The 72,089-nt window shown below is 37.3% G+C and overlaps 3 protein-coding genes across 4 annotated transcripts in view; 1 reads left to right on the plus strand and 2 right to left on the minus strand.

Moving 5' to 3' along the window:
• The first annotated feature begins 3,931 nt into the window (after window positions 1-3,931).
• On the plus strand, window positions 3,932-36,205 carry pax3a (paired box 3a). Of its 2 annotated transcripts, none has more exons than XM_084411770.1 (9): window positions 3,932-4,262; window positions 5,247-5,482; window positions 6,110-6,239; window positions 6,503-6,646; window positions 21,575-21,774; window positions 22,458-22,623; window positions 23,699-23,910; window positions 30,084-30,347; window positions 33,589-36,205. In XM_084411770.1, the coding sequence occupies exons 1-9, from the start codon at window positions 4,178-4,180 to the stop codon at window positions 33,604-33,606; spliced, it is 1,455 nt and encodes a 484-aa protein (XP_084267896.1). In that variant the 5' UTR covers window positions 3,932-4,177; the 3' UTR covers window positions 33,607-36,205. The 2 variants fall into 2 exon arrangements, with proteins under 2 accessions (XP_084267896.1, XP_084267897.1); XM_084411771.1 differs by having other exon boundaries at window positions 6,113-6,239.
• Window positions 36,206-58,355: 22,150 nt separating this feature from the next.
• On the minus strand, window positions 58,356-61,818 carry LOC311291261 (MAM domain-containing protein 2-like). The gene is made up of 9 exons (XM_084410183.1): window positions 61,700-61,818; window positions 61,306-61,565; window positions 61,104-61,188; window positions 60,866-60,970; window positions 60,575-60,712; window positions 60,206-60,465; window positions 60,041-60,125; window positions 59,786-59,930; window positions 58,356-58,810 (listed from the first exon to the last, which is right to left on the minus strand). Exons 1-9 carry the CDS (start codon window positions 61,731-61,733, stop codon window positions 58,774-58,776), a joined length of 1,149 nt encoding a protein of 382 aa, XP_084266309.1. The 5' UTR covers window positions 61,734-61,818; the 3' UTR covers window positions 58,356-58,773.
• A 122-nt stretch (window positions 61,819-61,940) lies between these two features.
• The window catches only part of LOC311291461 (zonadhesin-like), a gene marked incomplete at both ends in the record, with an annotated part of 16,386 nt that continues 6,237 nt past the window's right edge, over window positions 61,941-72,089 (minus strand). The window contains 15 exons of the mRNA XM_084410496.1: window positions 61,941-62,077; window positions 62,220-62,304; window positions 62,412-62,671; window positions 62,781-62,918; window positions 63,072-63,176; window positions 63,316-63,400; window positions 63,491-63,747; window positions 63,835-63,972; window positions 64,469-64,546; window positions 64,779-64,863; window positions 64,996-65,252; window positions 65,428-65,565; window positions 66,258-66,314; window positions 67,297-67,562; window positions 69,011-69,294. Coding sequence (XP_084266622.1) covers window positions 61,941-62,077; window positions 62,220-62,304; window positions 62,412-62,671; window positions 62,781-62,918; window positions 63,072-63,176; window positions 63,316-63,400; window positions 63,491-63,747; window positions 63,835-63,972; window positions 64,469-64,546; window positions 64,779-64,863; window positions 64,996-65,252; window positions 65,428-65,565; window positions 66,258-66,314; window positions 67,297-67,562; window positions 69,011-69,294 — 2,370 coding nt within the window. The remainder of the gene's footprint in view (window positions 62,078-62,219; window positions 62,305-62,411; window positions 62,672-62,780; window positions 62,919-63,071; window positions 63,177-63,315; window positions 63,401-63,490; window positions 63,748-63,834; window positions 63,973-64,468; window positions 64,547-64,778; window positions 64,864-64,995; window positions 65,253-65,427; window positions 65,566-66,257; window positions 66,315-67,296; window positions 67,563-69,010; window positions 69,295-72,089) is intronic.

Consider the following 72,089-nt stretch of genomic DNA (forward strand, 5'->3'; position numbering starts at 1 on the left):
AAACTGCACGTATAAACATTATGGTTACACTTTACAATAAGGTTCATTAGTTAACATTAGTTAACTACTTTAGGTAACATGAACTAAGAATGAACAATACTTCTACAGCATTAATTAATCTTAGTTCATATTAATTTCAACATTTACTAATACATTATCAAAATAAAAGTTTGTATTTGTTAACATTAGTTAATGCATCGTGAACTAACATGAACAAATTTTGAACAGCTGGATTTTTATTAACTAACATTAACAAAGATTAATAAATAAGTGTATTGCTCATTGTTCATGTTAGTTAATACATTAACTAATGTTAACTAATCCACCTTATTGTAAAGTGTTACCATAATTATATAGCATTTAAAAAAGTTTTAGTTTAGCATGCTGTAGTATACCTGTGGATTTTATGTATCCCTGTGGCTGTATCATGTACAAATGTTTAATCGTTATGCGATTACACCTCTGTTCTTTCTTCCATTATAGCCTGTAGCCTATTTATAATATTGTTTTTAATTACTTGATTTTAAAAAGAGGACATGAAAAACGTGCAATGAACTTACTGTAGGCTAACTTTAATTTGCACCACTTTTGTTTTACATTTAAAACGTCAATAATTAAACTATACGGAAACCTGTAACCCCTCTTAAGATCGGAGCGAGGGGCCCTATTACATCTGAAGTCTGAAAACGAGAAAGAGAGTTATAAATTATGAAAATTATAAATTATGAACAGAAATGACCTACTGCTGAGCGTGTACATCAAACCATCAAATTCGCTTCTGTTTCAGTCCATCACTTCCTTTTGCAGTCTCTCCTCAGAGCTGAAACATTGTTCTTGAGTTTAATCATAATGGCATTTTTTTTTTTCTCCATAGTTCTATGAAACACATCCCGGGGTTATTTGGTTTTAGAGTCTAAACTAAACCAGGGGCGCTTACATTTCTCCAGTGTGGCGTTTGCCTCTTTATTTATGATGTCTTTTCTTCCACCGATGTAGAAAATTTCTGACTTGGATTTTTCACTCCAAAATTGATTTGACACGGATATCCAGTATCCCTTTAAAGATAATCAAACTGAGTCTCTCCTCATTCCGCATATATCCCCACTCACTTTATGACCATATCGAGTTACCGCGAGCCTGTTGTGTGCAATAGACATTCTTCAATCTGAAAACATTATTATAGTGTTTATTGCACTGTAAGCGGGGAAAATAGTTCATGTTTGTCCTAAACATGTGTTCATAGCAGGCTTTTCTGAGATGTGCAATGCAAAGAATTAATTAAAATAAAGTTGAATTACTTTATTCAACCCCCCCCCCCCCCCCCCCCCCCCCCCACACACACACACACACACACACATACACATACACATACACACACACACACACACAAGCACGCAGCCTGAAATGCACGAGCAACCACAGGCCAAAGTACAAAGAAACAATTAGTAAACAGTCAGTTGAGCCAAAAGTAGCCTACCGAAATGCAAAACTTAAGGAAATGCATAAAGGTAAACAGGATGATTTTCTTAAATCTGAAAAACAGCCATATTTTACTAACATTTTACAGCACACATGATAACATCGCATTCATACTACGCAAAGCATGCAAAATAATAATGAAATTACTGTCAACGTGTTTTGTCAGGAAACCGAAAATGTGCTTTATGTGGTTACTCTTAAATGAACTGCTTTATGTCATGAAAGCAAGTCATGAATATTATTTATTTAACTTTTAACAGACCTGACTACAACAACGAGTTATTGGGTATTTTGTTGTATTTTCTTCTGATAGTGGGCTACCTACATTTTCACTTTTACATTGTATTTAATGCAGGCCTATCCTATGTTAAATAACTTACTGCGACATTTTCGCTAGTTGACTTTCCCTGAGACAAATTCCAGACTACTAGTTAGTAGACTCAACTTTAACACAACATCACTTTTCCTTTATTATTATGTGACTTAAATGAGCTCACCTTACAACTTAGTTTTAAAAATGAGAGAAGTGTTAATAGTGCGTAAATGAACGCCCTTTTCTCCATCTGTTGTCGAAGTTTAAAGTATTATTTTATCTATTATTATTAATGATTCATTATTACTATTATTATTATTATTATTATTGCTCAGGCTACTTTTTTGAAAAATTAAGAAAAACAACGATGTTAGTTTAAAACATGTTTTTTTTTTTTTTGGTTGTTTAGGCCACAAAGTCTAAATCAACGCCAACAATAAACAACCTTTTTCTTCTTCCTCCACACTTCTTGTTGTTAAAAATGATTTAATAAAATATAATACAAATACTATTAAATATGCAATTACTAATATTAATATGGGATTTTATGGGGTGATAGATAGATAGATAGATAGATAGATAGATAGATAGATAGATAGATAGATAGATAGATAGATGAGAAATGTCCGATATTAATTGCAATGATTTCACTTCACTTTTGATGTTTTGTCCCTCAGGCCAATCCGGCAGAAACGGTCAGATGTCAATTAAAGTCAGTTGTGCGTCTGTGGGCTTCTCTTGTTCTGAGGGCAGCCTGGCCTGTGGCGCACCGCTCGGGCTCCGGGCTCCACTCTCCACGCCGCTGCGCTAATCCGTTTATGAAGCACCTGGGACCGCAATAACATGCGCTTATCCGCCGCCGCCGCGAAACATGCGATAATGCCTACATCCCAGAGGACCAGAGGGGCACTTTATACCCTCTGATTGAACTGTCGAAGTCTCTGAGATGACAGCCAGCGTATTTGTCACATTAGTCTGATGGAAATCGGATTCAAGACTTTATATCCCCTCTCTCAGTATTGTTTAGCAACAGAACTAAGTTTTTTTTTTTTTTTTACTCGGAGTGGGTTCTTCTGTTTGAACAGTTGAAAGTGTGATAGTTTTTCTGTTTGATTGATAAGGGGTCACTCTGAATGAACGGGCCCGTTTGACTGACGTGAGGTTCTCAATGAGCTCCTGCAAAGAAAAGGAACTTCAGTGACTGCGGGGAACAGAGGGGGAGCATCTGAATGTGAGATTGAGAGAGTGAGAGAGTGTGTGTGTGTGTGTGTGTGTGTGTGTGTGTGTGTGTGTGTGTGTGTGTGTGAGAGAGAGAAGTGCAGAGTAATGCAAGAGAATGAGTGGGATGGATGGCTATATTGAATGTCTCTACGTTATAAATAACGCTTCTTCACAATTGTACTCGTCTCCACAGACACATTTTACGGCACTCTCGGCGTCATACCCTGCTGAGACCCCCGCAAGCTGCTCCTTTCATTCTGCAGAGACTCTACTGTCCACAAGCATACAATAAATACCTCTGTGCTGTGCAGCTTTGGGGTTTTTTACTTAAAAGTTGGGGTTTGAAAAGGATTCATGTTCATTAGATAAACACGGTTGTGGCAGAAGAACGCAAAATGCATGGAGCAACTCTGAAGTGCTTCCCAACTTTGTTCCTGAAAGCTTCCCAACTCGTCCCACTAGATTTTGTATATCCTCCTTAGCTGACCCTTCCATTGCAGGTCTTGTGGCCTCTATTAACGATACGTTTGATAAGTAAGGCATCAAAATTGTCTAAATTTGGAGGGCTTTTGGGAACGGTCGAGAACCACTGATCCAAACCAATGCATTAAAGAAACTGAAATGTTATTGAAATGAAATCATTTTAAGAAAACGTCAGTGTTATCTTCCAGATTGCTCTCAGCATCACAGTTTATGTCTGAGGGTGTTATCAGTGACACATCCCCTTGAACTCCCGAGGTCATGGCACAAGAAAGTTTCGGGATTTGGACCAATCAGAAGGCTTTCCCAGATCTTTGGACCCTCCCTCCTTGACCAATCACCGTCCTCGATGGGTAGAAGGAGCCAACAACTCAACAACTGATAAAATGTTTCGCCACTGATCACCATTTCAATTCACAACAACAAGTGTGTCAACAACAACGGAACTGAAGCTCTGAGAATTTTATCTTCCAAACCGCTTTGAGAAAACCTGGATATCCGTGATTAACTTCAGAGGATTGGCAGCGACGTTTTGACTTTTGAAGTTGACTTTTCGTTTTTAACTGAAGACTAGCTGTACTTCCAACAGTCCACTGACACTTGACGATAAGTGCTTCTCCTTTGGATAAATCCCCTTCTTCTATCAAGTGCTCGTGATCCCGTTTATTTCCGCGCAGAGGAGATATGACCGCATTAGCGGGGGGCATTTCCAGGATGATGCGCCCCACGCCACCCCAAAACTACCCGAGAGGAGGCTATTCCTTGGAGGGTAAGGTGTTAGCTATACTACACAGCCTGGGCTTAGATGCATTCACAGACTTGATTCTTCATAAAGCAGATTTGATCTGATGCACTTCAGTATTCTGATTGGAGAAAGAAAAGGGACATTATAGACCTTAATATTGGAAATTACAGTGTAAAAATTTCACATATTTAACATTGAAAACTTGGGTTTAATTCTTTTGTGGTGTCAAGGTTACAAAATTGTAGTTTTTCAACCACGTTCAAGCTGCAACAAAACAAAGAACAAACAACATAATAGGTAACATTTTGTACAGTGATATAAATTTAGTAGAGTAATGTAATGAAATTGATTTAATAGCCTACTTAGCTAACATGTTCTATAAAAACTTTGGGTTACACTTTATTTTAAGGGTGTCTTTGTTACACTGTAATAATACATTTAAGTACTGAGTAATATTAAGTAGCATGTACTTACTATAGGGTTAGGGTTTGGTTGAGGGTTAATTGCTTGTAAATATGCATCATTTATAGTTATTACTATAGTAATTACATGTTACATATGTAACAATGACACTGTAAAATTTGTGTTTCCAAACTTTGTTTTAGCCTATATAAAATATTTTATATATAAGATATATAGGCTATATATATATATATATATATATATATATATATATATATATATATATATATATATATATATATGTAGAGCTACTTTTTAAATAGTTTAAGTGTTCTGGCAACAAGTAACAATTGCAAATTATTGTTATTGATTGGCTTTTTTTGTCAAAACAATTATTATTATTATTGTTAATAGTAGTATTTATAAATAATTAGCATTTGTTATTAGTATTACGCAATCCGTTGTATTGTTGTTGTGTAGTTGTTTGTAGGCTCGCTGATCATAGGAAAGAACTTACTGCTGTCATGCTAATTATATTTGGACTTTTAGCACAAGGAAATGGTTGAATACAGTGTCAGTCACTGATTTTTCCTCCTCTTGCTGCAGTCTCCACGCCGTTAGGTCAGGGCCGCGTGAACCAGCTCGGTGGAGTCTTCATAAACGGACGGCCTCTGCCCAATCACATCCGCCACAAAATAGTAGAGATGGCCCATCACGGGATACGACCGTGCGTCATCTCCCGACAGCTGCGCGTCTCGCACGGATGTGTGTCCAAAATTTTATGCAGGTACCAGGAGACCGGATCCATTCGGCCCGGTGCTATTGGTGGCAGTAAACCCAAGGTATGGACATATGTATAGGGCTGCATTGTATTATTGACTTTATTATACAGTTTACATCAGTTTTACATTTAACTCTGCACGGAGTTTAGCAAATAAAGAGTTTTGATTGACTTCAGAACTACCAAATGTTTGGTATTTTTATGGTTGTGCCCATTGTTAATTTTTTTCAGTATACAGAATAAAGGTATAAAGATTTGTAATGGTTCTCATCTATAGGTTCAGCCAAAAATAAGTCATTTTGTATGGTTCAAATTAGCCAAAAATTGTCTTTATATCAGTTAATTTGTCTGTGAGTCTATTGAAGCACCAATAGATTTTTTCTTTAAAGAATTAGAGAATAAAAAGGTATCCCATGGCATGAGTCTGTCAAACTATTTTTTTAAGTGCAATGCGAATTTACTGTAAATTGCTTTACAAAACACAATATATTTTCCCCTCGTTTAATGACTGCCAAACAATAAAATAAAAATTATATTCTGTTATGAACTTCAAAAAACGAAATACAAACCGATTATTTTACCCATACATTCTTGTTCTAATTGTTGCTAGATATTTTAAAAGTGTTTTAGAAAACTATATAAGGATATAAAAATTAAATAAATGATCGTGTTACCTTTGCAATAAAAGCAGAGCACAACTCCCGATGTGGAAAAGAAAATCGAAGAATACAAGAGAGAGAATCCAGGGATGTTCAGCTGGGAGATTCGGGATAAACTTCTGAAAGATGGAATCTGCGACCGAAATAACGTGCCCTCAGGTACTGAACTTTATCTGGCAATCTCTGCAGTTTAGTTCATGTTTTTAAGATATTGTTTTACCACACCTGTTGCTTGAAGAAAAAAAACAAACAAAAAAAAACAGCCTGTGACTTTAAAACAGCCCTATAATCTTATATATTAAGATTTTAATGCCTCGTGTTAAGGATTTAAATGTTATACTAGCGCATTTTCAGGGGTTTAAACATTCAACAAGTGCATTTATGTGATGTCATTTCATGAAGCTTTCCATGTCTCTCCGCAGTGAGTTCCATCAGCCGCATGCTGCGCTGTAAATTTGGTGGAAACGGAGATGAAGATGAGGATGATGATGAAGTGGAAAAAAGGGAGATCGAGGAAAACGAAAGACGAGCCAAACACAGCATCGACGGGATTCTCGGCGACAGATGTAAGTTCTGACGAGTTTTATATTTTTTCCTTGCGGATTTGAGATATGCACAATGCGTTTAGTTTTATTACAGATATAAGATCTTCTACTTAATACCAAAAACAATAATAATAATAACAATACAATCATGCATATTATTATTATTATTATTATTATTAGATGCTAATATACATATTTTCTGTTAAGACAGTAGCCTATATAAAAAAATAAAAAATAAAAGCTGAGGGGTTTGGAAGTGCGTGAATGTCATAAGCACATTACGGCTGTTTTTATGGATTTATTTTTCCCCGAATGAATATCGCTTTTAATGTTTCAGTTTGAATCTTTTGGCACCAAAATGCAGTAGGCTAGGCCTATATTTTTAACGTTTTTTGTTGTTGTTGTTGTTGTCTTAACTTAAACTCATTGGAACTGAATTGAGGAGCATCGGAGATTAACCTCCTAAAACGAGACGTTCCTGGAGTGAAACTGGCCGAATCAGTAAATCAAACATTTGTCCAAGAATAGCGTTCACTAAAAGACGCTCCTGCGGTGCACAATCGGACACTTGAGGATGAACTTGGGAAACAAAAGCGAAAGAGTCCATGAGACTCACGCTTCAGTTTCCCCAGGACAAAGCTCGGCCTAGCAGTAGCTTGGTCCTGACAAAAGACTCCAAGCTTTTCAAAATTTGGAAAGAAAGGAAGAAAAAACGGTCCAACAAAAGGTGCAGAGAGGACATTATGGACGGGCAATGAGAGATGAATTATTCACGAATGACCGTAGTCCCGACTCAGAAGTGTTTTAGACTTCGAGGCCTGAATAATGTGTCCATTTCTAGCTAGATCTTGTCTTGGAATATTCTCTTTCACCCTAAAAACGACATCAATAACATTAAGAGGTTATGCTTAATTTTTAGGATGTTTTATCATTTACCTAGGCTAGGCTACATTTAAGCATAAAATTAACACTTGTTGATCAGCATGTAGGTAGGCTAAGAATTTTAAGATCGAGGCCATTAAGAATAACGTTACTTGGATTTAAATTGAATTCCTTGTTTGATTGTTTAAAGTAAAAGCGATTAATAGGCTTAATAAAAATATTATTTTTTACATAATATAGCCTACATTTTTTATAGCCTATGAAACAAGTAGGCTAAATAATAGGCTATTGAAAGTTTGATCATCTGGCCCCCATGATGAACCTTCCCAAGGATGTCAAAACAAATATAGGTTGATGTCTGAAATGGATTATTTTTGCATATGCTGTTTAACAATCGTTTCAGTAACCATAAAACCAAGATTACGAGTTCACATGAGAAGGTAGGCCTATTCATATCAGGTCGCCGCTCTTACGCTTTCCTGTATCGACAAATCAGAAGTGGCCTACTCTCAGATCATTTGTTAAAAATGCACACATCACATATATCATAAAAAAAATTATAATAAAAAAACATTTTTGTGCTTAAAATGTTGCTTGTTTAAAATGCTTTAATGATAGTTGATTGCTAACATTAGTTTCGGGAGACACGATAACGCCGCGAAAATCGCTGAAAAGTTCGAATAGATATAGTAATTCGTTAGATATGCCTAATTAGCTCATTTAAACTGCACTTTTTTCATCGAATCTTAATTAGTAACTCAAACATTATCATAAAAGCGTTTTTGTGCTTCAAATTTTGCTTGTTTAAAATCCTTAGGCCTAGTTGACAAGTACCACGGCTAACAAGTGTTGCGAGACACAATAACGAAAATCGCTGAAAAATTCGCACAGATAGTAATTCATTAAATAGGCTTAATTAGCCAATCAAACTGCACTTTTTTTTTTATGGATGTCAAAACATCGTGTCAAAATATCATCAAAATCTTTAACATTCACACAGGCGATAGCCTCGAGGCAAACCCCATTTCCCCAGTTGAAGAAGAAATTGTATGTATTAACTTGGAAATTGATACAGGCAGCGCGTTTTTCTAACCCCCACAGGCCTGAAATTCTTGCGCAGTGGAGTTTGTTCTAGATGTCAAGTGGAGAGAGAAACTGAGCTCTGTGCGCGCTATAGCCGGATTCACCCCGCGTCATGGGCCGCGCTACAATTGGCGCACATTATACTCAGTCATTGCAATGAAAACCTTTTCTAGTAGATTAAATCGAGCCCTTTATTCCTCCCCACTTTCATCTCAGGACAAAAACCCGCCCCCTTCCTCTCCGCCCGGGGCGCGCATTCATTCCTCACTGGCCTTTTCCTTCTCTCTTTTCCAGCACCGCCATCACGAATACAGATCAGTTGGTAATTAGTTTAACAAACGACTGTCGATATGTTGTTGTTGTTTGGAGATTGATGATTGATATGAACTTTTGAAACGCACAACTTTGCTAATGCACTGTAAAAACCTTGCTGCGTTAGTGAAGTAAACTCAAAGTTGTTTTAGTCATTAGTTCAGCTCGGTATTGTTATTGTATTGTATCTCGACTAACTTTAGATTGGGCATTGCCTCAGTTGATATAGGCATTTTATTTAGCTTTTTAAACGTTGAAATGTGTATATTAAACAACATGCACTGTTCATTTGACCTGCTTTATTGTTTCAATGACTTAATCCAGTTAAACAAACTTCTACAAAAAAAAAAAAAAAAAAAAAAAGTGTTATTAGGTATTTGGAGTGTTTTTTAATCAGATATGAGAAATGTTGCTGATTTGATAAGAGTTTGTTGTGAGCTCCCAACAGGCATTTTTAAGAATGTGATTGTTACAGTATGTTTTGCTGTTTGTATGTTTAATTACACTTGATCCAACTGCTCTGAATTTATTTGTGATTTACTTGCCAGAAATGATTGTGATAAGTCAAAACATAGAACTTTTTTATTTTTTTAACAATGTAGCAGAGCTATTTTTCATGAAACTTTTTAGGGCTAAAGCTTTAGAAGCTTTTTGTGTTGTATTTGCATGCATTTAAACCTGGACTTGCAACACAGTTAGTTAGATGTCTATATCTGCATTGGAAAAAAGAAAGAAAGAAAGAAAGAAAGAACAAAACAGTGAATGAAAGAAAGGAAGCGCAAGGGGAAAGGAGAAAGGAAAACAGCCTTTTCAAAGCCCCGTTAATGTTTTTGTTTTCCTAGAAGGATCAATCACCTCTGGCTTTTATTCACATGTAGATGTGTCTACATCATAAAACTCAATGAGTCCTGATCTCCATTGACACACTGTAAACTTCTCCTCTCTCCATTCACTCTCGTCCGTTTGTTTGCAGTGGGCTGATTCTGCGCTGGCTGTATTTCACTCTCTCCTCCCTGCTTGTGGGAGTTGTTGTTTTTTCCTATTCGGTACTCAGTTAAAATCTCAAAAGGGTGTTTTCAGAATCAAGAGGGTGTTCTCTAGCCAAATATTGATTAAGTACATGTTTGCTGAGTCTATAGTTGTCGGGTAAGAGGGGTGTGTTGGATCTGGGCCCCTGCTCCTTCAAAACCTATTGTTGGGCCCCTTAAAGGCTTGAGATCAAAGCAAAGACCCCTTCAGATTTATTTGTCTGGGAAAAGGCAGAGTAGAGGACCATTGCTTACTAGTACATGGATTGAGCATACGCTTTAAAATATGTTTCTCGAAAGTTGTTTGATCAGGAGGCTCAGAGCAAACATTTCGTTTTGTTTTTCCTGTAATAATTTGTGTTTTTTTAATTATGTAACATTTTTACACTTTTTTTTAATGTTGAAATAAGTCTCTTATGCTCAGCATGTCTGCTTTTATTTGATCAAAAAATCAGTAAAAACAGAAATATTAACTGTTTTCTATTTAATTATATTTTAAAATGTAATTTATTCCTGTGACGCAAAGCTGAATTTTCAGCATCTTTACTCCAGTCTTAAGTCACATGATCCTTTAGAAATGATTCTATTTATAAAAAAAACAAAACAACCTAAAACACCCCAAAGACAGTTTTTAAGAACGTCAAGGGACGGTTCTAGTGCCTGGCGTCATAAGTTAATCGATAAAACTTCTCCCACAATGCTGTGTTTGCCTGAGCACATCCCCTCCTTTTTCCTATACCATTAACTTTGGGAAAACTGACAATCCTCGAGCCTCATTTAGCTAATTAAAAGTAACTAAAGTCATCAAAGAGCCACGGCCCCTCTCTCACAGATTCTCATTCACGGCAGGCGAAAAAGAAAACTCAGAAATACAAACAGTCAAAGGGATCAAGTTTTTTTGAAAGGGAGTCCCGTGGAGGCCAATTGAATGAGCTTAGTGCTTTCAGACGTGCCATGGTGAACGCAGTCAACATGTAATAATTAGTTTCATTGAGCTGCATTCCAACAATCTGCTGCTTTTCTCCTGGGCTCATTGTCTCCCAGCAGGCCAATAGCCAGGAGGACAGAGAGAATCAAGCAATGACAACACATGAAAGATTCAGCTGCCTTTGTCCCAGAAAGCAAGGAGGACTTTGTTTGTGTAAATAAAATAGGGCTTTTGCCTGCTTTGCTGACTGGATACTTGCTCAATAGAAAAGGGGGGAGATCGAGGAGCGAGAGCAAAAGATGCACGGCAAAAACAGACAGCTGTGTCACGCAATAACAAACAGATATTTTTGGGACCATTGCTTTTTTTCGCAACCACAATTGTACTCGGAGCTGTAAAGCCAGATGTATTTGTCCGAAACTATAGCCAACTATAGCCATATCTAGCTCGTTGGGGTCTAATTTTATACATTCTTTTGAGATCTGCCTCCTCGATCAATAAACAAGGGTTCTTCTCTCTCTGCTGGAATGTTCCTCAGTCATGATTCCGGGGCCCTGCGGGAATGGAGATGAGCAATCATCTGCCTTTTATTCAGCAGTTCCTTGAAACCTAACAAGCTTCGCCCTTCTCTCTCCGAGTTCATCGAGGTTACGGATCGCAAAGTTATCCGAACATCAATCGAGGTTTTTATGCGGCGATAAAGATTAAACGTCTTTTGACCGAGAGACAATGTGTAGAGTCGTTGTTGTCCCGTTCGCACGTTTGCGTGGCGCTCTCAGAAACGACGTAGACCGTGCATCATTTCCACATGATGTCATTCCATTTGATTTCAGAGTGGCACGCAAAGGAAGAAAACACGCATGCACGCGGTCGCACCAAGCTTATCTCCAAGTGAATGCTGCCTGTATGCTTCATTAGGTCCGCTTTATACGCTGGCACCAGCATTGTGATCCTCAAATATTAATTCAAAGAACAATTAATGAATGCGAAGCATCTTTGAAGTGGGGGTGCGGGGTCAAACCCGGACCAGCCCCTAGCGACTGATGGACTCCTCTTCCACTCCTCTCTTCTCAAAGACGGTTTGAAGTGTCCAAAAGAAAAAGTGAGCAATAGAAGGTCAATGAGAATAGGGGCTCCTCGCCGAATAGAGCGCTCTGTTTTCTTGCAAGTGTTTGTGTGAGTGAAACTCTGGCAAAGGAGCGATGAAAAGGAGGAGAAAGGAGAGGTCGAGGGTTTCAGGGGCCTTGCCATAAAGACTCACAATGAGGCAGTTAATTGAGAAGAGCTAGACGCCGTTGTCAATCACTTAACTTGAGGAAATTCACTACTTAACTGCCAAATGATGCTGGTGAGAGAGGGAGAGACGCAGAGAGAGAGGGAATCTGCAAGAAATGACGGCAGAATCATGTTAAGATGACTAAAAGCTTGAATGAGCGGAGTTTTCTCGTTGTTCTGGAAGGTTCAGCGGCTGCATGAAGCTCCAGCCTTATGACTTCCAGCTTCTACAGTGGACCATTGTTAGCTCACTTTATTTACTCTATGTAACTTAGACGAGCAGAAATCATCGTTTCCAACTCAAATGTGCAATTTCTGATTTGTTTCAGACAGAATTCATTTGGTTTTGGAGAATTTACAGAAGACTTCAAACATGTTCCAACTGTTGTTTTAGCCTGTTTACATCATTTTAAAAAGTGAGTTTAATGAGTACAATTTTTCTGGGGAAACACTGTCATTTTACAAAACCATGTCTCAAATATGCTTTGTTTAGTGTTTCTTATGCATTACACGCTTTGTTGTGTAGGTTTTTGAACTTCATGTTTCATCATTGCATCATAGCCTTTGAACTTTAACAATTACGATTATTGTTGCAGTTACTTAACAACTTAAAATTTGTTGAGATAACTTAAATATCAACCTTACCTAAACCTAACTAAAGTTAACTAAACTTAATATTTTAAGCCAACTACAAACACATACTTTTTTTTTTTAAGTTGAAACAACACATTTGTTTTAAATTGTGATAAATAATCACAGCAATACATTTTTTTACAGTGAGTTTCTTCAAAGTGCCTTAGGTTCAACAAATACCCGTATTCATATAAAGAATTAGGTTAAGTTCACTCAGTGGTATTTTGTTGGTTTAAAAAACTTGATGTTGCATATATTAAATCGATTTGATATTTTAAATAGGTTCCTTTTGGCGTTAGACTGTAAACCCCTTTTTGATTCTTTTTTTAAAAATGTGGTGCATATTAGCTGTTGTTTAAAGAAACACAAGACGTTTTACCTACTTAGTGTGGTTACCAAGTTCCTGCTGAATCTAAATGTTTGTGTGTATTTGAATCAGGGCCGCAGGATTTGAATCCTATTGCATAGGACTTTCAGTCTCTTATTTGTACCCCAGAGAGGGTGAGATGTGGCTGGGCAGGGTCAAGGGGGAGTCCTGGGTCAGTGGCTGTGCAAACTCCCTCTCTGTTGGAAGTGCGGGTTAAGATAATGTGTTTGTTCAGTGTGACAGGTAACAGACACTCTATGATGGCCAATAAATGCTTTGAAACTAAAGAACACAAAGGAGAACTGATTTGCATTAAATGGTTGCATTATACTGTGTTTTGAATGTGCTATTTAGCATCTTTTTCCACAGAAAATTTGAATATATAATTCAGAAACAATGTAAAAAATCAAATTCTTAATCATAATATTTGTATTTTTTTATTTTATTTTTTAGCAAAAAACATCTAAATATCTCTAAAACAAGAGAAATGTTGCATAATATATCAGATTTTCCTTTTTTATATTAAAATATAAAAAAATATATTTAAAATATGATTCATATAATTATTTTTAAATATTATATTAAAGGTAAACAAAATATTTTTATTACATTTTTATTTAATTTTTAAGCATAAACGATTCAATTAATTCAAAATGTTTTAATGCTGTGTAATAAGTTTTAGTTCTTTTGTAGACGTAGAAGTGAATATCAAAGATAATGTGTTTTGTATGTTGAGAGGTGCGGTCTACATTTTGCTCAACATGTGGATTGTATCTGCAGTGATGTTTTGTGTCATTTTATCATATTAGCATTTGACCCACCTGTCCCAGTAATGGCTTACTCAATATGTGCATGTTTGGTACAAAAGCGTGCATAAATATAACGTGATGTCAATGTAATGAGCGCGTATATTTAGGAGCATGTGGTGTGTGTTCCTGCGGTGCAGTCGCTGCGTGGGTGCTGCGTTTTGGCTTTGTCCCGTTGTTGGGAGCGATTCCATGCTGCAACAGGCACCTCTGTCCTGTTCTGACATCATAATGAGCAAAGCATGCTGGGAACCCAAAATGCCTCAGCATCCCCCCTTTATGTTCCTTGTGTCGGTCTCTAAAATTGGACCTTAACGTATTTCTTTTTAATACACAGAACAGCGATTTAAAAACTCACTGGCTTTTTTTAAACCATAATTCACTTTGTGTGATTATATATTTTATGAATTTATTTATTACACTAGCATTGAAAAGTTTTGGGTCAGTAAGGTTTATTCAGCAAGGATGCATTAGATTGAAAAAAAAAAAAAAGTAATTTATAAATATTTCTATTTCAAATTAATGCTATTCTTTTGGCATTTCTATTCATCAAAGAATCCTGATAGAATAAAAAAAATTAGGGTTTTCACAAAGAACTTAAGATAGTGTCTTTACCAGAAAATCAGCATATTAGATTGCTTTCTGAAGGATCATGTGAGTAATGATGCTGAAAATACAGCTTTGCCATCACAGGAATAAATTACATTTTAAAATATAATACAATAGAAAACAGTTATTTTTCAATTGTAATAATATTTCAGTTTTTACTGAATTTTTTATTAAATAAATACAGCCATGGTGAGCATAAGAGACATATTTCAACATAAATTATTTATTTTTTTAACAGTATAGTGCATACTGATATATTGACTTATTATAATGATATAGGTAATAAATAAATATCATATGAGCAATTCCAGGCCATTTTAAATTTAGGTTTAATCACTTTTGGATCATGCATCTTTTGCACCCATATAGGCAACAGGCAAACTCGACCCCTGTTACCAAAGTATTTTTAACAGTAAGCACAGTTAGCAGTTAGTCATCCAGAAAGTAAGCCTATTTCAAGGATGATACTGTCCAAAAGTGTCCGGTCTTGTTTTAGTCCACCTGCAAGGTTAAAAATGATCTTTCAAACGCGCTCTTCTCCTCTTTGTCTCTCTTCCTCCGTCTTCCTCTCTTTCTCTCTCGCTCGGTTTCTCTCGGGGCAGCTGCTGGGGTCGTGGCTCTTTAGCGAGTTGAGTGACTCCCTGCTCCTCCCTCTTAACAAAATGCCAACCCCAGATGGAGTCGTGATCGTTCCGTTAACCATTCTTCTCCCTACATCTGCTGGGATTCTATATACTCTTTAATTCACTCACCAGTGGCTGGCTGGGGCGCGGGCTGAAAGGGCCAGCACTCCTCCACGCTGCAAATAAATGCTTCATTTGTCTCTTCTCTCTTTTGTTTTGTTTGGGGAACACATGTCAGGAGCTCAATTACCCAACCATTTAACAGCCCCTGAGGAGGAGAAGACTCTCCCCTACCAGGAGCTATAAACTGCCCAGATGGTCGTCTGTGGACTCTGGTGCGAGCGCTCCAACATCCCTGTGTTTACTTTCACTTCATCTCTCTTTGTTTTTGCGGCTTTGTTTGCGTGTCAAAGTGCGTGTTGCGTTAGAGTTGCCAACCTGACTTTCCTGTAGGAAAATCACAAAGGAGATCTTTTCCAAATCTCAATTTCTTCAGCAAATCGAGTCTGTTTCTTCCGAGGAAAAGTAATCTCACACGTTGCAGATAAGACCCCTAAAACGCCTCAGACTGCGCTCAGATATGATGTCAGGTTAAAAGAACTCAAATGTTTCTCCTCAGATTCTTCCAAGACTAAATACGGATTCATTTTATTGTGTGTCAATGATGAACACGTTTTTATGTGTTTTAAGAAACATTGGGAGAAGCATCTGAGACAAAGTTGATCATTAAAGGATAGTTCACCATCCCTCCTCCCCAAAAAAAGGTCATCATTTAATCACCCTCAAGTTGTTCCAAACCTGTATGAGTTTCTTTCTTCTGTCGAACACAAAAGACGATATTTTAAAGAATGTCGGTAACCAGAGAGTTGACGGTAGCCATTGACTTCCATAGTATTTCTTTTCCCCTACTATGGAAGTCAATGGGGTCCATCAAATGTTTGATTACCAACATTCTTCAAAATATCTTCTTTTGTGTTCGACAGAGGAAAGAAACTCATACAGGTTTGGAACAACTTGAGGGTAAGTGATGATAACATTTTCATTTTTGGGTAAACTATCGCTTTAAATAGAAATTGGCATCATTTGCTCATCCTCATTTTGTTTGAACTTTCTTTCTTCCGTGGAACATATTTTGAGAAGTAAGTTTGATGACATGCTGAGCTATGAAATTAGCAACCTTCGAGCAATAGTTTTCCTCTGGGTTTTCAAATCCATCATTTTAAAGTCAGCAAACTCTCTTCGAGTTTTGCATAAAGCTGCGCTTGCTTTGCGTCATTTTGGCTTCTGTTCTGCAGTCTTCTCTTGTTTCTCAGTGATTATGCCTGGAATTCACCACATCCACTTTAACGTCCATCCAAATGCTACGGAGTTCATTCAGAGCACTCATTTCTCTCTCTCTCTCTCTCTCTCTCTCTCTCTTTTCTCGAGTGCACTGATAAATGCTGTGTGTAGCTGGCAGGCTGCAGGTTTGTGGGGTTTGTCCTGTGTGTGAGAGGAATATAAATCTGATGTGTGAGCGAGAGGCACCATGTGCTGGTATCGTGAATTAACGCTCACTAAATAACAATAGACCTACTGATGACTCTTCCTGTGGTTAGAAGCTCCAAAACTTCCACACGTCCTCCAGCTAATGGGATATTTAAGCAATGACTACATAATTACCATTATATATAACTACTGTGACGTTAAGCAGTCATTTTACTACGTTTTATCATTTTAGACATATTAAAGTGCCTAGAGGTGCAATGCATTGTTTACAGAATTTTATTTTGAATGTAATTAGTAACCAAAATAATTTATTTGAATTAATACAATAAAACCCAATGTAATATGTGTTAATTTTCTATTTAAAAATATTATTTTAGTCCTGTTTACAGTGAAATTCCTCCATATCCAGATCATGTCAACTCGTAGGTGTAGATTGTCCTTCTAGTTACACTTTACATTTGAAATACCAAACGAAGCCAAACCAAATCATGACAAAAATTCCAAATTTTATGACACATTGCGTGATTTAGTATTTCAAAGCAAATGTTTACTCCCCTAGTGCTTATGTATGTTGTTTCATAATTTAATTTGGTTGAATAATGTCTTTACTTTACTTTTACTTTTAAGTGGTCCACAAGCTACCTGTCTTGCCTCCTCAGTCTTTTCTTGGTGCATCATATCACTCATTGTAGCGAGACATTCAGTTGTCTGCTTTAAAGGATTTTTTGCAGATGAAAGACAAAACCTCTGTCTAAAGTCAAAGAGATGCAGAGTAGATGAGCGTGAGAAGATAGATGGGCTGAGCTGTCGGTGGTGTATGGGACAGGTATGCTGTGGGAAGTGGACACAGTGTGAGTTTCCTGTCCTGCTGAAATTCTGAAGGACAGTGAATGAATCTGTGAGTCTGTCAGTGTTGCCATTTACCAGTACGAGAGGTTTTCAAGTCATAAGACCCTTGATTTATTAAGAATTAAAAAAATGTCAGTGGCATTTTCAGCGGCTTAACAAGTGTTTTCACACAATTACAGACTAAGGGTATGTTTACACAAGAAACAAGAGTTGCGTTTTTCGCGTAGAGACGACAACATTGTCAAAAGGATCCCCGTTCACACGGATCCGCGAAACCGACTACAAAGGCTGTATCATTCATGCCAGGCCAGTACGTGCCTATACACTGAACAAGTATAGACTGAACAGGCACGTGCATGAAGTCACTGTTTTCACAAATTCTCATTTTTGTAGTTTACATGGAGACGATAACGCTATCTTTTACAGTAACGCTTGGACTTTGAAACCCGTTTTCAAAAGTTTGTGTTTTTTCAGGCCACCAAAACACCGTTGTCGTGTAAATGAACTGCCAAAATGTATAAAAAGTTTCCCTTTTTTAGTTGAAAATGGTGTGTAAACAGCCCCTAAGATGATTTGTTGACATACACTGCTCTCCATATGGGAAGCTTTTGGTTATTCTGTGAAAATTCTATGCATTCTGTTTCTTTTTAAAGGGGAATTATGGGAGCAATTTCTGTCTGTATCGATCTGATTCTCAGAGTAAATCTGGGGTAACACTTTATTTTAGTGTCATACGTTACATGTATTTACTATAGTAATAACTATAAATTACATCCAACGAACCATAAACTAAATTAAAACCTAATCCTAACCCTATAGCAAGTACATGTAGTTAATTAATATTACTCCATATGTATACTTACAGTGTAACAAAGACACTTTCAAATAAAGTGTAACCAAATCTGGTTTATGATGTTAAATGAATCTCTAATCCGATCTATGTCTGTATGGCTGCTTTGTCGGTGAAGTTAAAAATCCATGTAAAATCATGGAAAGATACATTTTTTCCGAGAAGTGCCTGTTTAGCGTACGTCAGTGCTGTAAATGGACATGATGGACGAGACCGGGGCTGACAATCATCTTAAACTAGAATCGCTATTCCCACACACCCTCTCTAGTCACTAAACTAGTCCCCCAGGTGCCATTGAGCGATCAGCCCCCTCTTCTTCATCTTCTTTTTTTCTCCTTAACTCTCTCCGTATCGCTCTTTCCCCGTCACCCCCCCACCACCTCCACCTCCGTAACCCCCTGGCCGTGGAGGAGGAAGGGTTCGGGGGCGGCCCCCCGCTGTTCCCCTGCGGAGCCCCCATTGCCCTGCGTCCAGCCCTCATTGTGCCCACCTCCCCCCCCGCCCCCTGCCAGGCAGGTGACAGGGGCCTCAATGCTGCCCGGACCCAGCTCATGGAACCTACAGATGGAGCGTGGAAATCAGACTCCAAAGAGCTCAGTCACCATTCTCACTAAACAGGCCAACAAAAGACTGCCAAATAACTCCCCAAAAGAGATGGAGAGAGAGAGAGAGAGAGAGAGAGAGAGAGAGGGAGCGCGCAAGAGAGAAAGAGCCAAATGAAACAGTGTAATTTACAGATTACAGTCTGTAGCGTTTGACTTTTTTTTGCTGCAGTAATGATAGAAACTCAAGAGAATTATGTTTTATTTTATTTATTAACTTTTTATTTTGTGTTATTTTTTATTTTATATTACTTTATTTATTTGCAGCGTTTGACTTTTTGCAGTAGTAATATTAGAAACTCAAGGGAATTATGGGAAGACCGACTTGCTTATTCACCTATTATTTCATTTTATTTATTACTTTTTAATTTTATGTTTGCAGTGGCAATAATAAAAATTCAAGAGAATTAAGGGATGTCTAAGTTTAGTTTTAAATTTTTTGTTTTATTTTTTCAATTTGTTCATTTTTTTTTTTTTTTTTTGTACTTGACTTTTTTGCAGCTGTAATGATAGAAACTCCAAGTAGATTGGAAGACAAAGAAAAAGAAACCAAAAACTGAGATGTTTTGCTTCTAAAGAGATTTGAAAGCTCTCTTGCTCTTTTTTTTTTTTTTTTTTTTCATGCCCCTGTAAACTTGATTTGATTTCTGGATGTTAGTTTTGGGAAAATAACATGTTTTTATGTGCTTTTCTAATTTGCGAGTCAGTTCTCTGAGGGCTTTCTGTATGAAGGATATGATGGATACCATGTCCTCAAAAACTGTCCGTTCATTCATTCCAGTCTACTGAAAATAGTCCAAACTTTTGGGAAAAATGGCATGAAAAAAGAGACTTTTCACTAGTGTTAGAGGGTGGAAAAGTGGTAAAGGACAGCCATCCTTTCTTTCTCTCTTTCCATTCCAAATCCTGTGAGATGCTGGAGAGATGCAGTAGCATTTCCTGTGTGGCTCCAGGGTGGAGACCGAAGGGTTTGCTTTGCGTGACTCTTCGCTTTCAATTAAACCTTGAATTCTCTCTTCTCTTTCTTCTTCACTCCGAAGGAGAAATACACCTGTATATTTGTTGGGAAGTCCAGATGAGTTTTTGTTTGTGAAATAGAAGCATTACCTGGTTTATTTATGGCATCTGCATTACTTTTTCCAACTAAAAAAGTCAAAAAGATTTGACATCTCAACTGTAAAATCGTAGTAGATGAGTTCACATAGATTACTAAAGGAAAATTCATGCGATTGGCACATTGCGGATCCTACTTTTTGCATATCCTTTACTTTTTTGCTTATTATACTTGGTGAATGTGGACTCAAGCTTAATGAAAAGTAAGTTTAATGGACGTTTTTAATTGCAGTTTTAATTTTAGGGTCTGCGGATGCGGTGTGGCTTGGCGAAGTCTGGGCGTCTTTTTACGTTTTGTGTTTTCAACCATATGGGGGTGAAAATCGAAGAGAGAGCGAACAAGAGAAAGGAGATGGCTAGTGTCAGACGAAGCAGATGTGGCGTTGGCGAGTTCTGGACGGGGGCTTTCGAGGCGTATTACTGGACAATAGCTGGCTGTCACGCTAGTTTGAGGAGCCTAATCATTTGATAGGGCCCCCCTCCTCTGGGTACAGATTCCCCGAGCTTTAGTCCACTCACACTAACATTCTCTTCTGCTGAATTAGCTACGAAAGAACCTCTCACCCGGTCCAACTTCACCCCAAATAATACCTGCGTATGAGCGAGTGATGTGTGACGTGTGTATTTGGTGAGAGTAAATCTTACAGATACTGGCCTTCAATATTAAGCAGGTGGAAACAAAATAACTCACAACAATATTGCGGTCTATTTATCTAGCCCCATGTAAAGTTTTTAAATATACATTTTCAGATATTGGTTTGCAGGTGATTTATAGAATTGTCATGCTGTGAATTCTGTATGCTGTAACTTTTTTCCTTATGGTATCTTGTACATTTTTACATTAAATTTGTATGTTTGTGTATTCAGGATGTAGAATTTGTTTCATTTAAATATTAGTTATCCCTTGTGCATCAAGACATGAACTACAACACAATTTCTAGAGTATTGCTGCTCAAAAACTATTTCTAGCGGACTTTAAATAATATTTAATTTAATTACATTTTTATTTACTTACTTTTTTATTTTGTTTTGTTTTATTTTATATTTTATTTTATGTTATATATTATCTAATGTCTCCTTGAAAAAGTCAAGACTTTGGGGGGAAATGGCTTATTTTATTTTATTTTATTTTATTTTATTTTATTTTATTTTATTTTATTTTATTTTATTATTTTTTATTTTATTTTATTTTATTTATCCTGTGACTCTCTTTAGGCTGTGTAATACAAATATTTTGGTCACTCTTTTCTATATCATGAAACCCATTAGGGACTGGGGTATCATGACAAAGTATCATAAAAGAGTCTTTTGAACTATATTCCAGCTCTTTTGAAGCCATGCAATAGCTTTGTACAAGGAACAGATCCAAATTCTAGTCAATAACTTCTCATTTAAAAATGTGTGCACTGCTGAAATAAATGACAATCTCTCACAGCTGATAACAGAGTGCTGGTTTTATTCTTTATTTAATAATAATCTCATTTTAATGTTTACTTTGTAGCAAGCCACTCAGATGAGGGCTCAGACGTGGACTCAGAACCGGGTTTGCCACTAAAGAGGAAACAGCGGCGCAGTCGGACCACGTTTACGGCCGAGCAACTGGAGGAGCTGGAGAGAGCTTTCGAACGCACACATTACCCTGATATATACACCAGAGAAGAGCTCGCTCAGAGAGCCAAGCTCACAGAGGCACGAGTACAGGTACATTCATGCACAGACTTTTAATATCCAATTCCTTTTTTTCCTGTAGAAGTTTTGTTAATGATGTGACCATAACATATTTGGTTACTCTTTTTTGTGTGTGCCTGTGATCACTCTACACACACTTTCTCGTAAGTTGCATTGCCGCTAAAAAAAACGTTAATGTGGTTTACACTGGGAGACTAAATTTACCAGCATTTAGCCCTGCACCCCTGCCCCGAAGTCACATGACACACTCGCATAAACACAGGCTTCTTTGTGCCACGTCTGACCTCTTGTTTTTACCCTAGTATTCTGTCGCAGAAAACCCCCAAAACAGAATCTTTTAATAAACTCTATTATTAAGTCCTTCTAACCCAATTAAACTAGAACCCGTGACGTGATGTCATCGCTTTTTAATGAGCACAGATGTTTCGATCGAAATCAGACCAAACAAGCTTCGAGCTACTGAACACACAAAGAGTGCCTGTGTAAACTCAGATACATGACACTCACAAACACATTCTTATAGGAATAACATGGTTGAATATCTTATTCCTTAATAAAGGAGGGTGTTATAGGAAGTCCATGCTGAAATGTGTCATGTTTTAAATTTAGTACCAGTTTGAGTATAAAAACAATCTTTCGGGTGTCTGAATGTACAATATAATTTTTTTCCTTTTTTTTCTTTTTCTGTCCTGCAGGTTTGGTTCAGTAATCGAAGAGCTCGCTGGAGGAAGCAGGCAGGAGCCAATCAGCTGATGGCGTTTAATCACCTGATACCTGGTGGTTTCCCACCCTCTGCGATGTCGAGTCTTCAGCCCTATCAGCTGGCGGACAGCCCTTACCCTCCCTCATCTATCTCACAAGGTGAGAACTGTAAAGCATAGTAAAACACTACTGGTCAAAAGTTTGGGCCCAGTAAGAAAGAAAAAAAATGGTAACACTGTATTTGAGTGTTCTTTTTACATATGTTACATGTACTTACCATAGTATTTACAGTAAATTATGCATAATTACATGCAACTAACCCTCAACCAAATCCTAATCATACCCTAACCCAATAGTAAGTACATGTAGTTGCTTAATCTTACTCAGTACTTAAATATATAAGTACACTGTAACAATGACACCTTAAAATAAAGTGTAATCAAAAAAATTTATAATAATACTTTTATTCAGCAAGGATGCATGAACTTGAACAAAAGTGACAGTAAAGACATTTACAATGTTACAAAATATTTCTATTTCAAATAAACGATGAAAAAAGAATCTTGACAAAAAAATGCATCATGGTTTACACAAAAATATTGAAAATATTAAGAAATGTTTCCTGATCACCAAATCAGCATATTATAATGATTTCTGAAAGATCATGTGACACTGAAGACTAGAGAAATGATGCTGAAAATTCAGTTTTGCCATCACAGGAATAAATTACATTTTAAAATATATTCAAATAGAATACAAATATTACAACAATATTACTGTTTTATCGTATTTTTGATCAAATAAATGCAGCCTTGTTCAGCAGAAGAGACTTACAGAAATCTTACAGACCCCAAACTTTTTTTGAACGGAAGTATACTTCATTTTTTAAACAATCATGTAAAATGGTTAAATAGTAGCCCTATGGCACTTTCGAAACAGTTTCTGAAACTATTTTTGGTTCATTTAGTCCTTGGACGCTCAAAGAAATGAATTTGGATGGTATTTACATCAGCACAGCACCTTGATGTTTCTTGAAGAAGCTGTGTCTGATTCTTTACAACAATTATCATTCAAAAAGGCCTCGTTTTTACAAAGATCAACTTTTAATAATAAAACGGTATATAACTTTAACAAAGAGATTCCTCTTGATTTTTCATCAATATCTTCTTGCCTCTGTCTTCCCTTTTTCTCTTTCTCTCTCTCTTTTTCTTTCCCTTCCTCTCTCTCCCACCAGTGTCAGATCAGCCCAGCACTGTGCACAGGCCTCAGCCTCTTCCCCCCACCTCAGTGCATCAGTCTGGGCTTGGCAGCGGACCGGGGGCCCAGGAGGGGAGTTCGGCCTACTGCCTCTCCTCTGGACGTCATGGATTCTCTGGTTACTCGGATGGCTATGGGGCTGCGCCAGGCCATGCAAACCCAGTGAACCCCAACAGCCTCCCATCACAGGTCAGTATCATCTGATGCGACATATACGGTTCTGGATATATAGTATATGGCTGTATATATTGACCAGTTGCCAGAGGTTTCCACCACACAATCTGTGTTATGGTAGGATGTTGTTGTTACTCAATTCTTTAGGCAATCATACAGGGTCATACGGAACTCTTAAAGGTACAGTCACAAAATACAGCTGTTTAATTTAACGAGTCTTACTAGAAAGTGTTGACCGCTGGACTGTAGTCATTATCAAGATTAGTACAGATACAGTTTGGGGTCAACATTTTTAAAAATGTCTTTGTAAGAAGCATCTTATACTCACTAAGGGTGCATTTATTTAAATTAAAAACACAGTCATATTGTGAAATATTCTTACAATTTAAAATAACTGTTTTAAAATGTAATTTATTCCTGTGATGTCAAAGCTGAATTTTCAGCATCATTACTCCTTAACCTCAACATTGGTGTTTAAGAAGCATTAATTATTATTATTATTATTATTATTTTCAATGTTGAAACCAGTTGTACTGCTTAATATTTCTTTGGAAACCGTGCTACATTTTCTCCAGGATTCTTTGATGAATAGAAAGTAACTTATATTTGAAATCTTCATTATAAACGTCTTTATGGTCACTTCACTTTTATCAATTTAATGCATCCTTGCTGAATAAAAAGAAAAAGAAAAATCTTACTGACCCCAAACTTTTGAATAGTCTATACAAGCTTTATTTATTGTGATGTTGCTTTCTGAAGGTCTCTGTTTTTACACCGAGCGGATTGGCTATGTGAGTGAATGTGAGAATGAAGGTGTGAGGAGGGGTAGGACATGACCGATAGGATGATGATGGAAACGAGAAGTGAAAGACAATTATTTGTGATTACACACTCATCAGCTGTTATCTGTCGGCTCGCCTGCTGCGCACAACGTGCTAACAACCAGAAAATGAGCTCCTAACTGCCTCAAAGCATCCGGTATTAGACAGGAGCGCCATTCTGGGTACTGTCCTCAAGCTCAAACCCCTCTGAGTGCTGCGTGATACAGATAAATAGAATGAGAGATATGGACAGAGAGAGAAAGAAATGGACACGGAAGAAAAATTAGAGTGATTTAGATAGAGAGCGGCCCTGAGGCTATGAAACAGAAGATGGTGTTGAGAATGAGGTTCTTTCTCAAAACACACACACATAAAAGAGGCAAAAGCCTGAAAACGGCAGGAAGATTTATGGAAAACAAGCAACACTGCTGTCTAAACACATATCGCCATTGATGAGATATGATATGTCACAATAACGTTTTTGTTAAAGGGGTAGTTCACCCAAAAATAAAAATCCGGTCTTTATTTACTCACCCTCATGTTGTTTCAGACTTGAATGGCATTCTTTCTTCCAGAGAACATTTTGAGGAATTAAACAACAGCTCACTGTTTCCATGTCTCCAAAAAATTATCATGAGTCCATTCAACTTAAATTTGGGTGTGTTCCTCATAAGTCTATAATATTCATGGCTCCAGAAGACTTTTTTTCACTTTTGAGACTTGACAGTCCTTTTTCACAATGAACTGTTATTGCATGGAAAAATCTGCATGACAATGTGACTTTTTCCGTTTCATGGAAAAAAATGGAATGACATGATGAGTAAATAATGACAGAATGTCAACATTTCGTTTGAAAAGTTTGGTAACGCTTTACAATAAGGTTCCATTTGTTACCATGACCTAACAATGAAAAATACTTCTAAAGCTTATATTTTTGTTAGTTCATGTTCTTTTCTAAATTGTATCTGTATCTCTTAATATTATTGGTTACACTTTATTTTAAGGTGTCATTTTACAGTGTAATTAATATTAATTAACAACATGTACTTACTATAGGGTTAGGGTAGGATTAAGGTTTGGTTGAGTGTTAGTTGCATGTAATTATGCATACTTTACTGTTATTACAATGGTAAGTACACGTAACATGTAACAAGGACACTGTAAAATAAAGTGTTACAATATTATTTAATGAACCTGAGCTAACATGAACTAACAATGAACAGTTATATTTTTAATGAATAAATACTGTAACAAATGCATTGCTCATTGTTAGTTAATGTTTGATATCTAATGTGAACTAATGGGACCTTATTGTAAAGAGTTATAAAAATGTCTTTATTTTTCTAAATATGCAAAAGTTCACTTCATGATTTTAAAAACCTTATGAAAAAACGACTCCTCTCCGTGGATTGTGACTATCGCCTCGTGTACAGTAATTGAACTGCACAAAGTTATTTAACATGACGTATTAATTGAAGTGTGTCTAATTGCAGCGCCCCCAGCAGCAGGGTTTGTAATCAGAACCAATTCCTAGTCATTAAGCCAGCATTCCTCCGTCAGGAATGACTTAGAGGTCAGGTAACTCTCACACTCACACTCAGTCTGTTATTGCCATTAGTGTGTGTGAGTGTGTGTTTGTAACCTGGCACAGGGTCGGCCAGTGCCGTTGTGTTGTTGAAGGGCAGGGATTCTCGTCGTCATGACGATGTTAGAACTCTCAGCGTCTGGGATTCTAATTATGAGATCCTCCAGACTCTTAATTGATTGGAATGGGAGAATTTACCCTCCATAATGCGCTGTGTAATTTATGCAAATGAGCCACTTTGTTGGCTAATTGTTTGAATTATGTATTTATCTGTGGTTTAATGTATGCTGAAATAAGCTTGGGATTCGGGGTGTGTTGAGGAGGGTTGTCCCTGCAGATTGGTTTGTAATTTATTAGCAAACGAAACTGTGATTATTTAGAATTATATATTATTATATTTATTATCTATTAATTTAACAAAAAATATGATAGTACAGATATGTTTTAGATGGAGATACTTTGATAAATACCACGGTACTGAATGATTGCCATGGTGCGTTAAAAACACAACATGAACAGATACTATATATATACACAGTATCTATGTATATATATACATATATATCTTTTCCTAAATAATTGTAACCAAAGTTAAAATACATTATAATATTTGCAGATTCCTTGTTACACCTGAAGTGAGTTGTTTGTGATGTTTTAATGTATTATACTTATATTATACAACGCATTTTAATGTCCATTAAAAGGCATAATTAATGCATTAAAAATACTTTTATAATGCATTATATATAAAGGCTTTGTTACCAAATTCGTAAAGTCAAAAATACGTAGTTTTTCTGCCTGTTCTCCTCTCAGTAAATAGTGCTAAAAAGGCACTTTTGTGAAAAGAAAATGTATATAGTGTTTTGCATGGTGCTATTGTTGAAACACAGAGTTTAAATCAAATTAAATATAAAAAATAATTTCAATTTATGCATCAGTTTGTAAAAACAACAACAAAAAAGAATTAGTAATTACAAAAATCGCTTAACTTGTATTTAATCTACGATATTCCATCAAAATGGCACTTTATATGGATTTGCTGTTTGAGCTCTAGCGGTGGTGGGATGCTTTATCCCACAGGTTCCTCCGGACAGCTGCGTACATGCATCACACTGGCTGGGAAAATGTTTTATGAGGAAGCTTTTTGTCAACAACTCCTGTCTGTGGTCTCGACATGGAAGGAAGATTTTCTCTTTCACCTCACATGTAGCCTGGGCCCGGGCCCCCCATGGGGAGGTGAACGAGAGAGTTTAACCTCCATGTGCTTTTCATTTGTTAAGCATCACACATCACCGTGTGACTCACACATGCGCTGCTGTACATGATATACGCTGTCAGCTCGTGTGACCGTTGAGTTATCTGCAAGGTGGGGAAAGCACCTGAAAATCTGTGAGCGCTTAGAGCCTTGAGCCTGTTCCTGTCCTGAACAGCTGTTGAAGATGAACCCCGAGAGGAATTTCATGACCCTTCACACAGCTTGTAAAAGTGTTAACCGCACAAACACACATGGTTTCCTAGCTGAGTACCATAGATGCCTATTGTTTTGAATGAATATACTGGGTTTAAAACAAGTTAAGCTCATTGCACTGCATTTGTGGCATAACTCTGATTACCACAAAAAAATCATTTCGATTGTCCATCATTATTTTATTTTTTAAAACAAAAACTTGGGTACAGTGTGGCATTAGAATGGAAGTGAATGAACTCTTCTATTAGAACTTTCATTTGTATTCATTTTTATAGTCATTTTAGGCATTGCATTGTCAGAAAAATGAATGGAAATTTACACAGAAAAGTTGAGCATTTTTTCATGCTCATCACATGCAGTTTTAGTATCATTGAGATGCTTTTATAGTTTTTATTAATATTTTTAATTAGTTTTATTTTTATATTGTCCGTTTTCATTTTCATTTTAGATAAAGGTTTAGTCATTTTTTTGGTCATTTTAAGTTTTTTTTTTTTATTTATAAATATTTTTATTTGAGTTATTTTAGTATGTCAAGATAAACTATACGAAAATAAAAAATATTGCCTATATAGCCGAAATATATATTTTTTTTTTCTTTGTTAATTAACGTTTATTTTATTTTAAAATATATTGTATAGTTTTAGTTTTAGTTAACTGTAATAACCTTGGTAAGTGAATCACTGTAACCGAGATTTTTGGTTTTAAATAAATAAAAACATGATTTATGAATAGTTTTTTCAATTGAGGACATTTCCAGATGTCCCCAAAGGGAGGTTTTTGTAAGATTTAGCTCACATCTGAGGACAAATCTGTCCCTAAAGTATATCTAAGCAAACCCACCCACGTATTTAATGTGCAATACTTTCACTGCGACTGTTATTCCTCTTCCCACAGCATGTGGCACAGGCATTCCCTCTGCTTTTCTTGTTCTATTGGATTTCTTGATAGAAAAAAGTAGAACGTTTTCTTCTTGTTTTCTCATCTGGTTATGCTCTTTACCCAAACACACAACGGGGAAGGAAACACAGCCCCTCTCGTCTGACTCCGCCCCCTCTTTGGTTGCACCGGGTAACTGTTTAAAAGGAACCATGTGTCCTGCAGGATGGGGAATAATTTGACTCTCATGGACTCTGGACGGAGTCAGTGGGCCGGTTGTTCAGGCGGCGTGCTGGAGATTTTTTCTGGGCCGGGCTGGTTTTGATTAATGATTAGCAGGAGGGAACTGATATGTACTTGGCCCATCAAGGAGCGGTCGAGAGCTCACAGACACTGATGGCACACTCACGTCCCGCTTCCATCTGTCTGTCACTGGTGTCAATTAGACACGGGCGGCCAGAGCTCACGCTGTGTGTGAGCTGGAGAGATCTTTACTCGCTGTCACCGAATCATTTCAGATGGTGTTTGATAGAAAGGAGGATTTTTTGAATTAAAAACTTTACCGTTGTCATTATGTTTAGTTTGGTATGCTGAATTCAAATTAAAAGCAAATGTTCATGGTTTTATTTGGTGAAAATGCAGCATTCTCAGAGATCTGGGAACTAGTTATTCCAGGTGTATAAAAAAAAAAAGAGCTAAATGTTATACTAAATACTATCTATTTACATACACAATTCAAAAATGATTACTTACATTTTCTGAAGTGGTCGCCAGGGTGTTGCTAGGTGCTTCATTGTAAGTCAGTGGGATTTTTCACCCATTTTATCATCTGCCAGGTGAAAATGTGAAGTCTGATCACTTGGGAAAATAATAGCTTACCTGCAGGATTTGAGGTACCGAACAGTTTGAGCACAAATGTGGGACAAATTATGTGCCATTTCATATTAAAGGGATTGTTCACCAAAAAACGACAATTCTGTCACTATTTACTCACCCTCAAGTTGTTGAGTTTTTCATCGGTAACCATTGACTTCCATAGTATTTTTTTTCCTTACTATGGAAGTCAGTGGCTACCGTCAAATATTTGGTTACCAACATTCTTCAAAATATCTTCCTTTGTGTTCAGCAGAAGAAAGAAACTCATACAGGTTTGGAACAACTTGAGGGTGAGTAAATGATGACAGAATTTTCGTTTTTGGGTGAACTGTCCCTTTACGTTTACTTAGTATGGTTAGCGGCTTGTTCAAAACTTAAACCGAAAGTATGAGCAATAGTAAAAGTGATGCTTGTACCAAAATGTGGTCATGTATTAGCCAATGAGAATAAACCAGCCTGAACAGCACAGAAATCTATACTGGTCCAGGCTGGGCTTTTCAGCAACTTGCTTGTTAAAAAAATGAACTCAACATAATGTTCTGTTCTTCTTCCTTTCTCTCAGGTGATGGGGCTGTTGAATCCAGGTGGAGTTCCCCACCAGCCGCAGAGTGATTTTGCGCTCTCTCCGTTGACGGGCGGTTTGGAGCCCAGCGCGGGCATGGCTGCCAGCTGCCACTCTTCTCAGAGACTGGAGGCTCTGCCAGGCCTGGCCAGCATGCCGACTCTGCCCAGCTCCCAGTCCTACTGCCCCTCCAGCTACAGCTCACCTGGGTACAGCGTGGACCATGTGGCATCTTACCAGTACAGCCAGTATGGGCAGAGTAAGGTGAATACCAGCACTGTTTGTACTGTAGTGAGAGTGACCCACATATTTATATTCTAAAACATTTAAAAACATTAAATGTTCTATTTTGGAATTGCTTTGTAGTATGTGAGAACCCAACTTAAATGTTTAAGAAAAAAAAAAATATTCATGAAGCAAATATTCTTTTTTTTTTTACATTTATTTATTATGCAAACAAATACTATATTAGAAAAAATAATATATATATTAGCGAATATTCCTAACATCATATGCATGTACCATTAAGGTTGGCATGAAACAGTAGTTGTGATTTTGTCAGAAGTTTTCTTTTCTTCCTTAATGTGACGTATATCCGAGTGAAACGGCTTCTTGAACAAGAAACAATGTAGGGTGGGATTTGATTTTGTCCATTGGAAATTGATTGGATGGTTGTGGTTTGCTATTGGTCGATCTCATGTGAGTTTGTCCCGTCCTCATGCCAGTATACATGTCATCAAAGAAGAGATGTCGCTGCAAGAGGGAGAAGTTACTTTGATTAAAGATTACGAGGGCACACAAATTTAAAAAGTAATGATGTGCACAGAAAAATAATTTATAATGCTGCAATATTCCATAAAAAATAGGATTTTACCATTTTGATTTCATGGTGACTTTAAGACCCTTCCTAATATTTACACATTCACATAACATTAACCAAAGAAACAAAATACTTTAGCCAACCGTTTTTTTCCTTCTGCTTAGCATATGACATTTTGGACATTTTTTTTTTCTTGGTTGGCTTGGTTTAGATTTAAATTATACAAAAATGGTAAAAATAAAATAAAAATGTAATTATATGCATGGACTAATCATTCACAATATGAAAATAGGGGGAATTTCCATTTCATGACGACTTTAAATCATCTCTTTACTGAAGAGTGATTCATTCTACGGATGAAGACTCTTTTCAAACTTTTTTAAACAAAAAACAACAACAAAAAAACATTGAATTATACATTTTTGATTTGTACACTTTGACACAAGTAAGCCTCATGATTTTGATAAATTGCATCCCCACAGCTCCACCTTTTAGAGTAAAAGACGTGCTAAGCTACAGTCCTTCCAGAGAACTAAAAAAAGGTCATTGATTCTATAGAGAAACACGATCATCTGAACGTCAACTGAGATTATTTCCAGTGGAGTATTTGTCTTCTAATCTGAGACGTAATCATCAGTTTACGTTAGTTAGTTGTAATCCGCTGGGCCGCCGCACAGGTTAGCGCTGTCATGGTTTATGATGCTTAACCCGTAACCTTTCACGACCCTGTGAGATGAGCTATATCTCATCAGCTCCAGGCATCCGTCAGCCAGCCATGTAATGAGCTCTGGGTAACAAAGATATCGTTCATGATCCACTCAAACAGTGAAATGAGAGGAGCAGCCATCTCAGAACTTGTTTGACAGAGTCGGAGGGGGGGGGGGGGGGAGGCCTTACACACCAGGACTGCATGTCGAGTGCCCAATCCAGGACTGCATCTTGATATCGTTAATTTGCTGGGGTCCGCACCCCGTAAGCACAGAGCTGGGGGTCCGTGGAGGAGTTAGCGGGGGTCTCGTGTTGGAGTAGAATGGCCCGTGGCAGGCAGATATTAGAACCATGTGTTTCAGACGGGTCAGATCTGTAGTTGCTGTTGATCATTGCCTCTGATCCATACAGAGCTGAATATAGGACAGCTCTCTTTTCACCCGCCAAAAATCTCTCGTTTTTGCTCTGTCTGTCTGTATTCTTAGAGGAATTGGCACGCACTGGCTCTCTCAATCATGTGCTTTATTTTGCTGGATCTTTTGCATATTTCAATTTGTCTGTCTATTGGCAAATGCTATGTTGAGATAATCATATATTGATGTCAGTGGCCCTGTTTACAGCTGGTATTAAGATGCGTTTTGGTCGATTGGATCACAAGTAGACAAGGGAGACACATTCCTGTTTACACCTGGTGTTTTAATCCGTCTCTTTTGCCCATTTTCGACCAGGAGGGCTATGGGTGGGTAAATGTATGTTTTTTTTTGTTTGTTCAGATCTTTCGATTTTCATGAACGCGACCAGAGACGACAGAAAAACATGGAGAGCAGCAGCTTTCGTTTCTGCTCTTATAGCCGCAAAACAATGACAAACACTGTGAATGTGTGTTAGAAATCAGGGATGGTGAGCGAACATTGCGCTTGGCACATTTTTCGTCTTTTTGGGTCTTCAGCCGACAAAGTTTAAATCCTGTCTGGCTAGTGTGCTTCCCGTAATGTTTACTCATTAAGTCAGTAGGCGGAGAGTAGGCAGTCTTTTGTGGCTGTTGGAACACATTTGACCACATGAGCGTTTACACTACAAAAGCAATACGGTCAATGTGTTTCTGACTACCTCTGGAAGTGGTTGAGAGTGGACAAGCTCAAAACGTTTTAGACCCCGCTTACACCTGCATTTAGCGTCATACACTTGTGATCCGATCGACCAAAACACATCTTAATACCAGGTGTAAACAGGGCCAGTGTTTCTCAGCCATTGTCCCAGGGCCCACTAGGAGGCATCAGTAAACTTCCCAATGTTTAATATAATTTAATTAATGTAAATATATAAAATTATATCATTTCAGGCCTATAAAACAATTTTAAAAATGCTAAAGGCTACTAAAAATATTAAATTCTGCAACATATAAACAAAACGGTCAAATTTTAAATAGTCCCCAAAACAATTAGCAAAGGTTAATTAGGAAAAATGATGTGATATGTATTGTATTGTATTTTGTTATTTTATTTAGTTTATTTACTCTCCAGAGATATTTACTGATGTTAAATTTGTCCACAGAAACAAAGTAATATAAAATATTGTAGAAGCAGGTTGAAATTTACATGAATTTATATGCAATTATATACATTTAAACATAGATGTTTAAATTTGTGTACTGTATATTCAATAAAAAAAAAAAAATCATTCATTTTAATTGAATTTAATCAGTATTATTTTAGTATCATTGATATTCTATCATTGTTTTTTAAGTTTCTTTTTTATGTTTTCATCTTCATTTTAGTTAAAGTTTTACTATTTTTGTTGTGTTTTTGTCATTGTCATTTTTTTTTTTATGTTTATATAGTTTTTATTAAGTTTTATTTTTATTTATTTTAGTATTTCAACCTAAACTATATGAAAATGAGAAATAAAATAAGTGAACTAGCTAAAATAAAATGTTTCATTTTTCATATTTTTAATTTATGTCTCTGTCTCTTTCAGGTGCCTTTCATTATCTGAAACCCAGCATTGACTGAATGAAGACAGACAGGAAGGAGATGAAGAGATCTATGGATGGCCTGACCATAAACTCTTGCACTTGAGCTCTCCTTGAATGTTTGACCAAAATGACCATCCATCCTCAAACTCCCGCTCCTCACTGGGTCTCTGAGCGAGGAGCGTTGTGGAGAAGCCAGGGGTGACGGCGGTCCTCCCCAACGCACGTGGGTCCAAAGTGCGACCGAGTTGTTTTTATGAGGGGGATATTGTGGGTAGGGTTGGGTTGGGTTTAGGACCAGGATCGAGGTGAGTGGTGGAAGGCTTAGTTTGACAGTTTAGTCCTGGAGGAAACAGCCTCTCCGTATATCCATCCCGTTTTGGAGCAGGCCACTGCATCACACGTTCTCACGACACTTACTGCCTCCTTCCTGAAGAGCGACATGGGACACACGGAGGACAAAGGGAAAGGACAAATAAACAACTCAAAGACTGAGACTGTGCTTATAAACAGCATGGAATGGCAGGGAAGATATACTCTGATATCAGCTGTCCACTGACGGACGCACTTTAGTGACGGTGACTCTTTGGTTGAAACATTTTTATTGATATATTTAGGAAATAAGGGCTCGGAAAAGTGTGCCAACTTTCCTTGTTTTTCATCCATAAATAGACAAGAATGATATGTTCGCAAGTCAACGCTCTCAGGTCCTCTTCAAAGAGAGAAAGAGGTTGACCTTGAAAGGAATGCACTCAAGTGTCCGATGGCATTTCAGTCGTGTCAGAGAGATAGACGGACTAAACGAAGAAGTGTGATCCCTTTACTACCAGTTCATCTGAGCACACACAAAATACCGTAGTATGAGACAGAAGTGATGTTCAGAATGGAATACTATCGTATCGCTTATTGCATACTGTATACTACAGTATATGCTAAAATAGTTTGAGAAACAGAACATATGCAATGATAAATATTGTCAATTGTAGTATGCAACCTGTTGCATTTTAATGTCATTTAGTGTAAAACATCTTTTGTATGAATCAAGAAAATCGGATTACTATCATACATCTATCATATATCCGTCGCAATGCAGCGCCAGGCGCGACGCAAGTGTGTTTTGCTAGTTTCAGCCCAACGCAGTTATCATTTTCACGTCCTGCGCCACGTTGTTTAAATAGCAAATGCATTTGCGCCCATCTGTTCGCCCATGGGCTGCTGGTCTGAAAACGAGGTGTGTTCGGGTGCATCGATGGTGTGTTGCTATGAGGCAATTGAAATAGACTGTGCCATTGACCAACTGAAACCTGGCCTAAAGTAACAACAACAAAAAAAAACGGTATTTTTGTTATTTAAAGAGTGCGTTATTAATATGCGCCTGTAGTTTCCTCACTAGAGAAGTGTTCAGTTTTTCTGCTTGCAAATTCCGCCATGTAAATAGCGAATCCGCCAAGGTGCGAGCACAACTGGCTTTTAAAGGGAATGGGAGATGAGACTCTGATTGGTTTATTGCACGTTACACCCAAAACACACCCATTACTCATTAAGTGAATAGAGACAACACTTTCAGACCATGCGCCGGGCGCACCGACCATTTTTCCCGTCGTTAAACTAGCAAAAGTGGATTCGGACACGCCCTAAGTGCACTTGCGCCGTGCGCTTTAGACCATGCGCTTAGATCGTTAAAATAGGGCCCAAAGAGTTCATTGGTCACAATGGAAGGTCAAGTTGAATCTATTGCATTGTGGTATTACGTATTTCACAGTGCAATGGCAAATGTAGAAGGTCATCTAGTTAGTTTTGCTTGCAGAAAATTCACATAATACACATAGTGCATACTGCAGAATTAGTATGAGTAGTATGGTAGTATGCTATTCTGAACATTCAGAGAGAGACACACGCCACAAAACGAACCCAATGAAAGTGCAATACACACTCAATACCTCATAAACACTCGTCTGTTCTCACTCGCTCAAGAAGATCATCTGTTCTTTAACTCTGTGTGTTCCGATTGTTTTTCGTGCAAGAAAAGATTCCAGATGATGCAGCGGTTCATAATGTTTCATAATATTTTTACACTAAAAACAGTTTGCATAACTGAGTACTTTGTTCTGTCTCTGTAACACAATGTTCATCTGCCTTCACATCTTAAGAATTGGAACAATTTTTTTTACCTTGTTTGTTTTTTATACTTTGTTTTTTTGGTTCTCGACTGCATATAATTGTTGATGGAGAATGTGTCAAATGCAGCACTATTTACTATTTATAAGAAAAAATAAATAAATTGCATTCAAGCTTATTGTTTTGAAATTATTGATTTTTTTAACCTTTCTTGTTCATCTTTATCGTTCCCATCTTTTTTGCTCTGCCTTTTTTTCCCCCTTTCATTTTTTTATAGTCCTTCTAAATTTTTTCTTTTTTTTGTGTGGAAATAAACAACAAATTGCATTATCTTTCTGGATCACGTCTAACATTTTTAAAATGATTCTGCACCTGTGTAAAACAATAAACCATGTATGAAATGCTGTTTTTGGAAAATTAGAATGAGGGTTCAGAATAACTATCAGGTTTATTCAGCCGTTAACTTCATTGAGCAATTTTATTCATTCAGAAATATATTGAGTCTCATAAACACTCTTTCATGACAAAGTCTTTCTCTCCAGGGAGCTCTCAAAGGGTTAATGACTGAAGCACAGCCTGCTGTAAACCATCAAACACTACAGGGATCTTTCTTTCACTCTTACTTTCTTTCTTTTGCTCGTTCACTCTTTCTTTCTTTTGTCACTTTTTCATTTGCTCTTTTTCTTTTTCACTCTTTTTTTCCTTTCACTCTTATAAGATTCAAGATTCAAATACCTTTATTTGCATGGTGAAAGAAATCTTTACATAATATCATCAATAACACTATACAATAAAAAAAAAATAATAATGAAGAAAATAAAAATCTCTATCAAAGTGTCTATAGTGAGTGTGGTGGTAGTTCATTCTTTCTTTTGCTCTTTCTTTGTCTCTTTCAGTTTTTCTTTCGCTCTATTTCTTTCGTTTTTTTCTTTAGCTATTTCACTCGTTCTTTCTTTTGCTCTTTCACTTTTTCTTTGGCTCTTTCTTTCACTTTCTGGGTTACGTTCTGACGTACAACCCAGAAGCGCTGCGCTGTTACACTACGTGAACTCACTCAGAGGCCCACACAGAAGAAAATGAATAGTTGAATAAAGTCGTTATTTTTGTTGTTTTGCCCATAAAAAGTATTCTCATTGCTTGATAAACTTAAGGTTGAGCCACTGTAGTCACTTGGACTATTTTAACGATGTCTTTACTAACTTTTCTGGGCTGGCATATCGATTACCTAGCAGCCTATGGAGGAGTGATCCAGCTCTCAGATTTCATAAAAAATATCTTAATTTGTGTTCCGAAGATGAACGAAGGTCTTACGGGGTTGGAACAGCATGAGGGTGAGTAATTACTGACATAATTTTGGGGTGAACTAACCCTTTAAAGGGGTGGTTGATTATGATTTCACTTTTCTAACTTTAGTTAGTGTGTGATGTTGCTGATAAACAACATCTGCAAAGTTACAACGCCCCAAAGTTCAAAGCAAAGGAAGATATTTGCTTTTAAAGAAATAGTTTTTCAGGACTACAACAAAAGGCTGGTAGGGACTACAGGACATTCCTCCCAGGTTAGTGACATCACTAACCCTAAAAGGTACATAAACCCCGCCCCCGAGAACACGCAGTCTATGTTGAGAAGTCTGTGTACATTTGTGAGTCTGCTCAAGCTGTCGCATGCAATACAGTACATAACACAAATGCAATAGCATGTCACTCTGTAGGCATCTTACAACAGTTCCCACACAAGCGATTTTATAGATTATAGATTTATAGATGACAGAATATGCTAATTAAAAAATAGTTAACTTCGCATCAGGAACATAAATTTATCAACTAACCATTCAGAAACGTCCTGTTGCATTCTACATGTTGTCACTTCTTCTTGAGTCTCTCCATCATTGTCCGACTCCAGTTTAAACATAAAAGGCAGAACAGTTTCTGACATTTTAGGTAATAGGAGCTGCTAACACACATGAGCTCTTGAAGCTCCGTCCTCTGTGCCGGGAGGTGCAGCTCATTTGCATTTAAAGGGACACACAAAATGATGCGTTTTTACTGACACTCAAAAAGGGACAATTTTAACATGCTGTAAAAATTATCTGTGGGGTATTTTGAGCTGAAACTTCACATACTCTGGGGACAACAGAGACTTATTTTACATATTGTAAAAAACCCATTATACCACCCCTTTAAAGTCCCCCTGTGGTGAAAATCAAGCTTTAAGATAAACCGTGTTTAAATTCATAAGTCAACATCATTGCTGAGTATTTTCTCTTTAAAACTGCAGTGAATCAAAAACAGTCGCAGTTTGAAATCGCTGGTGTTTCTGACGTCACAAACTACCTTGTAACCAATCACATCAAGGAATGGATGTCTGAGCTGGTGTGAGTGAGTGGAGACTTGGGCTAATTTGCATATTCATAGAACCGCGTATACTAAACGAAGCAAGTTTTTTTTTAAGGAAAACCATTTAAATGTGTCATTTTGTGTTTCCCAACCTGTTTTTCCTCTTGTGCCAGTCTCAAGTGTGAAACCAGATCAGAAATGTGTTCCCATCCACATTAATTCACAAAATGCACACCCATTTATGGTAACACTTTAGTTTAGGGTCCAATTCTCACTTGCTTAGCATGCATATCACTAGGATATTGGCTGTTTATTAGTACTTATAAAGCACATATTAATGCTTCATCCTGCATGACCATATTCTACATCCCTTAATTCTATCCAATACCTAAACTTAACCTTACTAACTATTAATTAGGAGTTTATTGAGGCAAAAGTCAAATCAAATCATGAGATCATTAACTAAATGTATCAAATGAATTGTAAATTTTGCCCTCATATTTGTATTTTAATTCCATCAGTTTTGTTTTATAGGCTTTGTCAGAGCAGTTCAAATCTTTCCATCTTTCTGGAGTCTGTTTAAGGATCCCCTGGGGTTGGGAATCGCTGCTTTAAACCATCCTTTGGACATTAAATTTAATGTAGCACATCTTTTTACATTTGTTTTTCACATCCACAAAATCTGGATGGCTATGGAAGTGTCCCTCTCTTTTGCTCGCTTTTCCAGCATGGAGCCTGGTGTCAGACACAATAACATATACTGGAGACAACTTAACCTTTGACCCCTCGCACTCTTTGAAATCAGTAGACAATCACAGCATAGCTGACAGGGCAAGAGTTTCTCCCCACTCCCCCACGTCATTCTGAGACAGACGGCTGAAAGAGGAGAGAAACGGTGAAAAAAAACAACAGGGAAAAAAAACATGAAAGACACGAGACTGTTTCTCGCAGTAACAAATGACGTGGAATTTGGTCAGTTGAACCTTTCGGCTCATGCACAAACATGCAGGACAGAATGTGAGAGTAAATAATTCAGGAGTTCAACAACTTTTTGAATGTTTTTCAATGTCCTGACCAGCTACATCAGTCCTACAGAATGAATCATTACTGAAATATTTACAGCAGTCATTCTGAACTGGACCAGAACGGCTTGCATGTCTGTTCTGATTGGTCACGGACAGCTTGGAAAAAGATAATGCTTCTAAATGCTAAGTGATAAAATGCAACTAACTATATAATTGTGTATAGCTACAATGGCAAATAAATAGGCTCAGTAACTAACTCAGTAAGTCAAACGCTAATGTGTTTATCTGTCGCTTGGAAGAGATACGGCCGAATTAGACAGATGCCAGTGAGTTGCGTCACATGTTCTCATGCTCAAAAACCTTCAAATACTATTGTTTTTGAAATGATTGTTCATGGTAATATTACAGTTTTTTTTAATTGCTTACACACAATTTCTCAAACTATGGCTCCTTTTCTTACTCTACACACAAAGCCATAAAACACACACACAAGATGCAAAATGTCACGCATCTCTTGCAAAAGCAAACACTTTATTCAAAACTATTTTAACTCTTCTAAAAATAGTGTTTTTGTATAGTAACTCTATACACAAACCATTAAATGATTAGCCACATACACGTCAAACTACACACAGACGTGAAAAGTGTTTTGCTTGTTCACTGCAGTGTACAGGAGTTTGTCACATGTATATACACTGTATATACAGTATGTATGCACACTGTACAGTTGATGAACTTTACAGTTATTGAACTGAACTGACTTGAGCTGTATGATGACACTTTTGGCTTGTTAGAGCTGCTTTACAACATAATTTGAATATGTAGCTATTGTGAAGTCGCTTTGAAACTATTTGTATTGAATGAAGCGAATGTATATTCAGAATATATTGACAAAATAAACAGGAATGCTAGGGTGAGACTTTTATTTGTTTCTCAAAACATTGAGGTATATTTATACACTTAAACAATGCAAGGGGGTAAAATAATTTCTTTCTTAAAAGAGAAATTTGAAGTTTTGATTTCTAAGTGTAGTATAAGTGTTTTCACACACGATCATTGGGTATTGGTAATCGGAAAATGATTGTGGTATTGGCAGTGTTTTCTAAATGAAACACAATAGTTTTGAAAGATGTGTCTACATGTAGAGAACTGTTTAGCATTTTGCTGAGTGTAAAGCAGATAATGTGCTTGCAGTTTTGCAGACTTGGTCTGAAGATTAGGTACATGAGCGATGGGTTCACTGAGTGGGCATCAAATACCACTTTTATTGTGTAGCAATTTTAAAACCTTTTTTTTTATTAATCTTTAAAAAACGTGTTTGCATGTGTGGTAAACTATGAGATCTTTATTACTGTATTGCAAATTACTTACATAAAATGCATATACAGTAAATATCAGTTGTCATTCTATTTCTCCTAAAAATATGTCTTAGTAAAATTATATTTAAACGTTAATTTTAGCTCTGTGGTTTATATTGAGGGTGGCAAAACAAAATACAAAGATTTTAAAGGGTTAGTTCACCCAATTTTTTTAAATTCTTTCAGTAATTACTCACCTTTATGTTGATCCTAGTGTGCGTTTCCCAAAAGCATCTTTGGCCAACTATGATCGCAATTTCCATTGAACTCTATTGGTAACGATGGAGTTTGTGACCATAGTTGGCTTTGGGAAATGCACCCCAGTAAAACTTTGGTTCAACTTCGGAACACAAATGAAGATTTTTGATAAAAAATTTAGAGCTTTCTATCCCTCCATTGACAGCCTATAAGCAACTGCCACTTTCAAGGCCCAGAAAGGTTGTAAAGACATCATTAAAGTCAGAGCCGGACAGTAACGGAGTACATTTACTTGAGTACAGTACTTAAGTACAATTTTGAGGGATCTGTACTTTACTCGAGTATCATTTTTGGGGAGTACTCATGACTTTACTCCAGTACATTTGAGAGGCAAATATTGTACTCTTTACTCCACTACATTTATATGCATAACCGTGAGTACCCGTTACTTCAAAAAAAAAAAAAAAAAAAAAAGGAAAAAAGAAACATCTTGGAAACCCTCAATTTGTTGTTTCCCTCTCAAACGTGATTGGATTGTGCAGGCGCCACTGATTGGGACAGCCTATCAGCAATCACCTTCAGCTTTCCAACAAAGTCAACTCCATGGTCAGATTTAGATAAAGAGACGAAACCATGGACGAAACAATGGATAAAAGACTATTTCAATTTTCTGAACAAGTTAATGATAGTTTTCGCTTCAAGTGTTTGCTGTGTTTACCAATGTAAGCACTGTGGCAGTAGTAATGCAATATTTAGAAAATGTACTCTTGTACTCTTGATACTCAAGTACTTTTAAAAACAAGTACTTCAGTACTTTTACTTAAGTAGACATCTGACTGTAGTACTTTTACTTGTACTTGAGTAAAATTTAGCAAGGGGTATCTGTACTTTTACTCAAGTAATGAAGCTGTGTACTCTGTCCGCCTCTGATTAAAGTTATCCATGTGACTCCAGTGGTTTAACCTCAATATTATAAAGCGAAAAAGCATTATTTACCACTTCATTTACAAAATATTATTCTCCAACATGTGTTCACGAGAGCACCATGACGCATGCATGTTGTTTTGACACGAGAACGGACGTTGTTACGTATTAGAGATTCATATTTTGTAATAAAGTGGCAATTTTATTTTATTTTTTCGCAAACAAAGCACTCGTGGCGCTTCATAAAACTGAGGTTAAACCACTGGAGTCACATGGGTTACTTTAATGATGTCTTTAATACCTTTCTGGGCCTTGAAAGTGGCAGTTGCTTAGGCTGTCAATGGAGGGATAGACGAAAGTCTTAAGGGTTTGGAAAGACATGAGGGTGAGTAAATAATCACAGAATTTCATTCTGGGTGAGGTATCCCTTTAACATGATTTTTCTATGAAATGATGTATGGATAATCAAGCAAACCTATTTTGCTTCAGTCCAGTAAGTTTTCATCTTGAAATATTACTAACAATATAAAAAGTTATTGTAATGCTTACTTTATAAAAGATCAGTAAAGTTTTCACAGCAAAAAAACACATACACCACAACCTGAAGGTGGACATTTTTATATCAAAAAGTATAAACTATCAATCAGACGACAGAAGGCATGTTGTAGACTGTGTGTGTTCAACAGGTTTATCAGCAAAGTTGATTATACATATTTGGTAATTATAATAGGATTGATTTAGAATTGCATTGCTGCTCAGTGTGTAGGCCTACAAGACTTTCAGCTGTATTTGTCAGATAATAAATTAAATAAATAGTGACGTTCTGTTGTCAGCTTTAGAAGAGCATGTGGACCATGTAGCCTACTGTATGTTCAGTAGTAGTGGTGGTGCAGGGCCTTTATCACAGCATGAATGATAAAGAGGGTTTATCGTGGCAGTGAGAGAACAGACAGCATTCCTTTCCAAAAGTGTCCCGCTATCGTTTCTCTCTCTCTCTCTCTTTCTTTGGTCATGGCTATGGTGTTCATGCAATAGACCGAAACCCTCACAATCATCAGAGCAGCTCCAGTGGATGAACTTCAGCAGAATCCTATTAAAGTCTCTCTGACATGACGTTTAAGGAGCAAAACAAGCTGCTTTCGATAATTGAGTGACTCCAGCATGTCCAGGACTGAAGCTGAGTGACAAAAGAAATCAGAAGCCTTTTTAAAATGTCTTACTGAAGAAAAAGAACTTCAATCGCACATTGACATTCTGGAGTAAACGCCTCCATCAGAGCGGCACGGATAATCTATCCCATACTTCTCCAGCAGCTCCATATCTACTCTTTACATCAGTATCAGCAAGTCTTAGTGAAAATATCAGCGATGTTCATGGACAAACAGTGTATGTTCTGAAATATTGTTTTTATCACAGCTCAAGGTGAAGGAGTCTTTTTGACCTTCTGGAGAACTACAAACAGATGATTTCTTGAAATTCAGTGAACTTAAAGCATCTGTTTCCATTCGAGAGATTGAAACCTTGAATCTCACCACATCATTAGTATCAGTATGCCTCTAGGTGGCGCTACAACGAACCAAACTTTGCTCCTCGCTCTGCTGGACAGGTGCAGACAAGCCATTCTGAAGGAAATCGAGACGAATCTTCAGGTTTCCCAAGAGAATGCGAACACAACAGCCCCGACATCCACGGCTCCCGTCACAACAAGCAGACGTTCCTATGACAACGCCTACTTCTACATCCTGTTTGTGATGTTCTTCTACTCTTTCCTGGCTCTGACTCTGTTTAAAGGTTTTGTTCAATATGATAAAGGCAAGAAGGATTCCTACGAAGAGTTTATGACCCCCACTGACTCCTCAAAGAAGAAACACAACGCAGGCCCAGTCGCTGACAAAATCGATTTTGAGGAGGAGAACAGCATCTGAGTAGGCTATCTATATTTCTCATGCATCGGCTGAGATTCTAACAAGAACGCTACCGTTCAAAGTTTGGGGGCAGTGAGATTTTTTTTTTTTTATATATATTTTTTTTATAAATTTCATTCAGCATGTATTAAATTGATCAAAAGTTACAGTAAAGTATTTTAAATTGTTAAATATCTTAGCTATATCTATAAACAAGCTTTGCATATAAAACAACAACATTACCTTTTACTGGCTTTAAAATTAAAAGAATACGCATGAAATAACAAGATGCTTTACTTCATCCAAATATGAACATACTGAACCATAAATGTGTCTATGCAAAAAATAGGTTGTTTTAAAAGAACTGTAAACATTGAATATGGACAGTTTATCACCTTCAAGACCTGACCTGCATTAAAGTTTAAATGACACTTGTCTGAATGTATGCCAGTTTGTGTTCACTTGTTTACCCAATAGGTGATATGGTAATATTTACATAAAAAAAAATACAACCCCTATGGCAATTTCCATCTTTTTTTTTTTTTGTGGTTATTTGGCAAAACACATTATTTGACAGTGTAAAAAAGTTTATGATTTAAAAAAAGTGAACTTAATTTTGAAGTGACCATTTTTAATAGCAAGACCAGCCGTTTCTCTCTCAATGACCCCTGTGCGCAAACTTACCAGCAATTGCAAGGTGAATTTACAAATTAACAAACGCAGCCCTGTAATTACATTTGTTTTGACAAAATCAGTATTAGGAAGTAAGGTTATACGACGTGTGCTCGAAGGTTTTCTGATGTGGAGAGGTTAGATTTAATCAAGCAGAAGGCAGGAGGCAGGGATGCGGAGCAGGGGACGGTCATGTACGGGATCTGATCCGTGCAGAAAGCGGCGCAGAGAGCGCTCGTCTAATTTCAACCTCCCGCTGACCCCGTGTGATCTTCCAGTGAGCGGCGAGGACGCATGGAACCTTAGACTTTATCGGTTCTGTGAATTAACGTCAATTGCGTCTTGCAAGGACGGCGGGGATGCCTTTAATGAGAACATACGCTTTTCATTTTGACGACATTCTCTCGGCCAGATCATGAAAGCCAGATTGAGAGAGAGAGAGAGAGCGAGCAAGAGCGAGCAAGCGGTGTAATCTTCAGTAACGCACCAACAACTTGCTATACGCAGTTTCTAATTTCCTCGAGTTTCCAAGGGCGCATCATATGATGGTGGTCGGAGCTGGAGATGTCGGAGGGACCTGAGCGTCACACTGAAGCTGGAAATGGGTAGGTTATAGCCTAGCATTAGCGAGGACAGGTTAGTTGTGGGGTTAGATGTTTTGTAAAAAAAAAAAAAAAAGAGAGAGAGAGAGAGAGAGAGAGAGAGAGAGAGAGAGAGAAATGAGTACATCACAAATATGAGAAGGTCGCGATTGTGAGATGAAAAGCAAGAAATAAAGTTAAACATAACAGATGGAACAAACACATGCAAAGAGAGAATGTACCAAGACAGATTAGGGGGTTTTCAGTCTTTTAGATGTCACGGACCCCCAAATATGACCATCCTCGTGTGAGGGACCCCCAATGTCCCCATCCTAAAACTTAAAAGGCTTCTATCTTTGATATACCTACACACAATTAATGCACAGACAAATTAACATTACAAATCTAAAATTCTATTCTATTACGTTACAGTAATTATATATATATTCTACTTATGTGTAGGCCTATATATATATATATATATATATATATATATATATATATATATATATTCTTACTGTTAATTAATGTATTATTTATTTATTTGCGTATTTATTTAATTTTAATCCCATTTTTATTTATTTATATTAACCAAACTTATTTATTTATTTATTTATTCTATTCTAATCTAATTTAATGTTTAATCATAACTACAGTTATAACTAATCATTTATTTATTTTAATCTAATTTGTTTATTTATTTATTTTTATATTATTAATTAATTTACATTTTATTTTATTATTATAATGTTTGTTTGTTTTTTAACAGTTTTTATCAAGATTTTTCCACGAACCCCCTGTGACTCCCTTGCGGACCCCTGGACCCAGTTTTAAAACCCTGTACTAGAAGGTGTTAAGGAGGAATATTTATTTTTATGTATTTTACATAGTGGCTGATGACACATGCACATAGGCCTACTAGTTTTTATAGATATTACTATAACTGGTAGTAAGGTACTAACCCTGAACCTACCCCTAAACCTAACCTTAACTTGCATTAACCAGTATTTTCTTAGCTAAGTACACTGAAAGTTAATGTAAGTGCATGTACTGTAAAATAAAGTGCAACCCATTCAAGTGCTGTTTTTTTGTGATCAAATGTTTATTGAACAAAAATAAAAGGCCAACAACGAACAACAATACAAGGAATTTTAAGTACAACAAATCAATACACATATATTACAAAACAAAACAGAAACTAGGAGGAATCACTCAAGTTCAGGAGCTCAAATTAAACAGAATTGAATCAAATGAATTTAAATCAGATAGAGTGATCAGCCAATCTTTCAGTGACGACAAAGTGTTTTCTCATTTGCAGCATTATCTCGAGCAGTAGATAGCCCTAGAAGAATCACATCCGGAATGATAAGAATCCAATGTTTAACAGAAAGTGAATGATCAGGGTTTAATACAATAATATTTTTAGCAGCTGTGAGACCCGGTAGTACAATGTGCCTATGCAAATTACTAATATTCAAGCTTGTCAGCTTGTTCAATAACAAGGCGGGCAAAGTTACAGGCACCGCTACAGAAAGCAAATTAGACAGTCTGGAGGCTACCTGAGTCCAAAACTGAGCAACAGGTGGACACTCCAACATCATGTGTAGAACGCTACCTGCACCCTCAGAGCACAGGCTGGACCGGTCACTCTTTTCATCGAATAAAGCTTGCGAGGGGTTAAATACGTTCTATGTACAAAATTCAAATGTATTTGTTGGTGGTAAGGATTACGAGAGGCCTCCTTTATATTTACTCAAACTCCAAAGTAAAGTCTGGGTGCAAACTCGGGTAATCACATCTCCACAGCCTGTCTAATGGCAGTTTATCATAGGAGGCCTCCAGAATAAAAGAATATAATATGGACCAAGCCTCTATTATTCCTTTGCGCAGTAATCAATTTATACAACGGGTGCACCGGCAAAGGTTGTTGCCAAGGGGACCGTATGCTTGGAGGGTCGATCTGAGCTGTAAATAAGAGCTGGTAAACTGAAGGAAGTGCTGTTTGTCTGTCTATATCAGTTGCACATCTGCAGTGGCTTGTTTCCAGCTGTTGGGTCACAGTGGGCCTCTCAGTTTGGCCTCAAGGCAAAGGCTCATTTGGCCTGGTTCATAATCCATCATAATCCATTCAGCATCTTAATATTAATACTGTATGTGTTTGTCCACTGTACCAAATCTACCCCACTAAAACTGAAATGTTAAGATGCCGCCTTAAGTTTAATTTAATGATGATTTTTCTTTTACACTGCTCTCTTTCTCTGCCAGCAAAGGCTTTTGCACAGTAACCGCAGGAATTCATTCTCTGACGTGTTTGAATGTTGTTAAATCACAGCATGTCTGATTTGCTTAGAAAATAAATTTGAGCTGAGTTTAGATTGCAAAATGTATATAATGAATAAATGAATTATTGAGTGGGTTCATCTCGTCACTGATTAGAATTACACACTATGTCTGCAAAAAGTTATCAAATGAAAATGAAAAAAATGATAATTTATTTAACAAAATCTTGCAGAAAAAAGTTTAATCCAATTCAAGATGGTTTGTCAGTTTGCTGGTTTTAGATGGGTTTGGCATTTTTCAGATGCTTTTTTCCTGCATAGATGATGGTAAAATCACTGCAAGGAGTGACTTTGAGTGGCTTATTGTAAAATACCTGCAACAACAATCTAATTGAAGACATGCTAAGTTTTATTTTTTTAATACATTATCAAAATATTGTTTCAAAGCAAATTTAAAAAAAAATAAAATAATTGTGCTTAACAAATCACAAATCCCCAGTGAACAGTGAACATAATATATGTGTGTATATATATATATGTGTCATATACATACACACCCCCCTGGAATATCAGCGACTGGATATTTGACTAGAGCCCAGAAACTGTTTCTCTGAGGGCAGCTGATATCCTGGGTCAAGAGAGGAGCATCCTGACCCGAGGAAAGGCCCGACCTGTCTTAATTTGATCTATCCGCCCGCTGTTCTTTGAAGACATGTTGAAGCCTGGGGGCAGAGCTGAGCTGACCATCTCACTTCTGTGACCTGATCATACCTCCACAACTTCAGAGAAGAGCCAAGACAAGCTATCAAAACAAGACATGTTTTCAGTCGCAAAAAACTGCTTGACTCAACAGATTATTTTACAGAGAGTGACCATTTTTATTTGCCTTCAAGATTGATGACCACTTTACATTGTGTTTGCATAAGTAATAATTCATGGTAACACTTTACAATAAGGTTTCATTTAGTAACATTAAACATTAGTTGACATGAACAACAAAAAAAAAAACATTACTTCTACAGCATTTATTAATCTTATTAAGTTCATTTCTACATTTACTAAAACATTTTTAAGAATTAAAACGTTGTATCTGTTAATATTAGTTAATGCAATGACCTAACATGAAATTTCAGAAATATCAAACTATTGTTTTGAAAAAAAAAGAAAACGAAAGACTACAATAAATACATTTTATCACTTTTTTGGGACATGTGGCCATGTTTTTTTTTCTTGATGAAAGGGACTTTTAAAGTTTTAAATGTACATTTCACATTTTCTGGTGAAGAAGAATAAATAATGATTGCATAATGTTGAAGTAACGCATTTGATTTTGCACAGAAACATGCATTATCCATAACTCTACAAAACAAAACAAAACAATCAGTCTATTGTATAGTGTGACAATATCGTCTTATTTTATTTACATTTTTAACAAATTTATTTTTGCTTTTAGGTAATGATAATAAGATAAGATTAGCTGCAAAGATAAATAGAAAATATATTTCATATATATATATATATATATATATATAACTCAAACTTAAAACTTAGTCAATGAGTTACTTAGTTTATTATTATTATTATTATTATTATTATTAAATGCTTGTAAAAAGAAAAATGTAGCAAATGATGTTCTAAGGTTTCGTTCTCTAGTGCCATCTAGTGCCATGATTTACACACCGCGCGCGGAGTATTAACCAAACAAACCAAACACGTGGAGGAAGAGCAGATGCAGAAGGTCAGGTAATAATAAACCACTAAAACATTACAGAGGTATTGCTATTATAATGTAGTAACAATTATGTGAGGTTATGGTCAGTGTTATTTCCTACTAATGTTTCGCGCTCGTGCTGCATTCACATTGCTGTTTTGTTTCGTCATCAAACCCTCGTGGTGGAGAGTGAACTAAAGCCAGAACGGAAGTAGGTTTATAGATATTCCTGACAGTATTATTATATAATTTGTGCTGTAGCATGTGTTATGAACGTATTAATGTTAATCAGCACTCCAAATAAGTTCTCCCTCAAATACCAATGATTAAAAAACAATTACTAGCCTACACTTTATTGTAATTTTCCAAATAATTAATTATTTGCTACCACTGTCAAAAATATAGCGTCTTAAATGTGTAAAAACAAAACAAAAATGAAACCAACTATAAAATGGATTATAAATATTTGCATCAGATGTCAATCAAATTTAGGCCTATTTATTACATGTTTAGTTACAAATGTTATTTTTAGTCATGTAGCCTAATGAGTATCAAATATTAATAATCTGTTCCAGCTTAGTTTTCTGAAGACATTTACCCAGCACTGGCAACTAATTACCCAGATTTATGCATTGCCCCGTCAATGACTCTGGAGCGAACACACATGTAGATGACTGTGATCATGCTCACATTTTCAGAAAATTATGGAAAATAATTGTATTAGGCATTTATGCAGATTTAAAATTGTTTGAATTCTGATTCATACTTACATACGAAATGTAACAGTATGCTATACCTATAACATTTGAAACAGCATTTGTTATATATTATCTAGTAACACTTTAAAATAAGGTTTCATTTGCTAACATTAGTTAACATGAAATAACAATGAATAACACTTCTAGCATTTGCTAATCTTAGTTAATGTTAATTCAAACACTATCTGTTAACATTAGTTAATGCACTGTGAACTAACATTTTTATGAACTAACATTAACAAATGTTAATAAATGCTGTAAAAAATAAATTGCTCATTCATTCATGTTAACCTTATTGTAAAGTGATACCAATTATCTTATATACATAATTGGGCCACATTCATATATATATATAATATAATATATCTAATAATAATATATTAAATTGATTGATATTTGTTGCAAAGATATATAGAAACTGTAAACTGAATTGAATTGAATCAAAGAGTTATTTGTGATTAGGAAATCCATGATCTCTAGTGCCATCTAGTGCCATCATTTACACACCGCGGATAATTAAACAAACGCCTGGAAGAAGACCAGATGCTGAAGGCCAGTTAATGATTAACTACTAAAAAACAGTGCATTATCACACAAGTTTTGCTGCTCTAATATAGTAAATATGATTTGATGTTATGATCAGTGATATTTCTTGCTGATGTTTAGCACTCGTGTGCTGCAGTCTTCACATCGCTGTCTCCTCATCAAACTGAGGTGGAGAATGAACTAGTAAAGCCAGAAGGGGAAAAAAATAGATATCACTGACAGTGTTATCTAATATGAGTGTGCTGTATTAATATGAATCATCTCTCAAAATAAGAATCACTTACAGCCTGCACAGATTTCCGCATTGCCTCCTCATTGGCTGTGGAGCGAACGCGTATGTGGAAGACTGTGATTGCTCTGATATTTTCTGAAAATTATGGAACATTACACAATATATTTATTCCAAAGAATTTATGCGTCATTTTGTATATTCTATTCTATTCTGTTCTATTCTATTCTATTCTATCCTATCCTATTCTATTCTATTCTATTCTATTCTATTCTATTCTATTCTATTCTATTCTATTCTATTCTATTTTATTCTACTGAAATTAGAGTTGAGTATCAAAATGTAAGAAATATCTATGAAATACAAGATATATATATTATCATATGCACAGCAAAACAACACGGTTTTGGCCACACAATGAATCTAAAATCTAATATAATTATAAATATAATTATATATATATAAATATATAAATATAATTTGCATTTGAGCGTTTTCAGTTGAACAATAGCATAATGTACCTTTTTGCTGGGGTGTTGAAGAGAATGCAGAGGTTGAAGGTGGTGAGGTTGATGATGAGGATGATGTTGATAATTGGTTGGTTGTAGGTGAGGTTGATGATGAAGAAGATAAAGGTGGTGAGGTTGGTGATGAGGATGATGATGTTGGTGATTGGTTGGTTGTAGGTAAGGTTGATGATGAAGAAGATGATGAAGGTGGTGAGGTTGGTGAAGAGGATAATGATGTTGGTGATTGGTTGGTCGTAGGTGAGGTGGTTAATGAAGAAGATGAAGGTGGTGAGGTTGGTGATGAGAATAACGATGTTGATAATTGGTTGGTTGTAGGTGAGGTTGATGATGAAGAAGATAAAGGTGGTGAGGTTGGTGATGAGGATAATGAAGGTGGTGATTGGTTGGTTGTAGGTGAGGTTGATGATGAAGATGAAGGTGGTGAGGTTGGTGATGAGGATACTGATGTTGGTGATTGGTTGGTTGTAGGTGAGGTTGATGAAGGTGGTGATTGGTTGGTTGTAGGTGAGTTTGATGATGAAGATGAAGGTGGTGAGGTTGGTGATGAGGATACTGATGTTGGTGATTGGTTGGTTGTAGGTGAAGTTGATGATGAAGATGAAGGTGGTGAGGTTGGTGATGATGATACTGATGTTGGTGATTGGTTGGTTGTAAGTGAGGTTGATGATGATGAAGAAGATGATGAAGGTGATGAGGTTGGTGATAAGGATAATGATGTTGGTGATTGGTTGGTTGTAGGTGAGGTTGATGATGAAGAAGATGAAGGTGATGAGGTTGGTGAAGAGGATAATGATGTTGGTGATTGGTTGGTCGTAGGTGAGGTGGTTAATGAAGAAGATGAAGGTGGTGAGGTTGGTGATGAGGATAACAATGTTGATAATTGGTTGGTTGTAGGTGAGGTTGATGATGAAGGTGGTGAGGTTTGTGATGAGGATGATGGTGAGGTTGGTGATGAGGATAATGATGTTGGTGATTGGTTGGTTGTAGGTAAGGTTGATAATGAAGAAGATGAAGGTGGTGAGGTTGGTGAAGAGGATAATGATGTTGGTGATTGGTTGGTTGTAGGTGAGGTTGATGAAGAAGATGAATGTGGTGAGGTTGGTGTTGATGATACTGATGTTGGTGATTGGTTGGTTGTAAGTGAAGTTGATGATGAAGATGATGAAGGTGATGAGGTTGGTGATAAGGATAATGATGTTGGTGATTGGTTGGTTGTAGGTGAAGTTGATGATGAAGATGAAGGTGGTGAGGTTGGTGATGATGATACTGATGTTGGTGATTGGTTGGTTGTAAGTGAGGTTGATGATGATGAAGAAGATGATGAAGGTGATGAGGTTGGTGATAAGGATAATGATGTTGGTGATTGGTTGGTTGTAGGTGAGGTTGATGATGAAGAAGATGAAGGTGATGAGGTTGGTGAAGAGGATAATGATGTTGGTGATTGGTTGGTCGTAGGTGAGGTGGTTAATGAAGAAGATGAAGGTGGTGAGGTTGGTGATGAGGATAACAATGTTGATAATTGGTTGGTTGTAGGTGAGGTTGATGATGAAGGTGGTGAGGTTTGTGATGAGGATGATGGTGAGGTTGGTGATGAGGATAATGATGTTGGTGATTGGTTGGTTGTAGGTAAGGTTGATAATGAAGAAGATGAAGGTGGTGAGGTTGGTGAAGAGGATAATGATGTTGGTGATTGGTTGGTTGTAGGTGAGGTTGATGAAGAAGATGAATGTGGTGAGGTTGGTGTTGATGATACTGATGTTGGTGATTGGTTGGTTGTAAGTGAAGTTGATGATGAAGATGATGAAGGTGATGAGGTTGGTGATAAGGATAATGATGTTGGTGATTGGTTGGTTGTAGGTGAGGTTGATGATGAAGAAGATGAAGGTGGTGAGGTTGGTGATGAGGATACTGATGTTGGTGATTGGTTGGTTTTAGGTGAAGTTGATGATGAAGATGAAGGTGGTGAGGTTGGTGATGATGATACTGATGTTGGTGATTGGTTGGTTGTAAGTGAGGTTGATGATGAAGAAGATGATGAAGGTGATGAGGTTGGTGATAAGGATAATGATGTTGGTGATTGGTTGGTTGTAGGTGAGGTTGATGATGAAGAAGATAAAGGTGGTGAGGTTGGTGATAAGGATAATGAAGGTGGTGATTGGTTGGTTGTAGGTGAGGTTGATGATGATGAAGTTGGTGATGAGGATACTGATGTTGGTGATTGGTTGGTTGTAAGTGAGGTTGATGATGAAGAAGATGATGAAGGTGATGAGGTTGGTGATAAGGATAATGATGTTGGTGATTGGTTGGTTGTAAGTGAGGTTGATGATGAAGAAGATGATGAAGGTGATGAGGTTGGTGATAAGGATAATGAAGGTGGTGATTGGTTGGTTGTAGGTGAGGTTGATGATGAAGATGAAGTTGGTGATGAGGATACTGATGTTGGTGATTGGTTGGTTGTAAGTGAGGTTGATGAAGATGATGAAGGTGATGAGGATGATGTTGATAATTGGTTGGTTGTAGGTGAGGTTGATGATGAAGAAGATGAAGGTGGTGAGGTTGGTGATGAGGATGATAGTGAGGTTGGTGATGAGGATAATGATGTTGGTGATTGGTTGGTTGTAGGTGAGGTTGATGATGAAGAAGATGAAGGTGGTGAGGTTGGTGAGGAGGATAATGATGTTGGTGATTGGTTGGTCGTAGGTGAGGTGGTTAATGAAGAAGATGAAGGTGGTGAGGTTGGTGATGAGGATAACGATGTTGATAATTGGTTGGTTGTAGGTGAGGTTGATGATGAAGAAGATAAAGGTGGTGAGGTTGGTGATGAGGATAATGAAGGTGGTGATTCGTTGGCTGTAGGTGAGGTTGATGATGAAGATGAAGGTGGTGAGGTTGGTGATGAGGATACTGATGTTGGTGATTGGTTGGTTGAAGGTGAGGTTGATGAAGAAGATGAAGGTGGTGATTGGTTGGTTGTAGGTGAGGTTGATGATGAAGATGAAGGTGGTGAGGTTGGTGATGAGGATACTGATGTTGGTGATTGGTTGGTTGTAGGTGAAGTTGATGATGAAGATGAAGGTGGTAAGGTTGGTGATGATGATACTGATGTTGGTGATTGGTTGGTTGTAAGTGAGGTTGATGAAGAAGATGATGAAGGTGATGAGGTTGGTGAAGAGGATAATGATGTTGGTGATTGGTTGGTCGTAGGTGAGGTGGTTAATGAAGAAGATGAAGGTGGTGAGGTTGGTGATGAGGATAACAATGTTGATAATTGGTTGGTTGTAGGTGAGGTTGATGATGAAGATGAAGGTGGTGAGGTTGGTGATGAGGATACTGATGTTGGTGATTGGTTGGTTGTAGGTGAAGTTGATGATGAAGATGAAGGTGGTGAGGTTGGTGATGAGGATACTGATGTTGGTGATTGGTTGGTTGAAGGTGAGGTTGATGAAGAAGATGAAGGTGGTGATTGGTTGGTTGTAGGTGAGGTTGATGATGAAGATGAAGGTGGTGAGGTTGATGAAGAAGATGAAGGTGGTGATTGGTTGGTTGTAGGTGAGGTTGATGATGAAGATGAAGGTGGTGAGGTTGGTGATGAGGATACTGATGTTGGTGATTGGTTGGTTGTAGGTGAAGTTGATGATGAAGATGAAGGTGGTAAGGTTGGTGATGATGATACTGATGTTGGTGATTGGTTGGTTGTAAGTGAGGTTGATGAAGAAGATGATGAAGGTGATGAGGTTGGTGAAGAGGATAATGATGTTGGTGATTGGTTGGTCGTAGGTGAGGTGGTTAATGAAGAAGATGAAGGTGGTGAGGTTGGTGATGAGGATAACAATGTTGATAATTGGTTGGTTGTAGGTGAGGTTGATGATGAAGAAGATGAAGGTGGTGAGGTTGGTGATGAGGAGGATGGTGAGGTTGGTAATGAGGATAATGATGTTGGTGATTGGTTGGTTGTAGGTAAAGTTGATGATGAAGAAGATGAAGGTGGTGAGGTTGGTGAAGAGGATAATGATGTTGGTGATTGGTTGGTTGTAGGTGAGGTTGATGAAGAAGATGAATGTGGTGATTGGTTGGTTGTAGGTGAGGTTGATGAAGAAGATGAAGGTGGTGAGGTTGGTGAAGAGGATAATGATGTTGATAATTGGTTGGTTGTAGGTGAGGTTGATGATAAAGAAGATGAAGGTGGTGAGGTTGGTGATAAGAATAACGATGTTGGTGATTGGTTGGTTGTAGGTGAGGTTGATGATGAAGAAGATGAAGGTGGTGAGGTTGGTGATGAGAATAACGATGTTGATAATTGGTTGGTTGTAGGTGAGGTTGATGAGGATGATGGTGAGGTTGGTGATAAGGATACTAATGTTGGTGATTGGTTGGTTGTAGGTGAGGTGGTTAATGAAGAAGATGAAGGTGGTGAGGTTGGTGAAGAGGATAATGATGTTGGTGATTGGTTGGTCGTAGGTGAGGTGGTTAATGAAGAAGATGAAGGTGGTGAGGTTGGTGATGAGGATAACAATGTTGATAATTGGTTGGTTGTAGGTGAGGTTGATGATGAAGAAGATAAAGGTGGTGAGGTTGGTGATGAGGATAATGAAGGTGGTAATTGGTTGGTTGTAGGTGAGGTTGATGATGAAGATGAAGTTGGTGATGAGGATACTGATGTTGGTGATTGGTTGGTTGTAAGTGAGGTTGATGATGAAGAAGATGAAGGTGATGAGGTTGGTGATGAGGATAATGATGTTGGTGATTGGTTGGTTGTAGGTGAGGTGGTTAATGAAGAAGATGAAGTTGGTGATGTGAATAACGATGTTGATAATTGGTTGGTTGTAGGTGAGGTTGATGATGAAGAAGATAAAGGTGGTGAGGCTGGTGATGGGGATAATGATGTTGGTGATTGGTTGGTTGTAGGTGAGGTTGATGATGAAGACGATGAAGGTGGTGAGGTTGGTGATGAGGATAATGATGTTGATAATTTGTTCGTTGTAGGTGAGGTTGATGAAGAAGATGGTGGTGGTGAGGTTGGTGATGAAGATACTGATGTTGGTGATTGGTTGGTTGAAGGTGAGGTTGATGATGAAGATGAAGGTGGTGAGGTTAGTGATGAAGATAATGATGTTGGTGATTGGTTGGTTGTAGGTGAGGTTGATGAAGAAGATGAAGTTGGTGCGGTTGGTGATGAGGATAATGATGTTGGTGATTGGTTGGTTGAGGTTGATGATGAAGAAGATGAAGGTGGTGAGGTTGGTGCTGAGGATACTGATGTTGGTGATTGGTTGGTTGTAGGTGAGGTTGGCGAAGATGAAGAGGGGCTGATTGATTTAGATGGTGAGGATGTTGAAGATAGTGCCATGGATGGTGAGGATGACTGTGGTGTCTGTGATGATGGTGAAGCTGGTGTTGAAGATTGTTGGGATGTTGGAAATAGTGGCAAGGCTGTTGATCCTGTTGGTAAAGAGAATGATTGTATAGACGTTGAGATTGATGGTGAATCGGGACAGATGTGAATAATAATACATTATGTATTAATCTGATGCAGTCTGATTCATCATTAAAAAAAGAAGAAGAGTAAACTATATCAAGCAGGTTTTAGTTTGGATTCACAAAAAACTAAACACCACTGCCTTTGTACATTTTGCTACCTCTTATCGTGAACTGCTCGCTAGTGGTTAAACAGCAGTGCTTCTGTTGGGGAGCTTCTGGTTGTGACACCAGGTTATTTTTAAACAAGCATTGTAAGAAAACCAAAAAGCAAGTTTTAATTGTTTACCTAGAGTACCTTATCTCAAATCAAAACTACACAGCAACAGGGTTGCATACAAAACCTACTGTATTTTTTTGACTATCTTGATTTTCTTGATCAGTGTGTTGTGTTGAGTGTATTTAGTCGTACGCTGAATGCATGTCTGATAGTAGTCAGTACAGCAGTCTCCACTTGTGACACAGAACTCATCACAGTAACAATCCTGTGTACAACTGTCATTCCTCCCAGCACAGCAGAGCACTGTGGGTGCTGAACACAGGGCTGAAAGATACAAGACCCGAGACAGGGCAGAGTTGAGTGCAGCTCTTACAATTATCAAGACATGACAACATCATCAACATATACTTGGGGATCCAAATATAATGGATATATCAAAAGAAAACATCTTTTCACAGTTTTCAAATCAACAATTTTGGCAAGTTTTTTACCCCCAATTCCTTCCCCTTGTGGTGCACATTGCAGCTTTGGGGCTATCTGAAATTATACCAAAATATCTTCTCATGCAGCGAAGAAAGAATTCAAATTAGTGGCTCTCTTTTAAAGTTTCTGGTGCTTAAAAATACTATTTATATTTAAATTATATATGTATTAATTATATATATATATATATATATATATATATATATATATATATAAAAAATACTTACTTACCCCAAACTTTTGAACAGTATAGTGTTTAATGTTACAAAAGCTTTCTATTTCAGATAAATGCTGTTCTTTTGAACTTTCTATTCATCAAACATAAAAATGTTAATAACTGTTTTCAACATTGATAATAATGAGAAATGTTTCTTGAGCATCAAATCATCATATTAGAATGATTTCTGAAGAACCATGCGACACTGAATACTAGAGTAATGATGCTGAAAATTCAGCTTTGATCCCAGGAATAAATTACACTTTACTATATATTCACATAGAAAACAGCTGTTTTAAATTTAAATTGTAAATTGTGTTTTTATTTTTTATTTTTAATCAAATAAAATATGTAAAATATTTGTTGACATATTCCAGTTAAAGTTTTTACAGAGTGGAGTTTTGGATTCTCTTTTATCACTCCATAAATCAAAGTAAAATGTTATATAAATCAGGTGAATGATATACGAAACTTTCAGAAGCATAGATAGGAATAAAACTGGTAAGTCTGGTGTATGTATGTAAGTGCTTCTGAAGTGGAGAGAAAATGCCTTTTAAAGATGTGCAACTGAAATCTACAGACGCAATAGATAAAGTGTTATAAAAGAAACCGTTAAATGTAGGCTACCTTTGGATGTTTTCTTTCCACTTTTTTTAAGAAAGCAAAATAGGCCAAAATCTCAAAATTGACCAATACGTGAAAGTTTCTTTTTACCTATAGTTTCTCACAGAACATGTGTACACACATGGCAGGTTACCTGTACAGTGTCGTCTGACTTACCTGATGCCAGGTTCATGTTTCTTTGGTACAGGAGTAGAAAGAGAAGCCAGAAGTGGACAACTAAAACCTTCATCCTCTTCAGGTACGTGTGTCCAATTCAACTGACTTTCTTGCCATTTAACTGTGTTTTCTACGTGACCTGTTTTCTTGAGGCTACATACAGATTGCATCTTGCTCAGCAGGTTTTGTTGTATATCGCTGTAATTTGTCATCACGCATAATAGTCTGAAACTATGACAGGAATGCTGGAAAACAATTATTTTGTGATTTTGTTAGTTAAAAAAAGTTAAATAAGCAACAGGACCATCACAGGTTTTATTGAATGAAATTTAAATGTTTATTAAATGCAAGTCATAAACACGTTTGTCTCACATATTATGTGCAAACACACAAACACACAAAAACTTTTGACAAAAATAAGTTTGCTAGTTTTCAAATGATAATAGATACATTTTTGAAAATTAAAATAAGCATTTATAAGCATGGACATTTTGTGGATGTTCAAACATTAGTGGAACATGTTCATAGTTAATGTAATGGAGGAACTAGGAGACCTTGTGAACTTGAGAAGAAAATTCACTGTGACATTAGGGGTTAACACCTTATCTATAAAAAGCTGATGAGCATTTTGTTGTACATCATCATAATCATATAATGAAATGACTATGTTAGAGACTGTTATATATAACCGATACTTCCTTGGTAAACAACACCAACACACCCAGCTTCCTAAAGATCTTGCTAAAACTAGTGTGAGTGATTGATGAGTTATGATGAGGAGGAGGTCCATATCGACAGGTGCTGTCAGCTGATTGTTTGCCACGTATAAAGTAAGTATGTTTCAGCTCAAGCCTGAGTATGTTTTTTTAACAGCAAGGACCGCCTGCATTTCAAAGATGAAAGAAGAGCAATCATACAGGTGTCAATTATGTTTGTAGAAACTAAAAAACAATAACATTGGCCAACATCACTGGTTCCTAAACAGTCTAAAATTGCAAATCAGTAAAGGCTATTTTAACCTAAAACCTCTCTTAACCAATTCAAATGTGATGTAAAACAATGATGAAAAAAAATAAAAAAAACGCATACTAATATTTGTATTATAGGTGACTCACAATATTATAATCAAAAAGCATTTTTAGTTTGATTTCTAAAAACAGTTTGCATAATTTCACCTCATAAATGTATAACTGATTAACATGATCACATTTTAGTTTTCTGTCATATACAATAAGATAGTATATTATGTTTTCTTTGCCTGTTTAAAGGCATCTGGAATGGAAGCTTGTTTCCACAAAAAAAAAAAGAAAAAAAAAGGTATGCAATTGTGAAAATTTCCTGAGAAAAGTTTTTTCTCAGAATTGCAAGTTGCAATTGTGTGTTATAAAGTCAGATTTGCAAGGGGAAAAAGTCAGAATGGCAGAATATCTCTCTATTTTTGAATATTGAGATATTCTACAATTCTGACTTTTTTCCCTTTGCAATTATTACTATATACAAGTCTCAACTATCTTTTAAATTGTTTTTTTTTTTTTTTTCGTGGCGGAAACAAGCTTCCATAATCTGGTGTTCAGATTTTGATGTTGATAAAAAGTATTTAAGAATTACTCTGACAACTTATGATTAACTTATTTGCCGTTAATCAATTAATAATTACTAAATGAATCACTCTCACACATAAGATTGCGACGTAAAAATGTTGTGCATTTTCACATTTTATGTTGCAGCCTTATGCTAAAATGCTTTTTAATAATTTTTTTTCACATCAAACTACACTCCATACCCCATAATGAAAAGCAAAAACCAGATTTGGTAAGGCTGATGTGAAAGAAAAAAAAGATTAAGAAAAGCTCTCTACCTTCTTCTTGCTGTGCTCTTGTCATCTGTTGCTTTCCAGTTGTCTCCAAACTCTTTCTTATTTTTTACTTCCTCCCCGTTTGACATTATCATGTTATTTTTGAGTGTACCGTCAGCATTTCCATACGTGTCAGAGAGAGTGATCTCTGCAGAGTCAGAAAGAGATTTCACTGCGATGCTTAAGTACTGAAGTTGCATAATCCGGCTAAATCTATTTATTACTCTTAACACATTAGGTCACAGAGTAGGAACATACCACTACAGGCTCCTCTGTGCAGTGAGACATCATCAATGGCAACATCTGACCGGGCTGAGCTTCCTCTTCGCCCCTCAAAGATCACCTGATTGAACAATAACATAGATTAGTTATTATAGTGTTGTATGTTTACTTTACCATGTAAAACGTTTGAAGAACACTGACCTGGAACTTAACATCTGGTCTCAGGTCCACCTGTGCAAGATGCCACATGTTTCCTTGGTCTTCTCTCTTCCTCCACACCTCTTTGGCCACATTGCCATATTGCAGCAGATAGACGCTCAGTCCCATGGTCCAGCTGGAACCATGCATGTGGTACCAGAACTGAAGGCACTGAGGTCGAGGGTCAGCACATTGTGCACTGAGGAGACGGGCCGTGTCGCCATGGACAGCACTGTCACCCTCAATGTACATATAAAAACCACCTGGAAAAGAAGTTGTGCAGCACAGCTTTTGATTTGATGTAAAATAATGTCTATAACTTTAATGTTGAATATGGTAGATTGACCTCAAGATCTAGAAAACAAGACCTACTTCCTGTTGTGTGGTCAGAGGAAGGACCAGTCATTGATGTAGAGGTGGAGCCTCTGTGTCTTGTCCAATCAAAAACATCAGTTGCCAACAGAGTCCAAGCGCAAATGTCCCTTTCAAAATCACAGTTGATGCCACAAGCTGTAGAAAAGGAGCACATTTTATTAATGATTTCATTAGTCTCTGTCTGAAAACAATGGAAGATGCAGAGAATTAATCATGGATGTGTTATTTTCTGGCATCATCAGTCACAACAGAATGTGAACACACTGCAGTGGTGGATAGTGAACTTACACGCTGAGGTCTTTGGTATTTCTGCAGTTTGGATGGGTGCAGGTTGTGGCATTGTTGCAGCTGGTGGTAATGGGACTGAAGGTGGAGACACCTGATTTGGTAAATCTGAAAGATGTGTACAACTCTTAACAAATTAATTTGTAAAACATAGTAGTCGTTCTACTGAATAGGCTGACTTTCGATATTTTTTTAAATCTGAATGTTTTTTACAACGGTCCGCCAGAGAGTAGGAACATACCACTACAGGCTCCTCTGTGCAGTGAGACGTCATCAATGGCAACATCTGACCGGGCTGAGCTTCCTCTACGCCCCTCAAAGATCACCTGATTGAACAATAACAAAGATTACTGTAGATCTTTTTTTTTTTAGAGTGTAGTATGGTCACTTTAACGTGGATTATTCAAAGAAGAATAAGTAGTTCGTTTTTTACTTTTACTGACCTGGAACTTAACATCTGGTCTCAGGTCCACCTGTGCAAGATGCCACATGTTTCCTTGGTCTTCTCTCTTCCTCCACACCTCTTTGGCCACATTGCCATATTGCAGAAGGTAGACGCTCAGTCCCATGGTCCAGCTGGAACCATGCATGTGGTACCAGAACTGAAGACACTGAGGTCGAGGGTCAGCACATTGTGCACTGAGGAGACGGGCCGTGTCGCCATGGACAGCACTGTCACCCTCAATGTACATATAAAAACCACCTGGAAATGTGGATCAGGAGACTCTTGAGCAGAGAAATTGTCATAGATTATGTGCAACACAAATATTTATTTATTGATGTGAAATAATTATTTTATTGGTGGAATGACCTCAGGACCTAGAAAACCAAACCTACTTCCTGTTGTGTGGTCAGAGGAGGGACCAGTCATTGATGTAGGGGTGGAGCCTCTGTGTCTTGTCCAATCAAAAACATCAGTTGCCAACTGAGTCCAAGCACAAATGTCCCTTTCAAAATCACAGTTGATGCCACAAGCTGGAAGAAAGAAGCTAATTTAATTTACTATTTCATTACTTTCTTTCTGAAAACAATGGAAGATGCAGAAAATTAATCATGGGAGTGTTATTTTCTGGCACCATCAATCATAACAGAATGTGATCACACTGCAGTGGTGGATAGTGAACTTACACGCTGAGGGGTTTGGTATTTCTCTACGTTGGATGGGTGCCAATTGTGGCAATGGGACTGAAGGTGGAGCCACCTGGTTTGGTAAATCTGAAAGATATTTACAGTTCTTAAAACATTAAGTTAAGTACCCTTTTGAAAAATGGTAAAAACATAATAATTCTAATGAATAAGTTGACATGTTTTAAAGCTGAATTTTTTTTACAAAGGTCTGCCAGAGAGTAGAACATACCACTACAGGCTCCTCTGTGCAGTGAGACGTCATCAATGGCAACATCTGACCGGGCTGAGCTTCCTCTTCGGCCCTCAAAGATCACCTGATTGAACAATAACATAGATTAGATTAGTTATTATAGTGTTGTATGTTTACTTTACCATGTAAAACATTTGAAGAACATTAGGTAGTTCTCAAATATTTACTTACCTGGAACTTAACATCTGGTCTCAGGTCCACCTGTGCAAGATGCCACATGTTTCCTTGGTCTTCTCTCTTCCTCCACACCTCTTTGGCCACATTGCCATATTGCAGCAGATAGATGCTCAGTCCCATGGTCCAGCTGGAACCATGCATGTGGTACCAGAACTGAAGACACTGAGGTTGAGGGTCAGCACATTCTGCACTGAGGAGACGGGCCGTGTCGCCATGGACAGCACTGTCACCCTCAATGTACATATAAAAACCACCTGGAAAAGAAGTTGTGCAGCACAGCTTTTGATTTGCTGTAAAATAATGTCTATAACTTTAATGTTGAATATGGTGGATTGCCCTCAAGATCTAGAAAACAAGACCTACTTCCTGTTGTGTGGTCAGAGGAAGGACCAGTCATTGATGTAGGGGTGGAGCCTCTGTGTCTTGTCCAATCAAAAACATCAGTCGCCAACTGAGTCCAAGCGCAAATGTCCCTTTCAAAATCACAGTTGATGCCACAAGCTGGAGGAAATAAGCAAATTTCATTTATTATTTCATTAGTATTTTCCTTAAAACAATGGAAGATGCAGAGAATTAATCATGGGAGTGTTATTTTCTGGCATCATCAGTCACAACAGAATGTGAACACACTGCAGTGGTGGATAGTGAACTTACACGCTGAGGTCTTTGGTATTTCTGCAGTTTGGATGGGTGCAGGTTGTGGCATTGTTGAAGCTAGTGGCAATGGGACTGAAAGTGGAGCCACCTGGTTTGTTAATTCTGAAAGATGTGTACAACTCTTAACAAATTAATTACAAACCTTTTTGCAAAACGTATTAGTCGTTCTACTGAATAGGCTGACTTGTTATTTTTAAATCTGAATGTTTTTACTAAGGTCCGCCACAGAGTAGGAACATACCACTACAGGCTCCTCTGTGCAGTGAGACATCATCAATGGCAACATCTGAACGGGCTGAGCTTCCTCTACGCCCGTCAAAGATCACCTGATTGAACAATAACATATGTCAATAGATTAGCTCTAATAATTTAGTTTATTTTGAAGAAGATTATGTAGTTCTCAAACTTTTCCTGACCTTGAACTTAACATCTGATATCAGGTCCACATGTGCAAGATGCCACATGTCTCCATGGTCTTCATTCATCTTCCAGACCTCCCTAGCCACATTGCCCTCCAGTATGTGGACGCTCAGTCCCATGGTCCAGCTGGAACCATGCATGTGGTACCAGAACTGAAGACACTGAGGTTGAGGGTCAGCACATTCTGCACTGAGGAGACGGGCTGTGTCGCCATAAGTTGCGCTGTCGCCCTCGATGTACATATAAAAACCACCTGGACCAGGAAAAGGAGACATCTGAGTAAGGAAATGGTCAAAAATGGTACATTTTACAAGATGTAAAATTGTGAATGTTGACCTACTTCCTGTTGTGTGGTCAGAGGAAGGACCAGTCATTGATGTAGGGGTGGAGCCTGTGTGTCTTGTCCAATCAAAAACGTCAGTCACCATCTGAGTCCAACTGCAGATATCCTTTTCAAAATCACAGTTCATTCTACAATCTGTCAAAACAAAGCAACCATATAATTATCATGCAAAGCAGTTAACCACAGTCTGATCCACCAATATTATGCAGCATATGAACGCCTTTTTAAACATTAAAACTTAGTTCACCTATAAAGTGATGTCTGATTTCTCACAAATCCCTCTTACTTTTCAACCTCTCCCTTTTTGGTTGTGTAACGCCCACTTTTATCAGTTAATTCATTTCACATTAATATTCACAAGACACTTTTATGTTTTTATTGCATTGAAGATATACTGCACATTTTATCTGAAATAATACTCTGGATGTTCTCTGCAGTTTAAACTACAAAAACGTGTTCTAGAAAACTTACTTATGAATAATATTTAGTCCTGCCAAACAATTGTTCTCATTGAATATCCCATTTTACTTGGAAAAAACAACAACAACAACAGCGTTACAAAAGTAAACAGGGTTGTGCATCCCAGTGTTTTGCATGACTTTTACATAAACATTATAATAGAAAGTCTTACTTGGTTGGGGATTGATTGAGTTTGGAGTAGTCAGATGGGGTGCCAGAGTGGTCGAGTCTGAATCTTCTGTGGATGAATCTGCCAATGAGATCAAATCAAATTAACTGAAGCTTGCTTTGATCATGTAATATAAAAAATTAAAAGGATTATGTAAATAAATTAATATCCAGTTAACAACAGCATTTCTGAAGTAGAGTAAGCTAAAAAAAAAAAAAGACTAAGTGGTCACGGATCATGCCACACAACAATAATCAGATTCAAAATATGTTTATAGATCAGTCTGTAATAGATTTATATCTACAGCACTTACAATCACATGCACCATACTTTATTGCCACATCATCTATAGCCACATCTGAGCGTTGATTTGAGCCCCTGATGCCTTCTATGATGACCTGAAACAGTCCATATTAGAGTATTAACAAACAGTCTTTCATCCATCATGTTTGCTTATGCAATTCATTTTGTCCTCTGAATTCATTAACAAGTAGAATGCGTTGATGTCATATCAACACACAGTAACTTACCTGGAATGGCCGTTGTGGTTGGATTTCAACCTGGCCTTGGTACCAGCTGTTGCCCTGGTTGTTGTCTCTGGACCATATTTTGATGGCGCGTTTGTTCTCATATATGTAGAGGTTGAGAGACATAGCATTTGCCCGGCCGTACATGTGGAACCAGAAACTCAAACACTGCCTGCCGGAAGTGTTGCAGACAGGACTCATCATTCGGGCTGAGTCGCCATGGACCACACTATCCCCCTCAATATACATGTAAAAGCCACCTATATAGAACAGTCAGAGAAGTGAATGAGACAGTAAACCCAGTTTTCAGTTGTTTTACCCAGGTATTGACTGGGACACGGATCCAATGTCTTCATGAAATCTGCTCCACAGAATTCCAACAGAATCCCATAGTCTACTTCATATTTTATGAACCAATTTTCTCAGCAAACTTACTTCCTGTGGTGTGGTCACTGGGTGGTCCAGTGAAGTTTGATGGCGTTGTCCCTGACCATCTGGTCCAATCAAAACTGTCTTGGATAAGTTGTTCCCACCCACATTCATCCTGATCAAAGTTACAGCTCCACAGGCAACCTGTATGATGAGAAAGGAATTAAAAATTGAATATACACTGCTTGGCCAAAAAAAAAAAAAAAAAAAATCACTGTTTGGATTTAAATAGGCAGGAGCTTAAATTCATTGAAAGTCTTTATGATGTGCTGGAGTAGTACAAGATCTTGAGCAAAAATTGATGCAACTCTCAACATTTATTTCCATCAAGAGGTGCATACATTTTTGGTCAAGATCTTGTATTGTCAATGCAAGTGTCCATCACTCTGTAAAGTCTTCTCCAGCACATCCCAAAGACTTTCAATGAATTTACGGTCTGGACTCAGAGGTGCCAATTCATGAGTGAAAATGATTCTTCATTCTCCCTCAGTCCCATAGCCTGACTACGTCAGACTTCGTACTTCCGCTCAATTTCAGTTCGCTTCTGTACTCAGTCTGAGATATCGACCTGTCTTTCAGTTTTCCTCCGGCCTCAAAACAGCCGGCCAATCAACGAACAGAGGGCGGGCTGAGAGCCGCGACGTAGACGCTGATTGTACCGTGGATGCGTAGTTTTACTTCACATAATCTGCAAAAGTCGTTCACAGCCATGTTCAGTCCGGTATTTCGCTCGATGGTTTTGTTTTCGCATCATACATGTGTATAGGCTGAGTCGGTAAAAAAGATAATAAATCTTTTTTATTTACATAATAAAGAAAGAGAGAAAAACTGCTTACTTGCAGATAGTGGGGTTGATGTGGGGTTGTCTGTTGGTGGTGGTGAAGGATTGGCAACTGTATGGAAGCAAAAAAAGTTCAGAGATTTAAGGTTTCATTTGAGTTGTTACCTGACCGTTTTTTCATCTACTATACTGAAAGAAAGAAATCATTTAGCAAATTACTCCTATGTTAAATCAAGGCAGGGTTATTTATGTAGTACATTTCATACAATGATAATTGTTTTACATAAGCAATAAAGAAAAAAATATAAAAAGCATTGAAGACTAAAATTTCATCTTTTAATATTATTTTACTATTTTATATTATGTATTTTTACTATTATTCTTTATTAATATTCATAATCAGTTGTATTATCATATGGAGTTTTATGTGCATGAGTTTGAGTGTATGAGAGACTATAGATAGCATGGATGCATGTAAAGATCATATGTCAGAGACAGAGGGAGACAGAAGGGTGTGTACTGTAACATGTTTCCAACTGATGCAGATGTAAGCAACAAAGATATGTTCTTAATATGGAAGTGAATTGTGCCATGTGTTCGTATGACATATACGTTCCATTTTTAAAGCTTAAGCAACATACTTTGTTACCTTAAAAGGAAGCTGCTCTGTAATGTATATAAGCTCTATCTTACTGTACAACCTCAGAGAAACTAAGAGATGTGAGGGAAGAGAAACACGAGAACGCATAGACCTGGCATGAATGTAACATCTTCTGAAAGTTTCTCTCCTGACATATAAGAATAAAGATTTTTCTTGGCAAGATAACTGGTGTCCGGCCCTGTTAATCTAATAATAAGGGGAAAGACTAAATTCCAAGTCTACAAGCATGTAAATGTTAAGTTGAAAATTATTTTATAATATATTAAAGTGAAAAAAAGAAGCAAAAAAAAAAGAAGTGCAGCACAATGAACAGCTAAAATAAATAAATAAATATATTTTTATTCCAGATTTGAATAGGACAAATGTTTAATAAGACAAATATGATTTTACAATATGATTGAACAATACATAGAATAAAAAACTATGCACTTACAACAGAAGGTGTGATTTCTCCAGTCTGGCAGAAACACCTCTTCTATCTCACAAGCAGACACATAGTCCTCAAAAGAGGTGCAGAGCAGAGCCATGTCCCCCTGGGAAATACAGTAATCAGAAACGCAGCTGCTGACGTAGATCTGTGGTGGAACGAACCAGTGGCACTCTTTGAAAGCATCTTCAAAAAGTTCACTGCACTTTGTATATGCATCATCCTCCAGGTCTGGGTGACACGCAGGGGGGTCTGGAGAGCCATCACTGCAACTGTGAAAAAGGTAGGGGGGAAAACCAGTACATTATGTATTTAATATTACAAAGCTTTTTATAATAATGAATGGATACATAAATCGTTAATTAATTTAAATAGTGTGGCAGACGTTTTTATGCCCCTTTGTAATTGGCATTTGATGAATCAATCACCATCACATCCCCAGTTTAAAGGGATAGTTCACCCAAAAATGAAAAATAGCCCATGATTTACTCACCCTCAAGTCATCCTAGGTGTATATGACATTCTTCTTTCAGACGAATACAATCGGAGTTATATTAAAAAAATGTCCAGGCTCTTCCAAGCTTTATAATGGCAGTGAATGGATGTATATTTTTTGAAGTCCATCAAAGTGCATCCATCCATGATAAAAGAACTCCACCCGGCTTTAAAACTTTATCGACTAAAATAACTAGCTCCTGGCAGACGCTGTACGCATCGATTTACGGTGGAAGACTAACTCTTGACCTTGACGCACCACGTAATGACGAACGTGGAAGCGCAGAGGATAGAGCAGGACAAAACACCAGTCACGAATTAGAAGTCTAAAACGAAAATTTTAAGAGAAATGTCGGAGGAGCTTGAGTTTGTTGCCCAGCCCTGTTTGTTCGAACAATGAGAGGCGTCAAAGCTCACGCTACTCCTATGTCATACATCGTCAAGTGTTACTCTTTTGGCATAAGTCGACTTGCATACGTCTGCCGGAAGCTAGTTATTTTAGTCGATAAAGTTTTAAATATGGAAATTTTTCTTACAGGAACGCATCGCTTCACTTCAGAAAGCCTTTATTAACCCTGCAGAGCCGTGTGGATTACTTTTATCATGGATGGATGCACTTTATGGACTTCAAAAAATATACATCCATTCCCTGCCATTATAAAGCTATAGGAAGAGCCATGGCATTGTTTTTATATATAACTCTGATTGTGTTCGTCTGAAAGAAGAATGTCATATACACCTAGGATGACTTGAGGGTGAGTAAATCATGGGCTCATTTTAATTTTGGGGTGAATTATCCCTTTAAAGTAGCTTGGTAAATGAATCGTGAACGATTCATGACTGAATCATTCAAAGCGGTTTTGTGAACAGGATCAGCCAATTCATTACGATTACTTCACGAATCGGTCATTGCTACATCGCCAAGAAAAGCTCGAGTGAATGTAATTTGCAGAGAATAATAACTTAAATTTCGGTCCGTTTATCTCACTATCATATGGCTTTATACGAATTAGCCTATGTTGTTTTTTTGCAATTTGGAGCCTGAACGCCCCAGTAGGCTACTCATGATGAATGAACTATCCCTTTAAATCGTCAGGCGCAAAAATATTTGGAGTTTTTCCTTTTTTGTTTGCTTGAGGGGAACAGTTTGTCCTTTTTTTACGGATTCAACTGAATATTTTAGGACGTATTATGAATTATGTGAGGATTCAGTGTGAGCTCTTACGGCCAGTCACTGTCGTTGGTGTTCCAGCTGCTGGCGAACTTGTACGAATCCGCTACTGTGTTGCCGTCGGGTGTCAGAAAATCGTCAAACTGAGTTCCGGAGTAGGTGCCGCACAGGCCGCACAACACTCCTCTGTAGCGTTCATCCACCTGGACGAACAGCCTGGCGTTTCCAAACAGCAGCCTCAGACCGAAGTTTGTATCAACTTGGACGTAAGGTCCTGACTGAGACACAAACACAGAAGAACCAAACTCCACGGGGATGCTGACCTGACTACCGTTTACCTGGAGGGGGGAAGAAAACAAGGTGAGGAATTTTTCAGTGCATCTCTTGAAGCCTGTGAAGAACATGTCAGAAGTAAAAGAGAGCTGTATTTAGGACCATTAAGATGTACGATCACATATATTTTTTTATTAATTAGCATTATATACTTTGGTTACTGTAACTACAGTTACTGTTAGGCCATTTCCACATTAAGGTGGAATATGAAAATATATATATTTTTTGCATTACAGTATTGAGGCAACATAGGCTACTTAACCCACGGTTTCACAGACAAGGCTTAGGCCAAGTCCCAGACAAAAATGGATGTTTGAGGTACCTTAACTGAAAGCAGCTTGCCCTGACATATCTAGTCATATTTAAATGTTTTGTTTCAAGATGCATGAAATTATTTTTCTGTGTGTTTAAGTAAAAACAAGACTTCATCCCCCCGGTTTCATAGATGAGGTTTAAGCCTATCCCAGACCAAAATGCATGTTTGAGCTGTTTTAACTGAAAGCAACTTGTTTTGTCTCAAGATGCACACCAGTAATGTTGTTTTCTAAGGCACATTTATAAAAGCTACTTAAATGTCCTAATTGAACTAAGGCCTAATCCTGACTTAATGTAAGCTTTGTTTGTGAAACCAGGCCTTCATGTCTTAAATTGTCGTCACCATGGGGAAAAATGCAATGGTCCTAAGTAAGCTTAATTTTCTATATGGAAAATATAATTTCTTTTTGTTTTTCCTTGTGATTTTGGATTAAAATGACAAGTGCATATTTTTGAAAGGATATTTGTGATTTTCAGCTTTTAAGACTGGGGCAGTACAAAATTGAAAATGATAACAGATTCTGCCAAAATACTGTTTATCTATTCTACTATAAAATCATGATACATTTAATGTAGGATCTCCTTCAAACTGTCTAAGATGCTTGCAGAATCTTCTGTCATTTTTTTTAAATATTTTGTTACTGGCAGCTGATGCCAAGTTGGCACAGTTGTATTGTAGTAAACATAACTGGAGTAACTTTGGTAATCTGCTGGGAACTATGTTAGAATGGTAAATGTTTGATAATGGATATTTTATAATAGTCCCAATACATTGTCAATCATAAAAATGTGCTTAGATTTGTTAAAACTGGGTCATGCGTTTACTGGCACATTGTTTTATCTTTAATTTAAGGGCCAGAGAGTGTCGTGTTCCTGATAAGATCAGTTAAAGTGTCTGAGTCACAAAAGTGTTTGTGATTGAATACTTTTTTTTTTTTTTAAGTGACCGGTTTTAACCTGCATATCAGAAATCTGATCATGTCAAGCAGAAGTCACTATCAGGACACTCCTCAAATGTTATCATTTGAATTATGGCACATTATGTCATAAGCAAACATATTTCTTATCACTTACCTTTAAAATATGAACATTTTACTTACAGTAAACACTATTTATGAGTCATACATTCTAGATGGCAGCTCCTGACGACATTTTTTTCCACGAACTGCCCATGTATATCATGAAAGATTAGGGAAGTGCTACGTGGAGAACTATGTGGAGGTCTCATAAACTTCCCCTCACTGTACTCTAATACAATAGCTAGTTTGCTTGTCTGGATCTCTGATCATATCTTTCTTCCTCTAGTTTCCGATCACTTATCTAATCACCAGATGTAAATGTAAATGTTTTTTCTTGTTTAGATATTTGTACTGGAAAGCAAGACAAAATGACTGAGTAAGAAATTAAATTACTGTTGGAAGTTTCATTAAATCTTTTTGGAATGGGTAGTTTTGAGTTTGAAAGTTATTTTTAAGTTTCATAGTAAGCTGGAGCAACAATATCTCATTCCTCATGAAATGATTCCTTTGGTGTGCATATGTGCATACTCTTTCAAAAGTGTGTTAAACAGTTTAGAAGCAGATCTTCTAGAAGTGGTAAATGCTTCACTTCTCTCTGGGAGTTTTCCAAACTCCCTGAAAACTGCAGTTGTCAAGCCCCTCCTGAAAAAGAGCAATCTGGATAAGACCATATTAAGCAACTATAGACCGATCTCAAATCTTCCTTTCATAGGTAAGATCATTGAAAAAGTTGTCTTCAATCAGCTGAACAAATTCTTATGCTCGAATGGATACTTTGACAATTTTCAATCTGGTTTCCGTCCGCACCACAGCACAGAGACAGCGCTCATAAAGATAATAAACGATATTCGCTTAAATACTGACTCAGGCAAATTATCAGTGCTGGTACTACTCGACCTCAGTGCTGCATTTGACACTGTCGATCATAACATACTTCTGGACAGACTGGAAAACTGGGTGGGGCTTTCTGGGATAGTCCTAAAATGGTTCAGGTCATACTTAGATGGGAGAGGTTATTATGTGAGTATAGGAGACCATAAGTCTGAGTGGACATCCATGACATGCGGAGTCCCTCAAGGCTCAATTCTTGCACCACTCCTGTTCAACCTGTATATGCTCCCAATGAGCCAAATAATGAGAAAGAACCAAATTGCTTACCACAGCTATGCAGACGACACACAGCTCTACTTAGCCCTATCGCCTAACGATTACAGCCCCATTGACTCCCTGTGCCAATGCATTGATGAAGTTAACAGTTGGATGTGTCAAAACTTTCTTCAGTTAAACAAAGACAAAACTGAAGTCATTGCGTTTGGAAACAAAGATGAAGTTCTCAAGGTGAACGCATACCTTCACTCTAGGGGTCAAACAACTAAACATCAAGTCAGGAATCTTGGTGTGACACTAGAGTCAGACCTTAGTTTCAGTAGTCATGTCAAAGCAATAACTAAATCAGCATACTATCA

Source organism: Rutilus rutilus (assembly GCF_951802725.1).
Source record: "Rutilus rutilus genome assembly, chromosome: 6".
Lineage (NCBI taxonomy): Eukaryota > Metazoa > Chordata > Actinopteri > Cypriniformes > Leuciscidae > Rutilus > Rutilus rutilus.

Bases quoted from the DNA above. Each gene is read 5' to 3' on its own strand.
- LOC311291261 (XM_084410183.1), bottom strand. From the start codon at position 61,733: ATGACTGGTCCCTCCTCTGACCACACAACAGGAA. The intron at 60,713-60,865 runs GTAAGTTCACTA...CCTTTTCTACAG, and splicing joins AATACCAAAGACCTCAGCGT to CTTGTGGCATCAACTGTGAT. The intron at 59,931-60,040 runs GTATGTTCCTAC...CTGACTCTGCAG, and splicing joins GCACAGAGGAGCCTGTAGTG to AGATCACTCTCTCTGACACG.
- pax3a (XM_084411770.1), top strand. From the start codon at position 4,178: ATGACCGCATTAGCGGGGGGCATTTCCAGGATGATGCGCCCCACGCCA. The intron at 4,263-5,246 runs GTAAGGTGTTAG...CTCTTGCTGCAG, and splicing joins AGGAGGCTATTCCTTGGAGG to TCTCCACGCCGTTAGGTCAG. The intron at 6,240-6,502 runs GTACTGAACTTT...GTCTCTCCGCAG, and splicing joins CCGAAATAACGTGCCCTCAG to TGAGTTCCATCAGCCGCATG.